The 72,089-nt window shown below is 40.3% G+C and overlaps 1 protein-coding gene across 2 annotated transcripts; it reads right to left on the bottom strand.

Moving 5' to 3' along the window:
* Positions 1-37,191: 37,191 nt before the first annotated feature.
* On the bottom strand, positions 37,192-46,500 carry pcdh20 (protocadherin 20). Of its 2 annotated transcripts, none has more exons than XM_003218652.4 (2): positions 46,185-46,500; positions 37,192-41,361 (listed from the first exon to the last, which is right to left on the bottom strand). In XM_003218652.4, exons 1-2 carry the CDS (start codon positions 46,335-46,337, stop codon positions 38,632-38,634), a joined length of 2,883 nt encoding a protein of 960 aa, XP_003218700.2. In that variant the 5' UTR covers positions 46,338-46,500; the 3' UTR covers positions 37,192-38,631. The 2 variants fall into 2 exon arrangements, with proteins under 2 accessions (XP_003218700.2, XP_016847759.2); XM_016992270.2 differs by lacking the exon at positions 46,185-46,500 and adding an exon at positions 42,088-42,743.
* Positions 46,501-72,089: the final 25,589 nt, after the last annotated feature.

The raw sequence follows: 72,089 nt of genomic DNA, 5'->3' as shown, positions 1-72,089 counted from the left end.
ACCTTTTTAGACCCATTGCAAAGTGACCTGTACCATGGCTTTGAAGCCCACACATTTCTGAGGCTTGTAGGGTGTTTTGGTGAAGTAAAATATGCTCAATGCCATGCACACATTTTTAAATGACCTAAAATCTGTGTAATTGGAAAATATAGGAAAATATGGAAAATATAGGTAAATATGCCATAGGAGCCACAGTGGCGAAGTGTGTTAAAGCACTGAGCTGCTGAACTTGCAGACCGAAAGGTCCCAGGTTCAAACCCCGAAAGCAGCGGGAGTGGCCACTGTTAGCTCCAGCTTCTGCCAACCTAACAGTTTGAAAACATGCCAATGTGAGTAGATCAATAGGTACCACTCCGGTGGGAAGGTAACGGCGCTCCATGCAGTCATGCCGGCCACATGACCTTGGAGGTGTCTACGGACAATGCCGGCTCTTCGGCTTAGAAATGGAGATGAGCACCAACCCCCAGAGTCAGACATGACTGGACTTAACGTCAGGGGAAACCTTTACCTTTACCTATGCCGTAGTCAGTGGGGAAAAGGCCTGAATTCCCTTTTGAGAAGAAGAATACAATGTATGGCAATTTGATACGGATAGAATGAGAATGCAAGCGGGATATGAAAAAATATGTTAAAATAATTACTGGAAATGTTTACTTCCCTATTCAACATGATGTTTCTATGTTCTGTGTATAATTCCTACTAGTGATAACATATAGGGTCATCCACAGGGACCAGCAGGATCAGACATTTCCAAATGCCTTAAAGGTATTTGCCTACAGGGACATTCCTATTGTTATGGAGCATAAGGCAACCACCTCAGGCTGTAGATGTTTATGTGTGTCTATGTGTCTTTATGCCTGTGTGAGTGTAATATTCCTTAGATCATTTAGAAGATGTTGTAGTACAGTGATGTCTGTTTTACATAACTTAAGCTAGCTTTCTATTTTCAGATGCAGTGCAAAATGGTGTCCTTTGCTGTCACAATTGTTGCAGTAATGCATAGCTACCAATTCAGTCAGTATGCAAAATGGAAGGGATACTTCTCTCCTCCTTTACCCTAAGCTGCAAAATGTCTTGAATTAGCCTTTCTAGTACAGGTTATTGTAGTGTGTACACATACACATGCACACACACATATATATCCCTGTAAATCCAAACGAATTCTTACTAGTTTTCCATCATTTTTACAATCTTCCATCTTAACACCTCTTCTCAAGATTATTACAGTTGAATTTATCTCATATCCTTGTACAAGAAATTCTGTAAATACCCCCAATCTCCTCCTTTTGGCATGTGGTTGTCCACATAAAAGCGGGCAATTAAAATAAGTTTTATTTCACACCCTTTCTTAGCTCATTGAGACTCTGCATGAATATCTACACTTGTGATTAATTTAAATTGCTATTGAACTCATTTTGATCTATCCTGGCTGTTTAGTTTAACTCTCATTTCCAAGGTCACAAATTGCTTTTCCAGCCATGATTTTTTTGGGGTAGGGGAGGGGAAACTATCAAGATAAATTATTTGGTGTCCACTTGTAATATGATGTTAATAGCACAAACCTGTCTCCTGGTTGAGAGCTAGTGGAAGTAGCAGTACTTGTTATAGGAGCTTGCAGGGATTCTCAGTTTATGCAAGAGCTCAGTTAATATATTCTGGTGGGTATGTTCAGAAAGTTAGGGAGAACTGCGTATTCTTCCTCCGCAATGTTATTTGGACGTAACTTTTGCATCTTCATCTTATTTGCTTCTCAGTTGCAAGGAAGGATAGGCTGGGTGTGAGAGATTTTTAGTGGAGTATCAGCAGATGGAAGGGAAGTGCTCAACCCTTTCCTTATCTATTGATTTTACCTCTCTAATCCTCCTTGTGTATCCTGCCAAGGGTTCTGGACAAGTTTATCCATCATAAATGAAAGACTGTAAACTAGGTGAAAAGAAAGTGCAGTTGTGAGGGGTGGAAACTCGAGGGGAAAGGGAGAGATACTGTAGTGAAATGCCCCTTCTTCCCAACTGTCACTTATATATAATTCAGCAGAGTTGCTCTAGGATACTTTGTTGCCTGAGATGGAACAAGAAATCCCTCCATTCCTCAGGCTGGTCATGTTATTTTGAGAGAGAAAATCCTACAAGTCCCGTTCGTCATGAGCAAAGTATATTTTAATAATATACTAAATAATGGATAATTTGGGGCACATTGCTATTTCACTCTACTAAACTATAGATGGGCCCTATATTCATCCTACTTTAGAATGCAGAATTTATAATCCTGCAAGAACATTCAGACATGTGTTGAGAAAACTGAATGCTTCAGGGATTTTGTTTAAAAAAACCAACAACCCTGAATTGTGCATGGCAACAAGAAGATAAGTCTGGCCATATCTATGAGCAAAGGAATCAGAAGCTGGACAAGGAGTATGTTTTCTTTCCACCAGAAAGGAAAGAGTTTGAAAAAACTTTTCACTATGATCTAGTGACTGCTTTTGTTTTTTCTGTCTTCCTCCCAATCCTTTCCTGATTTTTAAAATGGTAAGTCTGAGAGTGAATACTGTCTTATGATAATTTCTTCTAAGCTGCTCTAGAAACATTTTTCTGCTGAAGAGCAGGTTAAAAATAACTTAATGAAAATAAATCATTCTTTTTTAGACTGCACGTGGGGAAAACTTTCTTCAAAGTATCCCCGTGAATCAAAATGAATACACTGTACATGTACAAAAGTGTTTTTATGCATGAGTTTTATACTACGTCTCATCCTAAAATGTCTAAAATGATTTACAAATAGACAAAAAAAGTAAAATAATGACACTACAAAAAGGCAATAAAAAGCAACAGATAAAAACAAGCCTAGCATATAAAATCCAGAGAAAGCATGCAGGTGAAAGATTTATAGAAGAACAGAAAGACAATTAAAAGATTTCAAAAACTACTTAAAGCCATTAAAGCCAGAAAAGAGGAAGAAAATATTTTTTTCTGACACCTAAAAGATACCAAAGAAGCACTCAGTTACTACCGCACTATGGTGACCAACTTTTAGTCATGAATTTAAGAGAGATTTCATCGTAATAAATTTGGCACATATTTAGCAGTGTGGCATCACTCCAGGAAATGTTCATAGAATTGATAATATTAAACAAAACAATTTATTATCTTTCAGTGAAACTCTTTTTTCATACAAAGGTTCTCATAAGGTTGAGGGTTATCCTCACTAGCATTCCCTGAAACTCAAGAAACATATTTTAACAATAAAAAAATGTATTTTCAAATATTATTTCCAATTCTATCCATGGTGTTGTTGTATGTTTTCTGGGCTGTATGGCCATGTTCTAGAAGTATTCTCTCCTGACGTTTCACCCACATCTATGGCAGGCATCCTCAGAGGTTGTGAGGTATGGAGAAACTAAACAAGGAAAGTTTTGGAAGCATCCATGCTGAATTACAACAATGAACTTTGTTTATATCTTCTCTAAGAAAGAACATTTGGAAAAACTGGTTCAGGGGTCCCCAAATTAAGGCCCAAGATATGGCCCTCTAAGGTACTTAACCCACCCTCGCTCTATACTTTAGACTTGGGGTCACCCAAAGTCTGAAATGATTTGTAGGCACACAGCAACAAACAATCCTTATTAATGTGACTACCTCATCAGCCAAAAAGAAGGCCCACACTTCCCATGGAAATGCTGGTAAGTTTAATGTATTGTTGAAATCTTTCACAGTCTTAATCACTGGGTTGCTGTGGGTTTTTTAGGCCATGTTCCAGTAGCATTCTTTCCCAACCTTTTGCCTGCATCTGTGGCTGGCATCTTCAGAGGTTCTCTGAACGTTAGGAGAGAATGCTACTGGAACATGGCCATATAGCCTGAAAAACTTACAGCAAGCCACTGGTAAGTTTATGTTGGTTAAAATTGTTCTTCATTTAAATATTGCATTTTTCTTTCTTTTCTTTTTTCTTTTTTGCACTACTAATGCAATATGTGAAGTATATATAGGAATCCGTTCATGTTTTTTTCAACTATAGTCTGCCCCCCCCCCCCCCCCGCAAAAAAAAATCAATAAAAAAAATCAGAGGCACCGTGAACCGGCCCCCTGTTCTGAAAATTGGAGGACTCCCGATCTTGTTGGTTGAAAATTCAGCACTACGAGTATTCATATTAGTCTATTCTTTTCTTAATTTCAGAAGTGGGTTCTGTTCCACATGTTGTTATTGAACTTTTTTGCTGTTGTTATTTAACTGCAAAGCTCTAAATGACTTTCATTCAGGATGCTTGAAGGACTGTGCCAATCAATGTGACTTTGCCTTGGAGCTTAAAAATTATTTTCTGAAGGTTAATATCTTGCCCCTAATTCCCTGTTTTTAAACAACCATTTTAAAAGCCATTATTTAAATTATTAAACAGTAACATTAACTGAATGAGAACAGTAACTGAATGAGTAACTGAATGAGTAACAATTAACATTCCATGTTAATGAGTAACAATTAACATTCCATGTTATTGCAGTTTGATACTTTGGGCGAATATTTTGTGAAGGTTAGCAACTTTGAAATGATTTTACTTATTTTTACTGATTATTAACATGTCACTCCACATGTGCACTAAATTTGTATTAAGAATGAGATGTCTTGATAATATAATTTTATTGAAATAATTAGTACTAATACATTAATTCAAAATTTGTAGGTTTTCTTGCAACACTTAATATTTCCATGCTGTGCCCTGCCTCAGAAGCCAGCCATCAGAAGCCTGCCATTTTCCATCTTTTTCCTGAAATAGGTGTTATATAAAAAGTGTTTTCTTAGTGCTTAAGAAAGCACTCTTTCCAGGTAATGAAATTGTCCTTGCTGGAGATTCCTGTTTTTTTTTCTTTTTTTGCCATTTCACTAGAGTATATAGAAGAACCTTTTAATTCAGTGAGTATCACTGGAATTTAGGCAGTGACGACTTGTGAATATGCATGGAGCTGTTTAAAAATGTTACTGACAGTGATTAGTCCTATTTCCAAATAGCTAAACTAAACTCCTGAGTAAATTCATCATTTTGGAGCCATCAGCTACTACTGCTATAATGCTACATCAAATTTCCTGGGAGTAAACTCTACTGAATTACCAGAGATTTGTCAGTGAGTTGATATGCACATAGTTGTGCTATGCATAAATGAAATTTATCTATTTAATACTTTTGGTGTCATGTTTTCTTATGTTTTAAACTGTAACTTTAATGTTGTCATGGTTAAATATTCAATTAAAAAGCAATCATTAATCATCTTGCATGTGTTACTTGCAACAATGGGATTCAATGTTTTGAACAATAGATAAATATATAAAATTTAGGAGAGCATTATGCATGGCCGCTATAAGCCAATGCCTCCATGAAACAACCCATCCAACAAAAGATGTCTGTCATAAACATTTTGATCATATTATTCTCTACCCAAACAATGATGATTCCTGTCATCCAGAGTAGTCAGTTCAGCCTAGTCCTAAGTAAATAAATTAGTATTAGTAGTTACTGTTAGCTTGATCATGGTTTACTGGTAGCACTGAATTTATCAAATGACCTTCAAATTAGACTTTTCATTTATCAAATAAATACCGCAAATATACTTTTAAAAGTGAAGACTCTTCTGTGTTGGTAGGTAGAGATAACATTAGCTAGGAAAGGTTAAGAATAATCCCAAGATTTAGCTAGCAGAGAAATAATTCTGCCAAATGCAAGGCCCATCTCAGCAGAAAATAGTTGTTTTTTGTTTTGTCTGCAGCAGACTGTTTAGAATTAGCACAAAAATATGCCATAGCTAACCTTCAGATGAATACAAACCATCAATATGTCATAAGCAAGAACATTTGATCTGTGAACATTACTTTCTGCCAATGTATATGTGCCATCTGTGAGCTCTTTGCTCTTGTCCTAAAAGTGAACATTGAAATGCATGCCAAAGAATATAGCTTAGAATTGCTACAATTTCCAAATCATGAATTCAAGCAATGTCTCCTTAGTTAGAGGAATTTCTAGTTTTATTTGCTTCTAACTTTATCTGATTTGAGGCATTATTTGAAGGGTTCCACGTATTAACAGGCCATAGCTATTAATGTAAGTTGATAATTTGTATGAAATTTATTTTATAATTCATACCATTACAACTGGAAAATATTGAAGATTTTCATTGATGTTTGGATAAGTTAGGATAAAAAAAGAAACTAACAGAAGAAGATACCAGGAAAGATTCTGGAGTAGATCATTAAGAGGCAGTTCCTTCCTTAGAAAGGAGTGCTGTGATTACTAAAAGTCAACATGGATTCCTCAAAAACAAGTCATGCCAGACCAATCTTATCTCCTTTTTTTATAGAGTTACAAGCTTGGTAGATGCAGGGAATGCTGTGAATGTATCATATCTTGAATTCAGCAAGGCCTTTGACAAAGTCCCCCATGACCACCTTGTAAGCAAACTAGTAAAATGTGGTCTAGGTAATGCTACTATTTGGTGGATCTGTAATTGGTTAAGTGACTGAACCCAAAGGATGCTCACCAATGGTTCCTCTTCATCCTGGAAAGAAGTGACTTGTGGAGTGCCACAAGTTTTGGTTCTGGGCCCAGTACTGTTCAACATCTTTATTAATTACTTAGATGAAAGTTCAGAGGGCATGTTTATCAAGTTTGCAGATGACACCAAGTTAGGAGAGATAGCTAATACTCCACAGGATAGGATCAGAATTCAAAATGACCTTAACAGATTAGAGAGCTGGACTAAAAATAACAAAATGAATTTCAACAATAACAAACCTAAGATACTATACTTGGGCAGGAAAAAAATGAAATGCAAAGATACAGGATGGGTGATGCCTGGCTCAAAAACAATACATGTGAAAAATGATCTTGAAGTCTTTGTGGACAACAAGTTGAACATGAGCCAACAGTGTAATGAAGCATCTAAAAAGCCAATGGGGATTTTGGGCTGCATCAAAATGAATATAGTGTCTAGATCAAGGGACGTAATGGTGTCCCTCTATTCTGCTTTAATTAGACCTCACCTAGAATACTGTGTCCAATTCTGGGCACCATAGTTCAAAAGATATATTGACAAGCTGGAAGGTTTCCAGAGGAGGGTAACTAAAATGATCAAATGTCTGGAGACCATGTCCTATGAGGAGTGTCTTAAACAGCTGTGTATGTTTAGTCTGAAGAAGAGAGGGTTGAGCAGAGACATGATCACCATGTATAAATATGTGAAAGGGTGTCATAAGGAAGAGGGAGCAGGCTTGTATTCTGCTGCCCTTGAAACTAGGACTCAGAGCAATGGCTTCAAATTACAAGAAATGAGATTCCACCTGAACATTAGGAAGAACTTCCTGACTATGAGAGCTGTTCAACAGTGGAACTCTCTGCCTTAGAGTGTGGTGGAAACTTCCCTCTTTGGAAACTTTTAAACAGTGGCAGGATGGCCATCTGTCAGGGATACCTTGATTGTGCTTTTCCTGCATGGCAGGGGTTTGGACTAGACAGCCTATGTGGTATCTTCCAACTCTTCCAATGTTTATATAATGCTATGATTCTAAGATTGTTTGACTTCTGAGTTCTGTTACATTCTTTAAGCATCACAACTTGGTTTGGAAAAAAGGATTGCAACCATGGAGTGCTATGTGATTTTGCAGTATCAGTTGCAATCATAGAGGAGGAGGGGAAAGAAGTTATGCATGCCTTCTTCAGTCAAACCTGTTTACCTCAAGCCCATCCTTTCATTCTCCCATTGCCTCCATGGGATAAGTGTCCAAATCAGATTACCCAAGATGTGAAACATGTGAATTCACATGTTTGAAAATAAATATTGTTACATGATAGTTCTGAAGGAAATACGTTGTTGTCTAATCTAGCTTCATTTGCATGAACCAAGCGTCTAGTGATGCCACCAGGAATTGAGCTAAGAGGGTCATTTGGTGTCAGGACCCACAGTTTAAGAAACAGTGATTCAGACCAGTACTTCTCAAAGTGGTGGTTCATTGAGAGTTTTATGATAAGAAAACAACTGCAATCAATGCACACAAATAGGTTGTTGATTCTCAGCCCCTGTCATATTAGGAAAACAAAACGTGAGTGTTTGAAAAGCACTGATTTCAACATTTAATATACAAGCTGAGGATAGTAGACACAGATAGAAACTTCTTCAGCAGAAAGATAATATCTAGATAGCTGCTTGCGCAGGGACTCCCTAGTTTTAGCTAATTCCAGCTAGAAGCTTCCACCCTGTTAAAAATGTCCAGTTTCTGTTTTTCATACATGAATACACTGAGCAGTAGTTTGAGTCTAGCACTGCATTTCTATGACCTATTTACAGCTATGAAAGAAACATTAAAACTCTGTTTTAAAATGTATGATTCTTATTTTGTGGCAGTTCAAGTAAAACCAGAATGATCAACCCATACATAACAGTCAAATGCCAGAGCAAAGCTGCAATGGCATAGTATTCAAATGCTCATGCTTCAGCTTTAAGTGAATTCTGACCTATTATGGCATATCTGTACAACACCGTTAGATTAGTACAGTGTCTGTAAGCCTTTATATGACATATCCTAGAAACAGTTGATGAAGAGGCTGAGAAATCTTCATTAAGGATATCCAACATACACTTGTCTTAGAGAAAGCATGTCTTAGAGAAAGAATATCAAAATCCTTCAGATGACATTGAAGTTGTTCTATGTAACTGGGTTACATAATGAATCTAGGAGAAGAAAAAATAAGCAACTAACTTTCAGTCTGGATGAGCAAGGGGAAGGAGAAAGAGAAACAGAAAAAAACCACACCTTTTAAGACTTTGGTACTAGTAGAACAAGTGAGTGTTAAATATCCTTTTCTCTATTCACATCACTGTCAAGCATGTCATCAAGCTGACACTTAGTTTGTGTGCCCAGACAGCCTTGAGTTTAATGATTTCCTTTTAGCGTAGTTAAATCAACTGCTGGAATGAGATTGTCTGCCTAAGAGAATCCTTGAGCTCTGAGTTGTTCTCGTCTGGCTCATCTATATTCTTCTGTTTTGACACACTATGCTGTGCATGTAAAATGTGCACGGGGCAGTACCCATCAGTTGAATAAAACAGCCATCTTGTGTCTTACAAAATTTCTGCTGCCTTGGAAATTACATGTGTTATTCAAGATAGCAGCCACTCTTCCTCAAATGCAGCAGATTGGTGCTTCATGCTGCTTTGTAAATCGAAGCAACAAAAGGTTGCAATCACTTGAGTCTGGCTGTCATCATCTGACTGTTCTGCAGCTGGAAGTCCTCCTTCACGTGTACTTGCTTTCCATTTGTCTTTGGGCAAAATGTGCCCATTTTGTAACACAGGATTCTTGTATCTGCCATGAAGATATTTTATGGATTATTAATGCCTCCATATAGACTTGTCCTGATTTCTAAGATTTGATCAACTCCAATTAAGAAGAAAATCATATTAACAAAACCATATGTATACAGCATTCAGTTATTTTGGGTAAACCCTTTCACTTAATGTGATTAGTTTGGCAACTGCTTCAGGGCAAGAGGAAATTTTTCCACACACTTTCACCAAGACCCACATTACAGACCCAATTACTTTTATTCTCTCTGGTAACCTTCTCAAAATGATGTGCCTGCTGTTCACCATTTTGAGAGGGATAACAGGGTATTTATTTATCGTGTCAGAAGTGAACAGGGGATACAGTTGTAATGTGTTTAAAAAGAAAAACCAAGTTAAAAACTTGGCATTATACTAAATTTCTTTTGACCAGTAGCTGGCCACTTGGAGTGCCTCTGGTGTTGCTATAAGAAGGTCCTCCATTGTGCACGTGATAGGACTTAGGCTGAATTGTAATAGGTGGTCTGTGGTTTACTCTTCTCAACACTCACATGTCGAGGACTCCACTTTATTGCCCCACTTCTTAAGGTTGGCTCTACATCTCATGATGCCAAAGTGCAGTCTGTTCAGCACCGTATAAGTTGCCCAGACTTCTGTGTGCCCAGGAGGGAGTCTCTCATTTGGTATCAGCCATGGCTTGAGGTTCTGGGTTTTAGCCTGCCACTTTTGGACTCTCATTTGCTGAGGTTTTCCTGCGAGTATCTCTGCAGATCTTAGAAAACTATTTCTTAATTTAAGGCACTGGCGTGCTGGCTAATATTCGAACAGAGGATGTGCTGGAGATGTCACTACCTTGATCCTTTCATTATTAGCAGCTACTTCCCAGTGGTTGTCATGTGGTGCAATACTGGCTAAACAATATAATTTCTCCAGTGGTGTGGGGTGTAGACATACTGTGATAATGCTGCATGTCTTGTTAAGGGCTACATCTACTGTTTCAACATAGTGAGAAGTGTTCCACACCAGGCATGCATATTCAGCAGTAGCAAAGCACAAGGGCAGATGCCTTCACTCTGCTTGGTTGTGATCCCGAAGTTTAGCCAGTGGATTTGCAGCAAAACAGGGTGAAATAAAGGTATTTAGAGTTGTACACATTTTTGGGTGCTCGTGAAGGTGGGAATATTTTAATGTGTAGGAGGGTATTTTAATGTGTGTTCTTCACACATTTGGGTGCTTTTTGCATGGTTTGAGGATTAAATTCTCATGGCATCTATTATACAGTAGAGTCTCACTTATCCAACACTCGCTTATCCAATGTTCTGGATTATCCAACACATTTTTGTAGTCAATGTTTTCAATACATCGTGATATTTTGGTGCTAAATTTGTAAATACAGTAATTACTACGTAGCATTACTGCGTATTGAACTACTTTTTCTGTCAAATTTGTTGTATAACATGTTTTGGTGCTTAATTTGTAAAATCATAACCTAATTTAATGTTTAATAGGCTTTTCCTTAATCTCTCCTTATTATCCAACATATTCGCTTATCCAACATTCTGACGGCCCGTTTATGTTGGATAAGTGAGACTCTACTGTATTTATTGTTAGAAACTAATACACATACATTTTAAAAATGTGATCTGCTTTTATACTTGCATTGCTGCTATTCATGAAATCTGGAGGTGGGCAATTGCTATTTATGTGCTTATAACTGAATTATGTTAATACTTGACCTTACTGAAGAAGTGGTCACTTTATGTGATAAAGACATTTGTTATTTGTTATTTTCATTGTTTGGAAAAGTCTATACATATTCTCAGTCCCTATGGTTGCCCATGAACCACATCCACCATGTTTATCTGTCATAGATGTCTACCATACTCTGTTCCTTATAAGAAGATTTAGGCCAGCAGTAGCTGATGCCTTCCATGCCAGTGGGGTGGTCAATCTATTCCAGGTTTTAGTTTGCACATTACATGTGCTATTCATGGTACTATATCTATGTGATAGAATATTCACCACTTTTCCGGCACAGAAGCCAGCAGCTCAGAAAGTCCTGTGTTAATAAAAATGTTTAAAGAGAATCATTCATCTGCTTTAACAAATAATCTCTTTCTCTCTTTCATGCATACAAACATCACCCACCACAATGCAGCAGTCTAATACACATCGTCCATCCGTTCCACTAATATGTAAAGAGGCTTTACCCCAAGATGACTAATGTGCTTCAATCAGAGTCCATTTCTACAGAGGGAGGCAAACTAGGAGAAGGGAGGAGCATATATGTCAGAGGAACAAGAAGCTTATCTAGGCTGGCAGACATTCACCCTCTGACAGACGAAAAGCCTTGATGCTGCAAGAACAGCAGATGTCCTTTCCATGTTTCAATAGCTAGTCAGGAGCCAGTGGAGTGAGAGAGAACTATGACAAAGAGCCAGAGAGTGCTTTCAGAAATATAGGTCCATCCCTGCAGTGCACCACAAGAACACCCTTGCATTATGATTCAGTGGAGAGTAGACTTCTAAAACTAGAAGTAAAAAGGTGAAGGAAACTTAATATGTGGCTTCCAGACAATCTGAAATGAGAAGGGTCCAACCATCACTAATGCCCTTTTACGTACTGGAATTTGTGAAACAAATGTTAGCCCTATGATATCCAAGCCCACATGGCTTCTCTTTTCATTATGATCCAATGTATGCTCTTTGATCAGCTTTTGAAAGCTATTGTTTCCTTTTTATAAATAAATGTCATGTGATTTTTGTTTTGTAAAAATCAGATTTATTTTCCCGCATCTTCAGTGTCATTATGCCTTATGCTTATATCGTTTTAATTTTATTAATAAATTGATGGTGGGGAGGTGCAAAGCATCTCACAATGCTTAGAAAAAATATAGTTGTTGCAGCTGAAGTACAATACTGTTAATATTGGAATCAGGGAGTGTGGATCAGCACAACTAGGAAATCCATTGTAAATAGTCCTCCCACTTGCTCCATGAATATAACAAAGCATTTTTTGCTTGTGGCCATAGGGGTATAGCTAACCCAGGATCTCGTTCATTATGACAACTCTTTGTGCCACTAATATGGGAAATTATATGTGAGAAGCATGGCTAGGCTCAGACTGATATTTTCCCCATTAGTGCATATGTCTTTTGAAACTACAAGGGAAGTCCCAAGGATGTTTTCCCTTGAGATGTTCACATCATTAATCTTATTAGCAATTCATTGGTTCTTCTTAACCTGAATCAGCTATCAATGTGATGGATATACAGTAGAGTCTCACTTATCCAACATAAACGGGCCAGCAGAATGTTGGATAAGCAAAAATGTTAGATAATAAGGAGGGATTAAGGAAAACGTATTAAACGTCAAATTATGTTATGATTTTACAAATTAAACACCAAAAACATTATGTTTTACAACAAATAGACAAAAAAAGCAGTTCAATACATGGTAATGTTATGTAGTAATTACTGTATTTACAAATTTAGCATCAGAACATCGCAATGTATTGAAAACATTGACTACAAAAAATTTGACTTCTAACAAATTGACTACAGATACAGTTAGAATGGCATAAAATGAACTTACAGAAACAACATTGTTGGAAATTAAATCCGTAAAAAGTTCAGTCCTTGCTGCCTAGAGAAAAAGCTGTGGATCCGGGTGGGAGGAAGATTGTATTGAATAATCCAGAACATTGGATAAGCGAATGTCGGATAAGTGAGTCTCTACTGTATATGTGTGTGTGTGTGTATGAATGTGTGTGTGTGTGTGTGTGTGTGTGTATAAAGGTAAAGGTTTCCCCTGACGTTAAGTCCAGTCGTGTCCGACTCTGGGGGTTGGTGCTCATCTGCATGTCTAAGCCGAAGAGCCGGCGTTGACCGTAAACACCTCCAAGGTCATATGGCTGGCATGACTGCATGGAATGCCGTTATCTTCCCGCCGGAGCGTTACCTATTGATCTACTCACATTTGCATGTTTTCGAACTGCTAGGTTGGCAGAAGCTGGAGCTAACAGCAGGCGCTCACTCCGCTCCTCGGGTTTGAACCTGGGACCTTTCGGTCTGCAAGTTCAGCAGCTCAGCACTTTAACACACTGAGCCACCGGAGGCTCCGTATATATATATCTCCTGCTGTTCTTTGATTCCACATGTGTCTTATTCTCACTCCTTTTCCTTATCCTATTCATAATTAACTTCCATGATGCTATTTAACTCCTCCCCCCCCCCCCAATCTGTCACAGCTGCTCCTCAGTCTTCCATATGGCCCCAATATCTTTCCCAGTTGTCTGTACTGTTTCTCTAGTTTCAGACAGCCTTCACTTTAGCTCCTTTTTATTTATATATATATTCCTCCAAGCATTTTATCCTTCTCAGCCAAAGAAGGCTCATGGAGTGTTTTATGTACAATCAATTAAAGATAATCTTTATCTGGAGGCATTCAATCCCAAAAGAAAATTCTACTTGAGGAGCCTGTAGAGTCAGTTGTATAACATAACAACAGTGTGCTGGTGCTCAATGTTGTTTCAATTCCCTTTGTGTCTATGTGCACCAGCGTGTTTTTGAGTTTTGAATTATGGGGCTATGCATGGTCTTCAATTTTGTAATCTTGAAGAATTGCTTCTCATAAGTAGAAGACAAAAATCCAGTTCCAATAACACGGATAGGATGGCAAGTAATCTAACCATATTTTCTGTTCACATCCTTTGATTCTATCTATAGTCATACACAGATGTGCTACACCTTTGTAACAGCATGGGCGAAATGGGTTATGTAGACTTCTCTTATGAGCCCCAGAAACAAGTCTTCTGTTTCTACATTTTCCAACTTGGTCATCAGTAGAAGAGAAACATGGATCCCACAGAGAAAGGCCCCACTTTACAGCTCCTAGAAACCCCTAGCTTCTACTGCGTTTCCCTAAAAAAAGACAGTGTCTTATATTAATCTTTGCTCCCAAAGATGCGCTAGGTCTTATTTTCAGGGGATGTCTTATTTTTCCATGAAGAAGAATTCATATTTGAACATTTATTATCTACTGTACAGTAGTTGTCATCACAAACCAGCATAACCAGACAAACTGTGAATCCTATCAAGAATTTCTTGTTACTACCAATATTTCCATGTATGGTATGTACATGCTCTGGTGTTCTGTTTGGCAGGCATGCTTCCAAACCAAAATTTTGCTATGTCTTACTTTCAGGGGATGTCTTATTTTCGGGGAAACAGGGTATGTCGAGAGCTTACTAATGTATCCTGGAAGTTTTAGTACAAAAGAGTTATATTTTTGTGTGAACTCCATTAAACCTTCAAAGTATGTCTTCATTCATCCTTTAAATCCGGAGTCACTCTGTTTTTCTTTCAACCTCTGCTTGTGACCTCTTGGCTGCCTGACAACTACACATAGTGGGTGATATCTTCTATAAAGCTTTGCTATATCTTGCCAGCCAAATTGACCTCTCACTTTAGTTAAAGATATTCAAACATTAGCCTACAACCAGACTGAACCTTCTTGCTGAACATGTAACATGTCTGCAAGCATATTATTAGATGCCTAGAACTGTCAGAGGGAGTGTAAGATGCCTTCCTTAGGCAGAAAATGTTAGGAATGGCATTTTTGTCCACAGGCTAAAGCATGATGGTATCAGAGAAATAAGAGAAATATTTAAAGGAAAGGGCTTGCAGGCAACTGGCTTGGTAAGATATAAAATATATCCCTTTTTACTACTTAATTTGTAGTAAAATTTCTGCTTGAACATTTCATTAGATTAGTTTTACACTGATGACCTAATTTATTCTATCTTCTGCTTAAAATACACAGAACAGACATTAGGTCCATGGCACATTTATCTGTATTTATAAGCTTTTAAAAAGATACAGAGTATTTCAGTGGCATTAGTCCAATAATATGAATGTATCAGCACAAGGAAAAAAACAGTGTTGAAACTATTGCAGAATATTTCTTATGGTCCCACTGCTAAGTATTTCCATTGTTGACTTTTATATAACATGCCGCCAGAATTGTCACATCGGAAACGCATCACCCATGCCCAGCATACCTTTAAGCCGATTTCACAGGAAAAGCATTGACCGCACAGCTTCCCCCCCCCCCCCCCATTCCTTCTGGTGCAACACAGGAAGCCTCCCATGTTGCTGCTGTGGCAGCATAAACCGGTTCCACACAATTTGACCCACGGGCTCCATGTTTCAACCAGGGCTGAACCAGTGTATACTGTCAAAGTAAGCCTCGCCTGATGAGGTCTCAAGTCCTGATATATGAGAGTTTTTACTCACATGGGTGCCTATTGTGGATATACAATTCATTTTAATCAACTAAAAAGAAAAAGATTTTTTTTTTGTCCTACCCAATTTTTTTCGTGTCAGGAACGACTTGAGAAACTACAAGTTGCTTCTGGTGTGAGATAATTGGCTGACTGCAAGGATGTTTGCCCAGGGGATGCCCGGATGTTTTGATGTTTTAACAGTCTTATGGGAGGCTTCTCTCATGTCCCCGCATGGAGCTGGAGCTGATAGACGGAGCTCATCCACGCTCTCCCCAGGTTAGATTCGAATCAGCAATCTTCAGGTCAGCAACCCAACCTTCAAGTCAGCAGTCCTGCTGGCACAAGGGTTTAACTCACTGCACCACCGGAGGCTCCATCCCACCCAAATGATTATGGCAGGTACTAGAGTCTATAAGAAGACATTTTATTAACTTCAAGAATCTGGAGGGTTGCAGCCATGTAAACCTGATGAAGCCAGATCACACACAGGAGATCAGAGGACCCAAAGGCATTCTCCCAGATGGCCCAGCTTGGCATTCTTTCTGGAGAAAATTTTCTTATGACCTGAATCAATTACACATCTCTCTTCAAGCCAATTCCTTCACTTTCTATGCCACTCAGAACCTTCAAAGAGAGCCCATTGGAATTAAGTACTTGCATCTTTCCAGTTGTGACTTGAAAGCGATGCTTAATCAGTTAGGTCAAACAGTAAATTATGTCCATTGTGGCCCTAACATTATATAATATAAAGTAGGTGGATTGGTTTGAAATCTCAAGGAATGGACACAGCTAGTGTTGAATCTTTAACTCTGCATACGCGCTCCAGGCTACTGCCAAGACCTAAGCTTGAAAGATCAGGACTGATTTCAGTAGCACACCTTAATCGTCAGAAAGTATACCCTTTTGCAGAAAAGGCTGCATCCTTATTCCCTGACCTGCCTTTTAGATGACCATCTAGTGTATACCTCTGACTTGTCTTGATTGATTTTCTATTGTTTCCCTTCACCCAGGCTCTAGCTAGGACCTAGCTAGGACCTAGCTGCTAGGTCCAAAAGCATTTCTTTGGATTGATGAGGAAATGATTACAAAGTTGGCTGCCACTGATAGACCTCTGGATAAGGTCTTCTAGCAATTTCATGAATATGTTAAATAGCATGGGGAACAGAATTCTGTCCTAAGGCCAACAGCCAAGGGATCAAGTAGGAATCAGTACAACACTTCTTTATCCCTACAAAATCAATATAAAATACAGTAGAGTCTCACTTATCCAACCTAAATGGGCCGGCAGAACCTTCGATAAGCGAATATCTTGGATAATAAGGAGGGATTAAGGAAAAGCCTATTAAACATCAAATTAGGTTATTATTTTACAAATTAAGCACCAAAACATCATGTTATACAACAAATTTGACAGAAAAAGTAGTTCAATACGCAGTAATGTTATGCTGTAATTACTGTATTTACAAATTTAGCACCAAAATATCGCGATATATTGAAAACATTGACTACAAAAATGCCTTGGATAATCTTGGATAAGTGATCAGTGAGACTCTACTGTAGTGCCTTCACATTGTTGGAATTCAACCCCACACTGCCCAAGTCTCAAGTCCTCAATGAGGCACAGATTAGTTAGCTTAGTATAGGCTAAGGGTTTCCCTTCCCCCATGTCTTCTGTATGACAGTTGGGAATGTATATATTTCCTCTCTTCTCTCCTGTTTCTTCTCTCATTCTGTTTGGTTGTGTAAAATGGATACTTTTCTACTGCAAGCCTTTTTTAAATCTGACTTCAGTTCTCTTCGTATGGAGCGAATGTGCAAAGATGTTGTGCTTGGTGTTTTGCCCTCTCTTTGAAACCTTAGAGGAGATAGGTGTTAGAGTAGCTCAGATCCAATTCTTTGATTATTCAGAAATACAGTTATTCTTTATTATTGTAAATAAACCTTTTGCAATTTTTAAGATTGGGCTCGGCATCTTTACCGGCCTGTGCTCTTAATCCTTGTAGCCACATCACATAGCACCTCATGCTCTGCTGGCTAATTAGCTGAATGCTCAACTTTTAGTATCCTATTTTTTTGATGTTCTGCTAATTTTAGGGTAGTTTTCCCAAACATAAATGACATTCCAGCAAAGCAATTTAGAAGGACACCATAGTTGGTAGTTCCAAAACATCCGAGCAGTAGGATCAAAAGGAATATGCTCCCCGTACCCAGTGTAAGTAAATGTGACTAACAACCTCATTAGACAGGGTTTTTCCAGTGACATTCCAGTTGCGCCCTAGATTATCCATGGAGCCCACTGGCTCCCATCAAACAATGCACAAGAAATTCTGGCAGGGATCTATGGGTCATCTAGCGAGGAGCCAGTGTATGCCGTGGCAGCAGCAACAGGAAATTTTCGTGTTACACAGGAGGTAATGGGGGGGGGGGGTTGGAAAGCCATGTAGTCAACGCTTCCCCCAATGGGATCAGCTTCTTGTCCAGCTGGGTGATGTGGGGCGTGATGATTCTGGCAGCCAGTGTGATAAAATGGCAAAACTGTCTCAATCCCATAACCAGACCTAAAACCTAAAATGGACCTAAAATGGATCTAGAAAACACAATTCATCCAGGAGCCCCTGGTGCTGGGAGACTACCACATGATTTAGAATGATCCTTGTCCAAAATGGGATATTAGTAGATGTTAATCATCCAATATGGTAGGATCCACTAAGTGCTTTTAAAGTTTTATATGTGCCTTCTTTAGGCATACTGGAATTCTGTCTTGCTGTAATGAGATTGAGGGTTGTTGTATGTCTTTCGGGCTATGTGGCCATGTTCCAGAAGTATTCTCTCCTGACGTTTCGCCCACATCTATGGCAGGCATCCTCAGAGGTTGTGAGGTATGGACAACACATTGTAATGAGATTAATCATTTCTTATAAACACTCTACCTGTTCCCCTCTGACCTTTTTAATAAGCCAGAAAGGACAAAGACCTAATAAACATCTGATGTCTTTCACCATTCCAGGTATCATGTCCACATCCTCAGGTTGCACCAGATGAGTAGGAACCAGCATTACTTCAACTGGATCTGTATCAGTTATGGAAACCAAGTCAGAGCACATCTGAACAATGTTATCTGAAAAATGCTGAACTGAACAAATAGTTCTCAATCAGTGGTTTACTTATAATCCACTTGTGGACCAACATGTAAACGACCCCTGACCACTTGACACAGTTCCATCTAAAAATAAGGCTGATATTTCAGTCCTGCACAATACATGGGATTCAGCACCATGTCTCAAAGCCACCCTTACCAGCTCAGGAAGGGAGATTGCCGAGCAGTGGGGTGGGATCCCAACAGAATCTGTAATCTGTCCCAACCACCTACTTTCAAGCAAACACACTTAAAATCTGCAAGCTGAAGGATAAGGTGTCTGATCAGGGAGATGTTATCCTAATAGACCACTGCAGTTCCATTACTCTGTCACCCAAGTCTTGTCAGCTGCTCCACAAAGAACCCAGGTCGATAAAGCTAAGAGACATTACACCACTCCCATCTCACCCAACCACGTCTCTGTGATACATGAGAAGTGAGAATGCTCATCCAGGATCAGAAGAAACTGATATTCCCCAGTAGCATTTTCAACCTGAAGCGTGTTTTACCAAATCTATCCACAGTTGTTTGAGATGGAGTAATTTGCTAGGAAGTTGCACCATAATCCTGTTAAACATGCAATTGTCTCTTCTTTCTGCATCTTTCTTTGCCCTGCTAACAGATGAGATTCAGCATTTCCCCTTTCTCCCTGAACAGCAACAGGACATGCCCTTGTCTTTGTGTTTTACGAAACGGTAACCACACTTAGGTGTTGGATTTGCTCTCAGTGGACCTGACCTTGATGGATCCCAGCCTTTATCTTTCACCAGCTCCACTTTCTGGCAATAAATATTGAGTCAATTTTGTGGACCTGACCACCTCATCACACTGATGTTTTTCTATGCTTCTCAGCACTGCTGGCATGCTGCTGACACCGAGTCCTCCGGAGCCCACCAAATGATGCAGGGCTACTTCTGGTAGGGCTTTCTTGAGCTCCATTCTGGCAGCATGCTAGAAGTGCAAAGAGATGGAGCCCAAAGGAGTCAGTCATAGAATAAGCCAGGGACAGCATGGGAAGAAGCTGGGGAAAGCATCAAAATGTCATGGGATGGAAGCCCATGACTAACCATGATAAGGGAACAAAGTGGTACATTTCCCCACCATTTCCCCACTGTCTCCCAGCTTCTCAACCTCAGTGTGATGAGGTCCTGAGTCTCCAAGGAGTTAGTTGGCTCCAGAGGAGTTCTGAAGTCCCAGATAAAGGACATCTTTGAAATGGCAGCAGCTGCTGCTGTGACTAATGTTATAAATTTTTCCACCCAATGCCAAATCCTTCATAGCATTGATCTCTTCATCTAGATTGAATAGAAAACTGGATTCCGTATTGCTGTCTGTCTGAAAATTCAATACTACTTCCACATGATGACACAAAACAGAGAGTAAATGACCATATGTTTTTGCTGTAATTCAAATATAGAATCTACAATAAGTAATAGATTGTCAGAAGAAACAAGATAGTGTAATTGCTATGGTATTTCACTGTGAATTTTTGTAGGGATGATTGAAGCAAGGCATAAAAATATATATAGTGTTTTTAGGATGTTCAAAAAATACTTCCCCACCACCACCCCATCTGCAAAGGATAGAAGTGAACTAGTGAAAATCAATTAAGTTGGAAATTTTCTAACAAAAAATGAGAAACCAATTAAAATTATTCCTCAACTTAATTGGTTGACTTAAACTGAAATATCAGCATTTACTTAATTAAATTACTAGTTAATTTAATGAGACAAAGTGCTAAGGAATAAACACATCTTACTTTCCCCTACTGGTTTTTTACTCTAAAGCCTAATTTGCCTATATTTATTACAAAACTAGTTCTTGCTTTCTTTTAGTCCTGCAGAACTGGGAAGTTACAATGTTTAGGTCAAAGCCACTTATTTTCATTTATGAATAGAGGATACTAGTTTAGTTAGTTCCAATATTTGTTGGTTTTCAAACCAAAGTAAAGCCATTTTGGATAGAGTGGTGTTCTTTGCACAAAACAGGAAACTGATGATCAATATTATTATAGCAGACAGTTTTGCCAGGGTCCAAATGGGAATAACTAAATGAGAGCATGGATGCAAATATGGAGCTGAGATTATAATAAAGGGAGAAAGGAAAAGCAAGACTATTTGTGGTTGGGTAAATAAAAATAGTGGGATAAAAAAAATACAGCTGTTTACTGCTCTTACAAACTCAAAACAAGAACAAGTATGTATGCATGTGTATATTTGTGTCTTGTTTGCGATTAAAACAAGATGTGGCATTTTACTACCTCAGTCCAGTAAAGCTTTTAATGTTTTGCCATCCAACCATCCAACCCCCCGAAATAAAGAGCCAACACAACAAGCTTGGGTTTAAAACTGCGCAACTTTATTAAATGTTACCTAATTAACTCTTTAATTTGTAACTTGAATCTAACTCTCAAGTGTCATCTATGAATTTGGTGAGGCATAAAGTCCATATTGGTTGTCCTTCCCTATCTACCCCTTAACTGAATTTAGGGCGAAACACCAGGTCCCCAGTGTAACTAAACCTGGATGGCCTAAAGGGGAATGTGGTGAAGAGTTCTTCCCCAAGTGCTTTCAAGAGCGGAGTCGAGTCTCCTCTTCGTCCGATGAAGAAACATTCGGTGGGGGTGGGCACTTTGCAGGTATTTTCTTAGCAGGGCCCTTGCCCTTAGGCCCTCCAACATTCTGCCTGGGTGACATACTACAAAACAATTGGAAAATATACAATAAAATACTTAAACCACACCACATTTGGCCAAGGCCATTAGGGGTGCAGATCCCCGACTAAAAGCCCAAGTGCCATATGTCAGGAATAAAAGAGTGCCCTGCCCTGTCACTTCTTGGCCTTCCTCAAGTTGTTGTTGTTGTTATTATTATTCCTACAGATTAACTAAGTTATTATTATTATGATTATTATTATCCTACTTTTTGTAGTGTTCTGAGTTGTATAGGCCCAAGGCCACATGGTTCAGGCCTGTATGGCCAACAGGCCTGAACCATGCGGCCTTGGGCCAACCATGTGCAGCACAATGGCTGCAGCCTTTGCAATAAACAAACCAATGCCAGGCAGGTGGGTCAGAAAAAACCAAATTGTTAACTGAGCCACTCTGGGCTGGAAAAAAAAAATGGCAGCCGGGCCAAAATAAAAATGGCTGCCAAACTGAAAATAAAATGGCCGCTGGTCCGGAAAAACCAAAACTATGTGGCCTTATCCCCTCAGGCCACTGGGCCCACAACATGCAACAAAATGGCAATCCCAACAAACCAAAGTGTCATAACGCCATGGCCACTGGGCCGCAAGCAACCATGGCCCATGAGCTGAAAACAAAAATGGCCACTGGGCAAAAGTAATATGGCTGATGGGCCTAAAGCAAATGGTCACCAAACTTAAACAAAATGGCCACCTCGCTGATAACCAAAATGCCCACCAGGTCTTATAAACGGCCACCGAGCTTAAATAAAATGGCCGCCTGGGCCAAACAAAATGGCCACCAAGCTAATGTGTGAGGCATATGAAGCCCACCACATGGCACATTAGAACAAAATTGCTGCCAGGCCCACGAAAACAGCATAACAAGCCCTAGCTTGCCAGTAAAATTCAAAAGCACCACCACATGGTGCGAAATTAGACAAAATGGCCAATAGGCCACAAACGGCCCCGACCAAGCCATCTGCCAAAAAGGCCTCCACAATTGTAACTGCCTTGGGCCTGCCATCTGCCCCCTAGTCCAAGACAAAAAGTCATCGCTAGGGGTGAGAGAAGGGAATGCTGCATCAACAAAGACATCTCCCCCACCTGCCATGCCGAACTTGGCAGCAAAACCCCCGCCTTCCAGCCTGAGCGAAAGCGCGGCTCCAGCAATGCGGAGCGGCCTTCCCTCAGCCTCGGAAAAAACCCAGCCGGCAGATCCTGCTCCCTGAGGCCAGAAACTGCCAGCGCTATGCCGAGCAGGCATGGCCAACCAAGGCAAGAAGTCCGACCGTGGTGGGGAAGTGGCGGGGGAGGAGGGAGTGAAGCCGCAGCCCAGTAGAGAAGCACCAAGCACCCTCACCAAGCACCTCTGTGGCTCGCCCCCTCATTGCTGCCCCACCACTTAGTGAATTTCCTTTAAACGGGGGAAGATGCCACCAGGATCCGTGGGCATCATCCCCCCATGAGGGCTACATACAGACCTCTTCCAAAAATTCCTTCTATGATGCCCTGGAGACCGTCTTCTTGGGAACCTTCCTCCTTGACATCCAAGAAGTGAGTGATGAGGGGACGGGCTGCTTCCTAGGAGCCTCACCCCCTCCAACAACTCTCCCTTCCAGTGGGAGGTGGCAAAGCCACTTCCCTCCCCCAGCTCTGTGTGTGTGTGTGTGGGGGGGGGGGGGGTTATTTGCTTAACATATATTTAGAGTGCAGCATAACATAAGCACAATAGTTATTTTTCCAAGTTGTAACATAAGTTTAATTAAATTCGTATTTATAGGAGATATCAACTAATTGGTTGGTATCGCTTATTCAAACTTTGCATTAGACATGGCTCCTTCTACTTTGCTTGCCATCCCTCTTCAACTCAAGAAAGTATTTCGTAAGGATTAATTTGTTCTGGTTGAATTGGTGGCTTCTTATCCAAAGCATCAACCTCATTCATATCTGCCCTTGATTGCCCCGTTACTGGGGAGAGCCTGTCTTCTCATCCTGGAGACTATATCAAGTCTCTGAATTAACTTATACATGCTAACTTATGACATTATTAAGTATTAAGAAATGTGCATTGACTGTTTCTTACTCATTTTCATTTCTCTGCAAATTGCATGTTTCACCAACATATGAAAAGGCCTTACCATCTGATGTACACTGTTGCAATAGGGCTTTTCCATGCAATGCAGTAGCCGGGTCCAATCATGGTGTTCCACAGCCATGTATGGAGCTTCTCTACCAACATAAATTAATATATATGTAAAGCTTATTTGTGCAGTGACTGAACACACAAATAGATGGGGAGTGGGGAGGATCAGGAGCAGAAAGCATGAAGGGAGAGTATATAGGATAGAAGCTACATTTTCCTTTTGTGTTCTGAACAATTTCATATAATTCAGTTGAGTTCAACGTGATTGATTGTGCTGTATTCCAAATATATCTTTAGGGTTGCTATTTAAATAACGTGTTATGTTCTTTAGTCATCTGTTCAGAATGTGTGCAGCTTTTCTCAAATATTTTTGGTAGGAAATTTTGGCTTATTTTGCAAAACAAAAGTTCTGTCTTAGCATCTATTATTGTCTGACTCAATTAACTGGCCCACTGTGATATAAAGATGGCAAATTGGACTGCCTACATCACATGATGATATACAGTAGAGTCTCGCCCATCCAACTTAAACTGGCGGACAGAATGTCAAATAAGCAAAACTGTTGGATAATAGGGTGGGTGCAGAAGAAGGAGCTCCTTCACCTTTGCTGGGGAAGAGCTTTCTCCTTCTCTTCCTCGGCAGGCTGGCCATCAGGAAGAGGAGGAAGAAGCAAGTGAGTGAGTGAGTGAGTGAGTGAGCGAGGGAGTGTCTTTGCCACCCTCCTTCACTCGCCTGCCCTTCCTCCCTCGCTCACTCACTCACTCACCCAGCCAGGTCCCAGCAGTGACGACGGCAGCACCAGGACCCAGCCTGGTGAGTGAGTGAGTGAGCGAGCAATGGAGGGAGGGCCATTCCACCCTTCTTCGCTCGCCTGCCTGCCCTCCCTCCCTCCCTCCCTCCCTCCCTCCCTCCCTCACTCACTCACCAGGCCGGGTCCCAGCAGCGACAGTGGCAGTGGTGGCAGAACCAAGACTCGGCCTGGTGAGTGAGTGAGCAAGGGAGGGCGGCCCTGGGCGTTGGATAATACAGTGTGTCGGATAAGCAGAAGTCGGATAAGCGGGACTCTACTGTAATATCATTTCCTGTGAGTCCATATTACGTAGGATACTAATAGGCTGCTACTGGAGGAAGATGAAGCCCTAAACGAAAAAAGGAAAAACCATTTGTGGAATCAGTATAAAGATTAATACAAAAGCATTTTTCCGCAAGTATTTCATGATGTTTGAGATTAAACGAAAAACTGGAGAATGTTCAGTTCTTTTGTATTCTGATAACATTATGATTTCTTTCTTTGTGCGAGGGGGGGGGGGATCTGCAAGGACACAAATATAATATTTTGTTTCCTCCTCAGGAAAAGCCTGTTCTAATAATTAAACTTTTAAACATGACTAGTTCAAGCAGTGAAGACAATATAGAACAGAAGCATTCATGGTGTATCTGACTTTACAAGAAAGACATTTTCCTGACATGACACATTTGTTTTAGCTGACTCCTGTTTCAAAATATATTGGTGACCCCTTTTAAACTTTTCAAATCTTCTACAGCTTCAGGGGAACATACATATACAGGTATATATAGTAACAAACTATTGGCTATGCTACGGTTTGTTCCCATGAGAAAAATAAAAGAAAGACAGTTAAGAGGCTTTTGTTAAGTGCAACCCATGTGAAGATTTGGAGAGATATATTGTGTATTAGAGCAGAGAAATGTCATCTTTATTTGCTGCTGTAAAAGCAATGAGCCAACACATATTCTTTTATAATGTTTATAAATTGAGATAAGATGATTCTCTTGGGCTTAGAGTATATCAGAGGTTGATACTCTTAATTATATTTTTTTAATTCTGTAGCTTCTTTGGAATCTGACATAGGTTCAGAGTTTTCCTGAGATGATTCAAACATTTCCCAAAGGTTTTATATTGGTTTAGAAGAAGTTAGCATGAAAATATGATGTGTGATGATGATAATTTCTGGAAGATGAAACAGCCATGGTTTCATTATGGCAAACATTACATTCAACACCCCATAGATTTTTTCTCTTAGGAAATACCTTAGGTATTTTGAAGGCAGAAAAGCATAAGAGTAGGGTTTTGATGATGTTGGTAATCTGAAAGCAACTTCAACTTGATCTGCTACTAGTCAACTGTTGTTTTTTGGCGGGGGTGGGGGGGTGGGGAGAGTAGATAGACCTAGGACTGCGGGGTGTAAAGAGTTTTTTCCCCAAATGCCCAAATAAGGGATGTATTATTTTGTGGTTTTGGAGTGGAGACAGATAAATAATGATGTGCTGCAATGGAATTACCAGTATTTTTCTTTCCTGCTTCCAAACAGTATACTCTCATTACAGAGATTCTATTCCTAAGGGCTCAGCTGGATGGAAAATGAATTGTGCGAGTTCGCTTAATTTCATTTTCAAATTATACAAGTAGCAGAAGTGGAATAAAAATCGGGTTATGAGAGAGAGCCAGGAAGAAGGATTTTGGAGTATCAAAAACTGTACAGCTTGATCCAAAAGCTATGTGGTTCTGGCACATATTTTTGGAAGCTTGTGCCATCAATATGGGTTGAGTTAGAAACTGTAACACACAATCATCTTATTTCGGGGAAGCAGATGACCACAGAAAGCCATTCTGTGCCATTATGTTACTGACTCCTGGCCAGCCTGCTACAGGATTTGGGTGCTTTTATGTTTCAAGTGCCTCCCAGTCCTTGGACTAGACAGTCCGTTTGTGAGAGAAGACTAGCAGGCCTTCCAAGTAGAGAGACATAATATGGAAACCAGCCACTAGATGACATTCTCTTTTTAATGAACCATTTCAAGAATATAGTTGCTTTATACGGTTAAGGGTCTTCTCATTGTAAGAAGTGTGGTGAGGGACTGTGGTCTTCCAAAGTCTCCTAAAGAGCTAATAGGGACTCATCCCTGCTCTACTTGAAGAACACCTCTGTTTGAAAGGCTCATATCTTCCCACTGTCCCAACTTAGCAGGAACTGTCCTGATGAATCAGCACTTATCCCACTCTTTCCCCTCTTTTAAATGCTTGAGTTGCACTCTCCTCCTCATGTTTCCTTGTGTGTTTTCAATTTACATCTACAAATTGAATCCAACATGCCAAAATCACTTGCACTCAGTTAACTCAGCAAAGGGTAAGGATGAGGAAAAGGTAGAATCTTGCCTTCCTCGGTAGACTTAGAGAAAAGTCACGTACTGTAACCTCTCCTAGTTTGACTGTTCTTCACTGATAACCTTTGATATCTTAACCACATTCTGATCATGTCTGATCGCACATGTCTAGTTTTCATCCATGAAATGCTGGTGAGTACAATAACTGCAGCCCATGTGTTGAACCATAAGAAAGGAAAGCAAACAGAGCTATAGAGGTACCACCATTTGGTATCTGTACAGTACAATGAGCAGGCATTGCAGTTACCATAAACACAGTATTTCCCATGATTGTGAATTTCATTGCTGTTTATGTTATAGTAATTATTAAGATATACAATTCAAATGGTAGTTTCTGTACAGTGAGCTCTCTAAATCTATGGGCATTCAGTTCTAGGACCATCTGCAGATGCCAAAAAAGGTGGATTATTACATCCCGTATTAATAAGTGGTGGTGATGTGTGCATGGTCACGTCAGCATGCCCACATTCATGTTGAGGCCATTTTATGTACAGGAGATGATCCATGGTTAGTGGAATTGTGGATCTGGTACCCACAGATCCAGAGTGTCCACTGTATGTAAAATCAAACACACAAAGTCCCAGTCACTGCCAGATAAAATTTAGGAAATCCCCAGGTGATCTTAGCCTTATGCACATTGTACTATTGGGCCTACGAGCATCGAGCACCCAGCATTTGGCTGTAGGCCCTGCCAGTCAGAATCTACACCCAAGCGCCAAAAATCAGCTGACCAAACAGCTATAGTTCCTTTTAAAAATTACTTTCATTGTTACTTTTGTTCCTGTGGGGTTGTGCCATTCCGTGCAATGGATGGAACAATACAAAACCATGAAAGAAACAGATGAAACAGAATTCGGGCCCTACTCTAGTATTTATATTCAAATATTCCCTGCTCACACTGGGCAAATCTACACTGTAGAATTAATGCGGTTTTACACCCCTGATCTGCCATGACTCAATGACATGGAATCATGGGATTTGTGGGTTGCTGAGGCACCCACAAATTACAGACTAAAAGCCCTGTAATACTAAAACCCACATGATTCTATAGAATTGAGCCATGGCAGTTAAAGTGGTGTCAAACTGCATTAATTCTATAGTGTAGATCCATTGACTGATGACATCAGAGGTGAGATGACACCAGAGGTCAGATGGATTGGGAGAAAGAAATGTGTGCATTTTAAGAAGTGTGATGTTAACAACAGCTAAGTAAAGTATATGCCTTTGTCTATTGATTTAGGATGACCATGAATGTCATAGGGTTTACTTGGGTGCTGAGAGAAGATTTGTTATTACCTTGCTCTCAAATATAGCCTACGGCACTATTCCCTAGTGGCTTCTCTTCCAAGAACCAGGTCTTATCCTCCTTGGCTTCTGAGTTTAGATAGGGCTTTGTCCCTTTAGAGCATTTAAGCATTAAATACTCCAGTGGGATCAGAAAGAAAATCTATACAGTTGGCAGCATTTTGGCTTTGGGTATCTACCTTGAACACTTTTATTGTTCACAGCATTAGAGAAAGACTACTTCACTGAAAGGTAACTCTTTGAGGTAGTCGTTTAAAGGGAGCACCCCAATAAACAAAAACATTTAGACTCTTATGGGCCATTTTGTTATACAAGTTGAGCATGGTAGAAGAGGAAAGCATATCTACAGCAAAGAATACATAAGGATCAGCGACTCAATATCCACCCTGAAAAAAAAAAAAAGCTAATGAACAAACCCAAATGATCTCTGGTCTACTAAGACTTCTAAGGGCCCTTCCACTCTGCCCCTATAACCCAGGATCTGATCCCAGGTTATCTGCTTTAAACTGGAATATATGAGTCTCAATTGCCAAATATTCTGTGATAAGTAGAATAATCTAGGATCAGGTCCTGGGATATAGGGGCAGTGTGGAAGGGCCGTAAAACTGACACTAATTTTCCTCTTTCCTGACTACATTCAAATTTTCCAAACTTTCCTTAAGCCGGGTTGCTGTGAGTTTTCTGGGCTGTATGGCCAGGTTCCTGCTCAAACACATATGTTGTGTCTACAAGCTACTAATCAGACCACTCAACTGACAGATTCTTCAGGTAGGAAACTAACTGGGAAAGGCTCATTATGAAACTTTATCCCCTTCATGTGTATTACAATTCTGTCCTTTCTTTCCCTATCTTTGAAAAGAAGCTGACCTTGGTATAAAAACAGAACGAGATGATGAGTCACATAAAAGTGCATATCCTGCCTTGAATCTCCAACTATCTCCTCCAATTCAGAGCAGGGAACCAGTAATAATACTGGTCCAAAATGTATCCTAAGCAATGAAATCAGCTTGCGTATCAGGCAGAGTGAGATGATTGCCCCAGGTGACAAATGCTGGAAGGAAACTCCACCTAATCTTTAACACAAACAACATGGATCTTAAAACACAACAGTTATGAAGTGTCATCATTAAATTGGTCAATTACTCTCAAATAATACTTTCCTCCTTACTAAGTTAAATATTTAACTGCTAATGTCATTTGTATGCCAATCACATTTGGGTTATCCTTATCTTGATCTAGTAATCCTAGATGGTATAGCTTCTTTCCGATAGGTTAGGTTGCTCCTCTCTTGCAAAGCATCACCACCACCATCATCCAGGCAGGGGTTGGGAAAATGTTTGGGTCCAAAAGTGACACTTGTTTTTTGGTTTATTTAATATTGATCCCAATTTCTCCTCAAATAAGACTTAAAGGTGCCCCTGAAAAACATGCGGGCGGCTCAATCGACAGGCCCCTCGGCATGGAAGAATGGAAAAGCACCTCCCCATGGCCGAGTCGAGCACAGCCTCCAGATGCCAGAAATAAAAGAAGAAAGCCTGCCTCTGTTTATGCATTGTCGATCTCTGCCAATTGTATAATGGCACTGAATGTTTGCCATATATATGTATCTGCTGTAATCCACTCTGAGGCCCCTCGGGGAGATAAAGCAGAATATAAATAAAGTATATTATTATTATAGTATCATTATTAAAGCAGATTAATATAACTGTACTTTTTATTTCTTTTAAATAATAATTCACTTAATTATGCATTAATATTACAGTCATCTTGGATTCTAGTTAGCAGAAAAGGCAAGACATTTAAAAACAAACAAGCAAAAACAGATTATCCCTGGGCAATATTAAATCATTGTTGGCAAGTTAATTCAGTGAACCTTCTATGTTCAGAGGAGATATGGACATAGAACTGTTTACCACTGATAGGGGGGAAAACAACAACAACAACAACAACAACAACAACAACAACAACAACATAACTTTATTTTTATAACCTGCCTCCATCTCCCCGAAGGGACTCGGGGTGGCTTACATGGGGAACCAAGCTCAAACAAGTACACAAGGTTGTGGACAGCCTGAGACATTTTGCCCTCTGAGGCAAAAAGCCCACCCCTCTCATTTCATGTACAAAAGCCAACTGAACTGACAGTTGACTCTATCTTATTTCTCAGGCTGAAGGGCACCCAGCTTTTTCTTCCAACATCTTCCAGGTGGGGTTCTCTCCCAGTACATGCCACCTAAAACAAACAACTCACTCTGCATAATAGGAAAGTTGAATTCAGGTGTACACTTTCCATGCTTTTCTTTAGCATTATTAAAGAATCAAGCAATGTGGCTTGGTCAGCGTAATTAAAATATTAACAAATATGAGAACCCTGATTTTGAATAATTCAAATAGAATTGAACCTTAAAAACCATATCAGTGCTTCCAGCATCCTAGCACTATAATTGCAATATTAGTCAGTAGCAGATATATACTCCTCCTATACAAAAGTATGGTTTATGCTACATTATGTCTAAATATCAAGCCATTAGTGACATTGGCCAGGGACTGCTACCATTTAATGAGAGTAAACCATTTTCCTTTGAATCACTTTGAATCTTCATTGTCCAGAGCTGAAGTGCTAGTTGTAACTAAAGCCACTCTTCCTCAGGCCTGATTTCTCCCCCTCCCCCAAAAATTCAGTTGATTTTCCTCTATTCCCTTCCTTTCTTCCGTATCTTTTACAACAACATTACCTTTGAATTGACATTAAAAACATTTCATTGGTTTTGATTTTTTTGTGGTTGGACTTCTGTTTATTTAACTAAGGACCTCATCCCATCAGGAGCACAACGCAGGGGGGATTGTCTTCTTACTGTAGCCTTTCATGCCTTTGTGGTTTTCTGGAAAGAGGGGTAATCCATTTGCCACCACCACACGTGATGTACTCTATCCATTTCTACAGAAATCCTCCACTTTCTGAGCAATCACATGGGCAAGTGTATTCTTCTATCATACTTCTTTCTTTCTGAGGAAAATCTTGGAATTCCAGAAATCCAAAATCTAGATCTAAAATAGGGGGACAATATACCTACAGCAAACTGATAATATACTGAAATCATGCAATTCTTGGAGAATACATTATTTTTAAAAATTACCATAAAGATTTTATGCAAGAGGATTAATGGCAAGAAAATGATAATTGAGGCACACCTTGAAACGTCCCACAGGAACACCCAATCTTTAATGTCACTTCAAGGATCTAAAACTGGGGAGTTTGACAGTTTCCATCCCACATTAAAATAAGTGCTTTTAGCCATTTTTGCGCAAATCAGGAGCCCTGAATACGACTTTAAAACCTCAGTTTCTACACAGTTTAAACACATTTTTAAGATGGAGTTCCATGGGCAACTGATGGAATTCGTTTTGCGTCATATGATGAGCTCTGTGGGATTCCATCTCTAAAATGTTTTGAAATGTGTAGAAATTGGGGGAACTCTGTGTCTGATGAGGTCCTAAGTCCCATTTTGGGTCAATTATATGGATTAAGTCAAGTGAATGAAAAAAAATCCATATCAGTGACCACTTCTCATGAATATGTAGCCTTAGAAAGTTTGACTAAGGGTTTTCAATGATGTTGCTGGATCATGATAGGTGGTGACAAACTGGCTGCTTGGGATTCATAAATTCATAGCGTTGGAAGAGACCACAAGTGTCATCCTGTCCAACCCCCTGCCATGAAGAACACACAACCAATTCACTCCCAAAATATGGCCACCCTGCTTCTGTTTAAAACATCTGGAAAAGAAGACTCCACTACATTTTGAGGCAACATACAATTACTGAGCAGCTGCTATCTTCAGAAAATTCTTGCTAATGTTTAGGTGGAATATTTTCCCCTGCAATTTGAATCCATTGCTCCATGTCCTAATCTCCAGGGCAGCAGAAAACAAACCTGCTCTCCTCTCAGTATGACATGCTTTCAAATATTTAAACATGGCTATCATGCCCCCTTCTCTGTCTTTCTTTTCCCAAACTAAACATATTCAGCTCCCTAAGCAGCTCCTCATAGGGTTTGGTTTCCAGAATTTCTATCATTTTGGTTGCTCTTCTCTGGACATGTTTTAGGTCACCAACATCCTTCTTGTATTGTGGTGCCACGACCTGGACACAGTATTCCAAGTAAGATTTGACCGAAACTGAATTGAATGGAACTATTACTTCCCTCGATTTAGACACTTATATTGCTGCAGACTAGAATCACATCAGCTTTTTTAATGATTCCCTTGAATTATATCAGGCAATGTTTAACCTGCATGTAGTCTGGTTGATTGGCCATTTCCCACTGTGGATACAGTACGTGCTGCATATCTTGTAACTTCCACCTGTCTCTGGGGATGCCATATAGGAAAGAAATAGCATTGTTTTCTCAACCAGAGCCCCTTCTAATATACAAGCACATTTTATACTTGCTTGCGATAGACCCACCCATGTGATGAGTATATAATAGTTTTCAATAAAATACTCTAATGTAATGAAAACCTTCAGCCTACATCTCTGTGTTTGTGTTGGAGGAACCCAGTGGATATGAACTAATGTTCTTCTCCTCATTACTTGGTTTACAGCCTACTGCCTGTAGCCTTTCTTATTTAATTATAGATTCTGATTTGGATATATTTTGCACAGGAGTGCTGTAGTGTGTTTTGCAGTGCAAAGATTGGGTCAATCTCATTTTTTATTAAATGAGACAAAGAAGCATGCTTCCTTGCACTCATATTGCTAACTGGATATTGTGATATTTAATGAGCAGTGTGTTTGTTTTCATGCCAGCCCAGCTAACAAGATTAGCATTCATTTTGGCGAATGTGCTTGCATAAGGTGTTTAATAGAATGGGAAGGAGAAGACTTTCCAAGTACTGCATTGCATTTGTGCTCATTTCGAAATAATATGTGAAAAGGATTTAATGGGCTTTATCAAGGGTCCGGAGAAATGTAGCCTTTATGATTGCTTTTCACACAGAATTGAGAATGAATTTGAATTTGAAAAGGAGGTGGGGAACAGAAATGGAGAAAGTCTTTCAAATAGCAACTCTCCATCCTAGAAATTTGGCTTGATTATTTCATTTATATATATTTTTAATTTGTGCACTTTTTACTGGCTTTATATGATGTTTTCAACTTAAACTGGCATTCAAGGTAATTCACACTAAGACTGAATGAAAACATCTATTAAAATACAATTTAAAATGTCAATTAAAAAAGAGTAAGAATATAAAGCACTGACACAGTAAAAAAAGACTTTGCTAGCAATCATTCAGTTGCTAAAAGCATGCCTAAATAAAATGTTCTTTACCTGGTATGGATTTCTATGCAATAAGGAAGCATGGATTACTGGGAGAGAGGTTGGCTACTATATGAAGCTGTATAGCTTTCATTTTTTGGTAGGAGGAGAAAATTAAGAAGCCCATTGCACTTGCAGGGACTATCTAAACATGTTGAAGACATAAGGTTGCATCTGATCTTGGACACCAATCATGGTGTCCTAGTATTGTATGGGAGACCATCAATGAATATTAGGTGCTATAGATGACATTTCAGAAGAAATCTAATCACCTCTGAGTATTCCTTAACAAAATAAATACATTAATGAGGCTATAAGTCAACAAGCAATTTGAAAAGACACATACACATGCGGGAACCTATAAGGGGGATGACAACAATGAGATGAGGGTCAAGTAGGAAGGGCATGAGCACTGGAGATGAAACTAGTTGTTTAGCCTTGTTCCTTTGTCATTAAACATATAGATTTAGCATATTATCTGTGGAGAGGCTTTTTAAATATTGAAATAAAATGTTATATAAGAAGTGACCTTGTGTACAACTTCCTTGGCAGCCCACAAACAATTGCATACCACAAACAATTATCAGAATTTGTGCTGCTACACTGGACCTCCAAGATGGAGAATGTGCGATGGCCCAGATGTTGTTGGACTGCAATTTCCATCATCCTTTGCTATCATAGTCCATTATGATGGGAGTGAGAATTTCAGTCTAACAAGATTTGGCTAGGCACACATTTACTATCTCTGCTATACCTACTGGCCAACTGGGCTTACAGCCACCACAATAATGAATTAAGAAATCCAGAGAAGGAAAAACAATAGATATGGGGAAGGCAATGTGTGGCTTTCTGGATATCATTTGACTGCAGCTTCAGGCATTATGCACATAGGCCTGATGAGACTAGAATTCAATACCTGGATGTCTGTACTTTGTCTATGCCTGAAAGAGACAATTCAAAGGGACAAGTTGTAAACATTTCCTAACCACCCCTTTTGACTAATGTTGCCAAGTGTATCAAAATAATAATGAGACAGCCAATACTGGTTTATGTTTTACCTAAATATTAAATGAACCTATCGATTTCAGCTAACCTACTTATTAAAAATTAATACATTGTCCATATTCATAAACTATTTATATTCATAAACTATAAGATGTGCACATGTCTGTGTTTACAAAGGGCCCAAATCCCAATTCCTGGCTTAAGAAGAAAAAAAAAACTATTTTGGGACATGTCTTTCAGTGTAGAAAAAGAAAAGCTTTCAGGCTCCCAAATACCAGTCGTGACCGAATCTCCATTTCTAAGCTGAAGAGCCGGCGTTGTCCATAGACGCCTCCAAGGTCATGTGGCTGGCATGCCTGCATGGAGTGCCGTTACTTTCTGACTGGAGTGGTACCTATTGATCTACTCACATTTTGCATGTTTTCGAACGGCTAGGTTGGCAGGAGCTGGGGCTAACAGCGGGCACTCATGCCGCATTCCTTATAACAACTGGCAATCCTGATTTTGACCACTTTCAGCTTGTTCTCACATATCCTACAGTTCCTCCATCCCCAAACACATTTTATTTCTGATGAAAAATTAGGGTATGCATGCTCTGTCCAAAAAATATGTGGAAACACGGAAAGACTGAGTTGTGAATTAGGATCTTCACAGTTACCTGTGCCATGAATTAGACAAGGCATGTACTTTCTCTGCAATGGAACTATACCTCCAGTGGGTAATACAGTATTGTCCACAGGGTATCTGTTTCAAAACTTCACATGGATATTCAAAATCACAGCTAATAACAAACCCTATTGAAATGAAGAATACCATAGAGTCTTCCTGAAAAATATGCACTTTCACAAATATATACTACAGTATTTATACAAAAATATGATAGAAGTTTGAATTATGTAAGCAGGACTATTTTTCCCACTACAAGGACTACTATGCCACTACTAAGTGGCTTGAACCCTAAAAAAACCCCTCCCCTCATTAACATTATTTTTAAATATTTTTGCATACAAACCATCAAAACAACACTGTCCTGCTGTAGAGTTCCCATAGATCAGTGATTCCCAAAGTGGGTGCTACCGCCCCCTGGTGGGCGCTGCAGCAATCCAGGGGAGCGGTGATGGCCACCGGTACATATATATTTCTGTTTAATTGCTATTAAAAAAAATAAAAAATGCCAGGGTGCTGAGTAATATTTTTTTCTGGAAGAGGGCAGTAGGCCAAATAAGTTTGGGAACCACTGTCATAGACATCATGCTGGCTACTTTAAGAATAGGAAATTGGACCAGGCAGGCCTATGGTCTGATCTCTGGTTCTTCTGATTCAGATTTAGCTCTGATTTTACAAACTCAGGATTATCAAATCCCTCTATTTTTTTTTATCTATCTATGGTGGCTGATGCACAACAGACTCACTGACACCTTATATACTAGGAATTATTTTTAAAAAGGAGAGGACACCTGAGCTCGACAAAATGCTAACAAATCAAAAGGTTATGAAAATATAGTCTTTATTTGCAGACATATAAACACTTTTGGTACAGTACAGACATATTGTCAGAACTCAAGAAAAGTGTCCGTCTTAAGCAAAGCACTCAATTTGCCTTGTTTCTAACAAATAAATTTGATGCAGGCCTCTGACACGAGAGTTTTCCAGCTCTTCTAATCAATTTGAAAGGTGTGCATTGCTGATAACCCCTCTGTCTGTAGCTGCAGAGGCAGGCAGGTGTCTACATGTCTGCGAAGATATGTCACCAGTTTGAAGAAGGGAGCTCTGGACTTGGTCCAGGAGACTGAGCAAATGAAAAGGAAGGGAGCCAAGGAGCCAGTAATTAGCTGCTGTTCTTTCACACAAATTCCCATCCGGAAAGGAGCAAGAGTCAACATTATAAAATTAAACTTTTTACATTACCAAGAATGAGAAGCAGTTTTTGTATCATCTCGAAAGCTTTCGTTTAGAAACATAGCATTTAAAAATAAATGTTCCACATTCAAAATGATAGAATGCTACTGACAGATTGCTGAAGCTACAAAACATTATTGACAACAACTCAGGCTTTAACTCAGGATTATCACATCCATCTATTTTTGGATCGATCTATGGTGGCTGATGACTTCGATGTCAGTAGGATAGCCAATTCCCTCTGGGTTTTATTGTGAATTTTAAATCCCCAAAGTAAGTTTGCCACTTGAATTGGCTATTCTGACGTTTACACTAAAACCCAGGATGGATGCTGACATGGAAACTAACATCTGGACAGATTCACCATCCCACTGAAAGGTATCCATCAACTGCCACCTACAGAAAAACAGATACAGTGGAGCAGTGAATATAATCTGAATTTTATGTCCCAACCACATTGCAAAATAATAGCAGTTTGACACGACTTTAATTACCATAACTTCATTGATGAAATCCTAGGAGTTGTAGTTTTTTTGTGTCAACAGAGTTCTTTGACAAAGAAGGGTAAATATCTCACAAAACGACAAATCCCTGAATTCCATAATATTAAGCCACAGCAGTTAATATGGTGCCCGACTGCTATGATTCTGCAATATGGATACAGCCTTAGGTCAAAACATTAGAGCTATCCATGGTACTGAAATATTTGGGAGATTAATTTCAGCACCATGCATGCATTTTTAGAGTTCAGATTAAAATCCAGTCTGAGTTCAATATCCAATTGACATGGGAGTCACCAATGAAGAGTCAAAACAGAAGGAAATATGTATGCCATGGTAAATACTTGCTGGTGGATGCAGATGCAATATCTTGCAATGAAGGAAACTTAATTATGGGCCTCACTTCAAGGGATTAAATGTAAGAAGCTCTCCCAACATTCTCAACAGAGGATAGAGGATTTTTAAGTACTGCCAGTGCTTGTAACTTGCATGGGGCAGAAAGGGGACTAAGAATTATCAGTCTGCCAATTTATGAACAAGACTTAGACTTTCATATTTTTGTATCTGTAGATCAGAGCCAAAAGATCAAATTGATATATGGAACTCTTGTTTCTAAATATGCTTTCCCTTGCTGGATCGGAGATGGATTTTATCAGGCTTTGCTGCTCTTGTGGAAATAATTGGCCTTTCATCAGTTCTGTGATTTGTTGCATTTAGATAACAGTCCCATATGCCTTCACTTATAACAATACTATGGCCTTCCAAACATTTTAGACTTCAGCTCCCATGGGCCCCACTTAAGACAGCAGTTATAGAAACTGAAGATCAAAATATCAGGTGCCCTGATCTACAGAAGAAAGCCCTATTGGAATCAGTATGACAAAATCAGGCTGCTATGTTTTCAAAAACAGTATGTCTGGGATTCTAGTGGCTGCTCCTCAAGCCTCCTGAGAAGATGCCTGCAAGGCTTGGGAAACCTTTCAGAGATGCATTTGATGAGGTTTCAGGAGCTACTATTATATAGGGATGACAATAACACGTCAATCCCTTATTTTTTTGAGACATGGACTGCTTCAGATCCCAAATGGCATGTCTTGGTTTGTTCCACTGAGTCCTATTATTTCAAATTGAGTAGGGAACTGCTGAAATAATTGACAGTGTTTGACCATATTGAGTGAAAAGTGAACATCTCTTTTCTGTTCACAATCTCACATGGGATGGTGTGCACCCTCAAGAAATTGCACTTCTTGTTAATGCCTTTCCTATTTATATATATATATTAACATCTGAGGTAATAAAACATTGTTTTTATTTACCAGTGCATATTTTCTTGTCATCTTCACATATATACAATAGAAGATATATTTGTTATATCTCAAACCCATACCTTTTCTCTCTTTCCCCTTTATATAAAAACCTTCAAACATTTCAAAATATACTTTTCATTTTCTCTTAAACACTTTCATTCATAGGAATAGTTGATGATGCCCTCTTGTGGTCAAAAATGACTTTGAGCATTGAAGAATGTAACAATGAATGTGTCATTGTCTTACCTTTTCACTTTATGAATACTGACTTGTTCTATAGATGGGTCTTTTGAGGGCCACGTCTGCACAGACAGATTACTAGCTGTTAGCACTAAGGTTTCAACTTTTTAAAAGGCTGTACATTGAATTTGATTTTTTCCCTTTTTTCTTTTTTCATAAAAACCTGTAAACAGCTATTTACAATTATAATAAGTTATAAATCAGTAGTCCTTCACTGTAGGTCCTGCTGGCAATCTCCCACTTGGGAGTTAGTCACTCTCAAGAATGTTTAAGTTTTGGTTGAGACTGTCTGTGTGAAACCATTCAGATGTTGGAAATTTCCACTGGTTTCTTCTCTAGCATGTGCAGATCAATTCTTGCATTTAATGGGATCTGTACTTCCAAATGTTCATCGTCTGTATGGTATTTTCTCCCTTTCCTTAGGCAGATATAAATACCCATCCCAGTTACCAGTGTTATTGAACCCAAACTTATTATTGACAGGGCCACTAAGGTAGGCATGCAAGATGACACTTCCACTCTTTTGTGTGTGGGTTCTATAGAGATTTGTGGTTCCTTTTCCTCTATATTAATGTCGGGCTCTTTCCTCAGAAGACTTTCAATGTAACTTTCATTGCTGACTGTGTCATTGACAAAGAGGTTCACCATAACTGTGGAATGGAGAGGTTCTGGGTAGCCATGATCGCTAACTTTAACAAGAAGTCGATAGAGGCCATAGTCGTTCTGCATAAGTGACTCTTCCAGAGTGATGTTGCCTGTCTTGGGGTCAATCTTAAAGGAGTCTGGGCGAGGGCCTCTTCTTCCTATGATGCTGTATGCTATGACCGCATTCATGCCTGTGTCATTATCTACTGCATAGACTTCTGTGATTGGTGAGCCAGGCAGCGTGGAAGGAAGGACCAGGAGGTAAGACATATTAGACTGAGGAAACAAGACAAGTGGTGGGTTGTCATTTATGTCCAGCAAAAGGATGGTTATTTTCGCAGTCGAGGACAAGGCAGGATCACCTCCATCTGCCGCTTCAACCCATATGGTGTAGGAGCTCTGTTGTTCCCTGTCTAGAGAGACCTTTGCTCTTAAAACTCCTTTGCCAGTGTCTATAACAAAGATATCACTCCCATTTACAACTGAAAGTGCAACCCATCCGTTTTGTCCTATATCTGCATCAGTGACGCTTAAAACTCCGATTTCCCCAAAGCCTGGGAAATTCTCTGGTACAAAAAAGCTAAAATCCTTGTTGATGAATCTCGGACTGTTGTCGTTCTTATCCAGAACTAAAATTGTAACTGTAGCTATTGATTCCCTGGGTGGCATTCCAGAATCTACCGCTTTAACTGTATAACGGTATTTTTCTCTTTCCTCTCTATCCAGTTGGGTAGAAACTGTCAGAACTCCTGTGACTTTATCTAAAGAAAAATATGACGGTGCTTCAGGTCCAAGGAAGTAAGACACTTGACCCCGTTCTCCACTGTCAGCATCTGTTGCATACAGCTTGGTCAAAAAAGCATGGGGAGTATTATTTTCCTCTATTGTCAATTCTATTAGTGATTGAGAGAAAACAGGTGAATTATCATTATCATCCAAAACCTGAACTTTAACTATTTTGTTTACATGGAATCCTTCAATGTTCCATGCAATCACTGATATTTCATAGAGCTGTTGAGTTTCATAATCCAATGGTTTTGTAGTCTCCAGTAAGTATTCATTGTGATATGGTTTGTACGGTGACAACCTGAATGGGCCATCACCATCCAAATAGCAATCCACTTTGTATTTTTCATCTGGGTCCTTAATGGTAAAAAATGCAATTGGTGTGTTAACAGGTTCTAACTCCCTCAGGTAAACAACTCCTTCTGCTTCATTAGCTATAAAACGAGGGATCACTTCAGGAGGTCTCATCATAACTTTAATGATGGATACCGACACAGCGATCACAGCTGGTATACAACCAGGACCATTTGCCAAGATGCTCAACCGATGGAGACGAGGGGTGTCACCATTAATCCTCTTGGAGAGTTTGATGACGCCTGTGCTTTCATCAAGATGGAACAAAGTGCGAGATGATTGTGCCACCTTCTGGCTATACGAATAGCTGATCTCTGCATTGATGCCCTCATCCACATCTACAGCATGGACAGAGGCTATGGGTAACCCAATACTAGAGTTCCCGAAAACAGTGACATTTATCTGGGTCTCATTGAATTGGGGACAGTTGTCATTGATGTCGCTGATGCCAATGGTGAGGGTGGCAGTGCCCACCAGTGGTGGAACTCCTCCATCCTCTGCTGTTATGAGTGTAACATATTCATCTCGAGCCTCCCTGTCCAAGGCACCCATGACAATCAGGTAAGGCGTTCTTTCCCCACTTTCATTCTCCTCCACATCCAATGTGAATACCCCATAGTCATCTTGCAGTTGGTATATCTGGACACCATTAGTGCCCATGTCTGGGTCTATAGCTGGGTGCTCTATCGCCAAACGCGTGTTGATTGGTGAATTCTCAGGCACAAAGAGGTGTATCTGTGGCATGGGAAAACATGGTGCATTGTCATTGATATCATGGATGGCAATCTTCACCTTGACAAGGCGGAAATACTCCTGAGGCAACACCAGAACATCCAGCAACAACAAACAGGACTCAGAAGAGAGCAGTGGTGAGGAGGAGGAAGAGGCAACCAAACTGGAGCCAACGTTATCCTCTGTGCATAATGTCTCCCGATCAATCTCTTGGGCAGAGGTGTACAATTCTCCTGTCCGGTTGTTCAGGTTGACATACTGGCCTCCCAATCCCTGGGAGGCAAGATTGAAGGAGAGAGGGATTTTCCCTGATTGTTCGGGCTGTTGCCAGCCTCCCTCCACAGCTCTCTCCCTCTCTTTCTCTGCTGCTCCCGGTAGCTGTAAATCCTGGGCTAGATTCCCGATGAGGAACCCGGCAGGCAGCCCTTCATTGATGCTGTAGAAAAGTTCGGTGGCATGGCTGTAGCTTGCAAAGCAGTTGAAAGGTCCAAGGAAGAGCAGGAAAATGAGCAGGTTCTGGGAAAAGAAAGGCACAAAAGGATGTTATTAAAAGATGCAATCTTATAGCAGCATCGTTCATCATATCATTGTCTCTTCTCTTTCTTCTACTGTCCCTAAGAAAATATCTTCCTTTCTGTGTAAATCCCGTCACTGGAGAACATCATCTGGCCTCTACGGAAGGAAACACTCCTGCCCGTCCAAAACCTCCATCTGAGTGTGTCACCTTCCACAGATCTAATACACCTCATGTTTCTGACCTCTACCTTATCAACCTATGATCTAATCAGACCAGCATTTCTTTCTGTTGCATAGAATCACCTGCTCCTAAAACATCAAATTATTATATACATATGTACAGAAATGCCCCTATATTTGACTCTCATGACAGTTTTTCTGAACACAAATTCATTAAGAAATCACTAAACAGGTGCATATCCGTGTGTCATGTGCATACAGGGGATGTTTATTTTAATTTCCCCATTGCACTCTCTAGAAAAGTCTGCACTGCAAAGGAATAAGAAGGAGAAAGATATACACTGATGTTTAAAGTTCATTTTCAGTCTTTCCCCTTCTGGATTTATCAGTATCTTTGTCAAATTGCAAGCAGATCACCACGGACACGAGGCACTGGTCAGCCATCCCAGGAACAGCAGCATACACTACCGCCATCTGCATGAAACGCATCACTGATGCCTTTTGCAATTTCAACTTGGAAGAAAAATAACCAGGAATGCAGCTAACCTCTGACGGATGCATACGATCATGCAAGGAGCACCAAGATGCCATTCTCTCGTATTCAGATCTGACAAAACAGATGCCACCTGCCCCTTGTTTGATTTCTTTCAATCCCTGAAAGGCTGCTTTTACCACAGATTAACCCTTTCACCCCCTTGGCTGAAAAACCACAAGAAGTCAAATGACACAAGCCATCATCAGATTTATGGAAATCGTACTGAGCTTCAACTACTGGAGCCCTCTTTCCCTGAAGTTTTCACAGTCTTGGCTCAAACCGAAAGCACATTATATAAACATGGAAAGGGTTGCGCTCTTATTTTCCCAAGAGATCCATACAATTGGGTAAGGAGTACTGAAGTGCCACTCTCTCATATTCATATCTGTTCTGACAAAACAGATGCCACCTGCCCCTTGCGCCACTTCTTTGAATCCCTGAAAGGCTGCTTTTACTACAGATTAACCCTTTCACCCCCTTGGCTGAAGAACCACAGGAAGCCAAACATCACAGGCAATCACTTATGGAAATCTTACTCTGCGTAGACTTTGGGAGCCCTCTTTCCCTGGAGTTTTCACAGTTTTTGTTGGAACCCAACGCAGAACATTATGTAAACATTGCTAGGGTTGCACTCGATTCTTCCAACTGTTAAGGCTGGCATAGATTTATAAGAAACCCTCCCCTTTTATTTCCATGCAGCCCTCATCACGGATGTACGGATAGATCTCTTGGAGAAGGTGAACTCAAGCCTTTTGCAAAGGGTTTCATGTTGATTGTTTAATTCATTTTAGGGTTGGTATATTTTTTGAGGTTTTCATTGTTTTGCCTCAGTTTCATTGTGAGCCTTTTCGAGTCGCTTTTCAGAGAGAAATAATTAATAATAATAATAATAATAATAATAATAATAATAATAATAATAATAATAGAAGTGTTGCTGAAGGCTTTCATGGCCAGAATTACTGGGTTGCTGTGAGTTTTCCGGGCTGTATGGACATGTTCCAGAAGCATTCTCTCCTGACGTTTTGCCCACATCTATGGCAGGCATCCTCCGAGGTTGTGAGGTCTGTTGGAAACTAGGCAAGGGAGATTTATATATCTGTGTGCAGGCAAGTGTGAATGCTGCAATTAATCACCTTGATTAGCATTGAAAAGCCTTGCAGCTTCAAGGCCTGGCTGATCCTGCCTGGGGGAAATCCTTTGTTGGGAGGTGTTAACTGGCCCTGATGGTTTCTTGTCTGGAATTCCCGTTTTCAGAGTATTTTTCATTATTTACTGTCCTGATTTTAGAAGGTTTTTTTAAAAAAATAATAATACTGGTAGCCAGATTTGTTTATTTTCATAGTTTCCTCCTTTCTATTGAAATTGTCTACATGCTTGTGGATTTCAGTGGTTTCTCTGTGTAGTCTGACATGGTGGTTGTTAATCAGGGCAGTAAATAAAGAACACCACCCTGAAAACAGGGGAATTCCAGACATGAAACAATCAGGACTAGATAACACCTCCCAATTATGTTTTATGTATGCTTATATTGTGTTTTATGTTGTAGGCACTATGTAGTGCCATTTGTAGGCTGCCTTGAGTCCCCCCAGGGGTTGAGAAAGGCAGGATATAAATATGGTCAAGAATAAAATAATAATAATAACAACAAAGGATTCCCCCAGGCAGAAATCAGCCAGGCCTTGAAGCTGCAAGGCTTTTCAATGCTAATCAAGGCAATTCATGACAACATTCACACTTGGTTTCAACAGACAAGTGTCCTTCTCTCACCCTGGACCTTTCACAGATACAGTAGAGTCTCACTTATCCAACATAAACGGGCCGGCAGAATGTTGGATAAGCAAATATGTTGGATAATAAGGAGGGATTAAGGAAAAGCCTATTAAACATGAAATTAGGTTATGATTTTACAAATTAAGCACCCAAACATCATGTTATACAACACATTTGACAGAAAAAGTAGAATCATAGAATCATAGAATCATAGAATAGTAGAGTTGGAAGAGACCTCAAGGGCCATCTAGTCCAACCCCCCGCTAAGAAGCAGGAAATCGCATTCAAAGCACCCCCGACAGATGGCCATCCAGCCTCTGCTTAAAAGCCTCCAAAGAAGGAGCCTCCACCACGGCCCGGGGGAGAGAGTTCCACTGCCGAACAGCCCTCACAGTGAGGAAGTTCTTCCTGATGTTCAGGTGGAATCTCCTTTCCTGTAGTTTGAAGCCATTGTTCCGTGTCCTAGTCTGCAGGGCAGCAGAAAATAAGCTTGCTCCCTCCTCCCTATGACTTCCCCTCACATATTTGTACATGGCTATCATGTCTCCTCTCAGCCTTCTCTTCTGCAGGCTAAACATGCCCAGCTCTTTAAGCCTCTCCTCATAGGGCTTGTTCTCCAGACCCTTAATCATTTTAGTTGCCCTCCTCTGGACGCTTTCCAGCTTGTCAGCATCTCCCTTCATCTGCGGTGCCCAAAACTGGACACAGTATTCCAGGTGTGGTCTGACCAAGGCAGAATAGAGGGGGAGCATGACTTCCCTGGATCTAGACGTTATTCCCCTATTGATGCAGGCCAAAATCCCATTGGCTTTTTTAGCTGCCGCATCACATTGTAGGCTCATGTTTAACTTGTTGTCCACGAGGACTCCAAGATCTTTTTCGCACACACTGCTGTCAAGCCAGGCGTCCCCCATTCTGTATCTTTGATTTCCATTTTTTCTGCCGAAGTGAAGTATCTTGCATTTGTCCCTGTTGAACTTCATTTTGTTAGTTTCGGCCCATCTCTCTAGTCTGTCAAGATCATTTTGAATTCTGCTCCTGTCTTCTGGAGTGTTAGCTATCCCTCCGAGTTTGGTGTCATCTGCAAACTTGATGATCGTGCCTTCTAACCCTTCGTCTAAGTCGTTAATAAAGATGTTGAACAGAACCGGGCCCAGGACGGAGCCCTGCGGCACTCCACTTGTCACTTCTTTCCATGATGAAGACGACGCATTGGTGAGCACCCTTTGGGTTCGTTCGCTTAGCCAATTACAGATCCACCTAACCGTAGTTTTGTCTAGCCCACATTTTACTAGTTTGTTTGCCAGAAGGTCGTGGGGGACTTTGTCGAAGGCCTTACTGAAATCTAGATATGCTACATCCACGGCATTCCCTGTATCGACCCAACAGTAGTTCAATACGCAGTAATGCTATGTAGTAATTATTGCATTTACAAATTTTACACCAAAATATCATGATGTATTGGAAACATTGACTACAAAAATGCGTTGGATAATCCAGAATGTTGGATAAGCGAATGTTGGATAAGTAAGACTCTACTGTACATAAACCCCACTTGCCTAGTTTCCAACGGACCTCACAACCTCTGAGGATGCCTGCCATAGATGTGGGCAAAATGTCAGGAGAGAATGCTTCTGAGGCATGGCCAGACAGGCCGGAAAACTCACAGCAAACCAATCATCATCATCATCATCATCATCTAAAATAAATAATAATAATGAAAATAATAATAATACTAATCTATCTTGTTTGCTGTGACATAATAATAATAATAATAATAATAATAATAATAATAATAATACATCACACAGTCGTAGACACTTGGGAAGTGTTCGACTTGTGATTTTGTGATACGAAATCCAGCATATCTATCTTGTTTACTGTGTCACACAATAATAATAATAATAATAATAATAATAATAATAATAGAGGTGATCCATGAATTCTATCACAAGTGCACCAGATCCAATGTGTGTTTGCTCCAAAGGAAGGCCCACTCAGGACTGGCAAGTCCATTCACCTTGAAGTCAATGGTGGGCTTCAACATCCCCCCACCTCCCAAAGCCATGCATGGGGTGGCTTGCTGCTGCTTTTGATCCCAACGATGCAAGTTGAGGGATTTCAACAGGATCGTCGGAATAAAACCAGGAGCAGCTTGCTTCGTGGAACTGTTGCTTCACTTCACTCCCTCCCCCCGCCGTTTCCCCTCTTTCCACGATTCCGTGGATCCCGTGGCGCGCGTGGAGAGGAGTTTGCCTCCCTCTTTTGCCCTCCAACTTCCCAACCTGCCCAGGAAAAAGCCCGGCTTCCAAGCCCCCCTCCCCACCCGCGATCGTACCGGCAGGTTCCTCTGTCCGGCGGTGGTGCTGCTGCTCCCAGGGCTGGCTGGCTGCCCCATAGCCGGCGCCGGGAGCCTCTTGCCCAGGAGCCGGCGGGAGGCTAAGGCTGGGGGCCAGCGGCGCCGCGGCGTCTCATTCCCTCGGCGGCGCATCCCAAATGCGGGCGCGAGGGTCCCCGTGCCAAGGGAGGGAGGCAGGAAGGGTCGACGAGGAGGAGGAGGCGCCTGGCCTCATGCAAATGACCCCGGGAACTCCAGCCAATCGCCTCGCAGGACGTCCAATTAACAAAGGGAGAGGGGAAGGCGGGGGGGGGGGGCGCAAGGCTTCAGCTCAGGTGCGGGCTCTTCCCCTCTTCCGTCGCTCCGAGTTTGGAGAGCAGCGCCCGCTCCCTGTGCGAGGAGGAAGGAGACCCGCGCCCTCCCTCCGAAGAGTGGCCGCCTTGAACTCTTCCGATCCGGTCCCCCTCTCTCTCGCTCTCCTTCGGAATGGAAAACGGATCCTGCCAGGCGAGCGCCTGACGCAAACTCCAGCCCTCCGTCAGCTTTCCCCGACGGGACCCCGCGGATGCGAGACTGAAGAACAGGGAGGCTGGTGCAGCAGCAGGCGCGCAAACGGAGGAGCAGAAAATGCTGCCTGGTCTGGCGGAATGCCGGAACGCCATTGGCTGCGCGCTGGTTTGGGAAGATTTGCCTCCAAAGAAAGACAGAGAGAGGGGGAGAAAAGAAGAACACTATTTGCTCATGTTGGACTTTTGCAGCAACCTTGCCTTCTTCTCCTCCTTCCTCTCCCTCCTCTTACTTTCCCTTTCTCTCTTCCTCTTCTTCTCCTTGCTTTTCTCCTCCCTCCTCTCCCTCTTCTTCTCCTTCTGCTTCCTCTTCTTCTCCTTACTCTCCCTCTCCTCCCTCTCCCTATCTTTCCTCTCCTCCTCTTTCCTCTTTCTCTCCTTCTCTTTCCCCTCTCTCTCCTTTCTCTCCCTCTCCTTCGTCTCCCTCTCCCTATCCCTCTCCTTCCACTTCTGCTTCTTCTCCTTCCTCTCCCTCTCCTTCTACTTCCTTCTCTTCCTCTCCCTCTCCTCCCTTTCCCTCTCTTTCCTTCTCCTTCCTTTCTTTCTTCTTTCTCTCCTGCTCTTTTCTCTCTCTCCTTTCTCTCCCTCTCCTTCCTCTTCCTCTCCTTATCCCTCTCCTTCCACTTCCTCTTCTTCTGCTTCCTCTCCTTTTCCTTCCCCTTCTTCTCCTTCTTCCTTCTCTCCCTCTCCCTCTCCTCCCTTTCCCTCCCTTTCCTCTACTTCTCCTTCCTCTCTTTCTCTCCCTGTCTTTCCTCTCTCTCTCCTTTCTCTTCCTCTCCCTCTTCCTTTCCTTTCCCTTGTTCTTCTACTTCCTTCTCTTCCTCTCCCTCTCCCTCTTCTTGCTCTCCCTCCTCTTCCACTTCCGCTTCTTCTCCTTCCTCTCCCTCTCCTTCCTCTTCTTCTCCTTCTACTTCCTTCTCTTCCTCTCCCTCTTCCTCTCCTTTCTCTCCCACTCCCTCCTTTCTCTTCCTCTCCCTCTCCTTCCTCTCTTTTCCCCTCCTTCCTCTCCCACTCCTTCCACTCTCTCTCTCCTTCTCCTTCCTCTCCCTCTCCATCTCCTTCTCCTTCTTCCCTTCAGAGAGTGGATCCAGAGACCCATATTATCATTATTTTGTTTCTCTTTTGCATGTTTTTGAGTACTACTTTCCCTCACCTATAGCCATGATCAGGGCACACTGCTGTAGATGTCCTTTTCCAGCCTCCAAGTGACCCATGAAATAGTCCTCTGAGGAACGAGTAAATCAGGAGTGCATCTACACCAAGATTTGCTGACAGTGTGATGCTAGGTATACAACTGGTATATTGGATCACCGTGGCCAATTTAGCAGGCCGCATGCATCTACTTATAAGCTTTTGCAACTTGCAGTTGAACAAGACCATCTGGAGGGCTACTTCATTTCTATCCCGAATTGAAATTGAGTTTAATAATAATGAAAACCAACACATCTGTATTTTTAAACTCCTAAAAAAGAAGGATGTATTTGCAAACATTGGTCTTGTCAAACTCGAGACCTGTCGCTCTCCATGTCCTTTTATGTGGTCCCCCAGTTGCTGGACTACAACTTCTATATTCCTCATTATTAGACAGCATGACTAGCACTGATGGGAGTTATAAAACAGTCACATCTGGAAGGCTGGAGCTTTTGTTTAGTCAGGATAGTGGGGTTTGAATTTAGTTACATGGCTTTTGGATATGAGGTCTGACTTTAAAATGTTCATTCACCTTTCTTCAACCATAGAGCCACAAGGGGTATTGGATTGCAATTCTGATTATCCTTAGTCCTTAGGTGGATTATCCTTAGTCCTTAGGTGGATGATCAAAAGTGTTGCTTGTTTTTATTCAATAACATCTGGGGACCCAAATTGGGTAAAAATTAAAAGTGTATTTTCCAATATAATAATAATAATAAAACTTTATTTATACCCCGCCACCATCTCCCCAATGGGGACTCGGGGCGGCTTACATGGGGCCATGCCCAAGACAATACAATAAACCATAACATAATACAATTAAATAATACATTACATAAAATAAACAGTACAACATAAGATCAAAACAGCAATATAACACGAGCAGGCCGCATGAATACTACATTTAAAAACTAGATTAAAAATTAAAACTCTGGGTGAGAAAGGGATCAGAATAAAACCTCGAGGGATGGGATATCAGATAGTGAACCAGTCTAGAGGATAAATATCGGGGGGGAGTAGCATAGAACATTTACTCTCCGAAAGCACACCGGAAGAGCCATGTTTTTAAATCTTTCCTGAAGGCTAAAAGGGTGGGGGCTTGCCTGATTTCAATGGGCAATGAGTTCCACAAGCGAGGGGCCACCGCAGAAAAGGCCCTCTCCCTTGTTCCTACAAGGCGAGCCTGAGATATAGGTAGTGGCGACAGGAGGGCCTCCCCTGATGATCGGAGAGAAACTCAATATGTAGAGAAACTCTAGATGGCCTTCTGTAGTCATGGGGTCTCAGTCCATGGATTCAATGGCCTTTTGAAAGCAATGATAACACTGATGAAAATAAGTTTGACGCCCCTAACCTGCACTGTAAAATGAATGCAGTTTGACACCACTTTCTCTGCTCAATGCTATGAAATTTGGGGTGTGTAGTTTGGGGAGGCGTCCGCATACTCTGGCAGAGAAGACTCAAGAGCTTGTAAAACTCTGACTCTCATGATGCCTTAGCATTCAGCCAAACTTTATTCATTCTACATTGTAGAGAAGTACCACAATGCAGTCTATAGTATGCAAGGTGCATGCTTACCACGTTATAACCTCATCCACCAGAGGCTGAAGTCTACACCAAAAGTTTAAGTGTACTATCATGTAAAAATGGAAGGAATCTGGAAGTTTTGGGTATATGAGTTGTGCTGGATCAGAATAGCTCTTTGGCCAAGCTGATGTTGCTGGGAAATTCAAATGCAGAGCATGAGGGCAACACTTCATTCCCAGTAACTGGTGTACACAAGCAGATTATCCTTGACACTGGAATTAAGATATGGTCACTGGTAGCATCATCTGTGGAGAACCTTTTCAGGCATGAATTTTCCCTAGAAGATTGTTTACTCATAATACAATGGTTCTCAACCTGTAGGTCCCCAGGTGTTTTGGCCTACAACTCCCAGAAATCCCAGCCAGTTTACCAGCTGTTAGGATTTCTGGGAGTTGAAGGCCAAAACATCTGGGGACCCACAGGTTGAGAACCACTGTTCTAATATCATGAGTAATTCCATGCCAGGTTTCCCTAACTTTACAGTCTACCCTGCTGAACTTGTTTGGAGTAGGGTCTAGCACCACGGAGAGCTCCTATAATGCCTGGCATAAGGCTTGGCCTCACTGCTCCACTAACATAGAAGCCACCACTGGATGTGTCTAACCACAGTTAAGGCTGTCTGACTGGATCTATGCTGCCATATAATGTAGTTTCAGAATGCAGATTAACAGCATTGGACTGGATTATATGACAGTGTATGTAGATTTATATAATCCTGCTATTTGCGGGCAGTCTGCATTTTGAAACTATTATATAGCAGTGTTGATCCAGCCTGAGTGTTTATAATTGAAGCTGAAGCTGGAAGTGATAGTAGCAAACCAGGTCTCTTCTAGTTGCTAGAAATAAATCAAGGGTGGGATGATTTAAAGTGCCCAAGGGGTGCATAAGAGCTGAGAACAGTCTCTACTGGCTATTCAATATCAGAAGCTGCTTCTCTCATAGAATTACTTCCCATATTGGAGGAAGGCTCTCTGTGTGTTTGAGCTGCATGCATGAGATAGAAGGGAAGAGAACAGCTAGGTGGGACAGAATTTAAATCAGAGGTTCTCAAACCAATTTGGCCTACCACCCCCTTTTCAGAAAAACAAAATTACTCAGTGCTTCCCTGGAAATCTACCTTCTGTAAGTGATTAAAGAGAAAAACGCAGTGGCAAATTTGCATTCTTTTATGTATCTATGTTTTTACCTACATCCTACAACAAGATAAAGTTGTAAATAAGACTCCTTGAAGCTTGGAATTATAATGTTATTTATCAAAATCAACCATGGTAACATTTTCATTGCACGCACAAAAAAATAATATTACAGATGATAATATTAAAATAAAACTTGCAAACAACATTACAATAATCCTAAATGAGAAAGATGAAGTTGGTTTACTACTACCAATTGATTAATGTTCAGCTCTATTTTTGTCAGCAGCATGAATATTTTTTAAAATATTTCATTTACACTATTGTTAACTGCTTGTCACACAATTCAGAAGCCGTCTCAATTTGATTTCATACATGTCATTTTTTATAGTATTGTATTGTAAAATAAGTAATTACGTGCTCCTATCCCTGCCAGTGGTACAGCAGGTTAAACTGCTGAGCTGCTGAACTTGTTGACTGAAAAATTGGTGGTTCAAATCTGGGAGTGGGTTGAGCTTCCGCTTTCAGCCCCAGCTTCTGCCAACCCAGCAGTTCGACAACATGCAAATGTGAGTAGATCAATTAGGTATCACTCCGGCGGAAAGGTAGCGGCACTTCATGCAGTTTTGTTGGCCACATGACTTTGGAGGTGTCTACCGACAACTCCAGCGTGTTGGCTTAGAAATGGATATGAGCAGCAACCTCCAGAGTTGGACACAACTAGACTTAGTGGAAAACCGTTACCTTACTATTCCCGACAGTGCATTCCCGACCCCTGCCACTTAAGATTTGTCAGCAGATGTGACCCCTGATTGGTTATAACTTGCATTTTCTGCATTTTGCAAGGCAGGGGGTTGAACTGAGTGGTCTCTTCCAACTCTATGATTCTATGACCATTGGAAAAACAAAGTAGCCACTATGACTTTAACTGTATGTTACACAATAGATGAAACATTATTTCAAAATTTTCTTTTCTTTCCTAATGTTTTCCCCTCCCTTTTACCTTCATTTCCCTCCAAATTGCAGCACAGGTTACTACCCCCCCAGCCCCCCAAATTGTAATATGCAAGTGGGTGCGCAAATCTGTCAGTTTCGTTTCATTAGATTTCCTAGAATTTTTGTTTACCCCTAGATTTATACTGGGTTGTATGACTTCTTTTTTTTCTTTTTGCACAGAAATTAATGTCTATTGTGGTACACATTATTCCTAATGCAACATCTTTCTCTTCCTCCCATGGATTCAAGCACATTCCTACATGTTCCCTTTAAATATATGTATTTGGGCTCCACACATTTTCCAAACATACACATTGTAGTCAAACGAAGTTTTCAAGCGTGCACATTGCTGTGGACCTATTCTTTTATTCATTGTAATGCATCATAAACTTTGAATAAAAACTAATTTCTGAGACAAGAAGTGTTTTATCCTGTTGTATTTCTGAAAAGGACAATATGAATGCTCTCGGTTTATTTCCTACTCACAAAGAGCCACACTTTTGTCCTTGTATACAGGGGATTAAAGGGAAAACTTTCCAGTTAAAAGTCCTTGTAGATTTATAGTGAATTTAGGTTCCATTATTCCTCTTTCTCTTCAATATAACTACACCCCAACCAATTAATACAAGGATTAGAAGATAGTGGATTTCTTCCCTGCAGCCTCATAGCAGCTGCCTTCTCCAGTCAATGTTCAAAACTTAATGTAGCAAAAAAGCTTAATACTAAATAGTCGTCATTGTTCATGCTGATCTAAAGCCTGATCCATAATCCACTGGAGCTGAAGTGCCTGGCTTGACTTCTCTGGTGGCCTAAATTGGTTTCCCTCCAAATGTTTCTCTTTAACCAGGTCACAGTGGATCAATGCTACTAAAGTTGGGCAATTTGATTCACATTGCACTTCAAAGGAAGTCACTTCCGTTATGTCTGCCTATTTTGAGAATTGTGTCTGTATTGATTGTGCAAGCATACATTGCTTGTCAATTGCAATCCAAAGAGCATTTTTTGTAGAGATTCAACCCTATGGCTCAGGACTAAACACCAGATGAGCATTGCTCCATGCATCTAAAGGGGACACCGTTGTGTCCAAAAGTATCTAGCCAGTTGGCCCAAGAAAACATCACACAATCAGGAAATCAAAATCTTGAAAAAAAAACTTCTCCCTTCCTGGTTGTCCCCAAATATTTGTTATTAGTGGTATACTCTTTCTGAACACAGACATTCTGTTTCAGATCATTTTAAGAGACCCATAATTTTTTCTAACTTGCTTTTAAAACCATTTAAGTTCGTGGGCACCACCATATCTTGTGGCAGACCTGAAGATCATGTGAGCAACTGCTTTCATTTTTAGTCCTAAATGTAGTAATGTTTTCATTTAAAAAAACCCCCCCCACAAAAGTAGCAATGTTACAAAAAAAAAAAAAAAAGAATTATGCATGCCACCTTTTTTTTGGAAGCCTTTTCTATGCATGAGCAATCTTGCAATTGACTCTGTCCTCCTCTTTCCAACCATTTTCCCCTTAATGTTTTCCATGCAGATTCATGTCTTTCTTTCAGTGTGTTTTGGTGGTGGTGATCTGTTTTATCCCATGCCAGCACTTTGAGTGTTCTGTGAGCTGTCCCGAGTCCCTCTGGGAGATGGTGGCGGGATATAAATAAATTATTATTATTATTATTATTATTATTATTATTATTATTATTATTATTATTATTACCTGCCTCAGTGACTGATGTCTGACAGGAATTTTTCTTATAAAATTTGATTTTCTCCTCAAGTATCCTTCCTATAAGTTGACTCTGCTTGCAAGGTGGATACAGAGGGTAACCTTTGGTTTAAGTGGTGATTTTTGGATGAATCTTTATAAAATCATTAGTATTGGTGAGTACCCATGCTTTTTCTATCATGGCTGCACCAGAAATAGTTTGATTAGTGATTTATACAATCTAGGGACATAAACCTGTGTATGTATGTGGAACGGTGGTAGTATTCATCTATTTCCCTTCCTTTGCCTGGCCATTTCACTTTATTTTCCTTCATTTCTTTTGTCTTATTGCTATGACTTGCCTCCCCTTAAAAACTTGACAATAAGATAAGAAGCAGCAGGACTTTTGTAGTGGAATGAGGCAGATGGCAGGCATCTTAGATCCCTCCAAATTCATTGCCTAGCATTGATATCGGTTAGTGCATTTTAGGTTGATCTAATATGATTGCCATCTGCCTCAAATGAGAACTGGGATGTTATTTTGCCCTTCTGTTGCCTGTTTGGGTAAAGATCCTGAGGAATGATAGTGGGCAGCGATAGCTTGAAGACACTGGAATGCAGAAATGTTGGCACGGCATCTATCTCTGACCTATCGTGTAGGGAGACTTCTTTCTGGAGGGATTCATTTGCTTTGTATTTCCTCCTCTGAACAGACCTATGGTTCTCTTTCTATCAGTTCACTAGTAACAGACACAGTTCATTTGTTGGAGAAAGATTGATATCAGAAACCTTTTGGTGACACAGAGCATATGGGCCAAGTAAACAAAACATCAGAGATGATGCATTTTAAATTTTAATTTGATCAGAACTTGGGGCTTTCAAACTGGTCTCACATTCAGATATTCTGTCCTAACTGACTGTGGACTGGACTGCATACTTTAGTTTAGAGCTGATAAAATTTAATTAGCTTCAGACTGAGCCTGACTATTAAACATCTCTAAAGTGTGTTTGATTGAAAGTGCTGCTAATAGTCATTTTAATGTCGCAGTGACACTGGAAAGCCACATTAAAGTCATTAATAAATGTAAGTTATTTGTTTTAGTCTGTAACATTGGATGCCAACCAGTTTCACCTCGAGAAGTCCAAAAGCTGTTTTAGGATGGCTCATATAATAAAGATATTTGTAGAGCACCTTGAACTTTTATAAATAAACCCTTTAAATTTAGAAAAGTAATAGCCTGGTTCTATATATCTATCTATTCGAAGCCACAGGATTTTTATGTATTGTGTATTTTATTTAATAGGAATATTGGGCATCGTCTATTAAATTTGCTAGTTTATGAATGCCAGACATGGCATGGTGCAATGAACATTACTTCTTTCCTGCTTTAGTATTTTGTTTTGCAGTATCTAAAGATTTGCCATATTTTATTGTGACAGAAGGGGTGCAGAGGCCAACTATCTTTTTTCTAGCACCATTATCTAGGCAGACAAGAGCGTTGACCATTTGGGAGGTTTTATCTCTACTTCTGTTTTATGTGCAGCATATATTTAATATAGGTCAAGCTTCTACATAATGGCCTATATTTCATAACCAGATATTCACACCTTCATTGTAGAAATGTTAATTAATTGTAAAGGTGCCCACCAGCAAGAGTGTTTAGATGCACATCAGGTACTTCTGCAGGTACTAGGCACTCCTGATGAGCAATGGCCATTTTTGATAGGCATCAGATAGTTCTCATGCTCATTGGGCACCTGTTATACACATAGGGCACTTTCTAGATGAGAGGTTTCCAAACTACAGCCCGTGGGCCACATGTGGCACATCAAAGCCATTTATCTGGCCCCCTCGGTGGCAGCTCCCTCCTCTGCTGAGGAAGGTGTGTGCGGCGCGAAGGAGAAGGGAAAGACGTATGCCTTTCTTGCCTCCTCCCTCGCCCGGTACATGCCTTCCAAAGCTTTGCTTGATTATAATGGTATTTTAATTATTATTTAATTAATAATTAATTATTAAGGGATGCTTTGCTAGTGCTTTTGGTGCAGAAAGGCAGAAGGGGGTTGGACTAAATGGCCCAAGGGGTCTCTTCGAACACTTTTTATTATTTTATTATGATTATGATTATTATTATTAACATTGAGGCTGTATTTTCCCCTTTTTTTTACTTCAAAATAAGATATGCGCAGTGTGCATAGGAATTTGTTCATAGTTTTTTAAAAAAACTATAGTCCAGCCCTTCAACTGTCTGAGGTACCATGACCTGGCCCCCTGTTTAAAAAGTTTGGGGACCCCTGTTCTAGACAGTGTCTGAACTTAAGTCAGGAATACTTTAATGGGCATATGTACTCATTACATATTGGAATCATGAAGTATCAGTTACTCCGGTGACTACCAATGTGCAAAGGACACCTATGCTTTGTAATGTGACATTGTGAAACTATTCAGTTCTATTTCTTGCACATGTAAGTCCACCTACAAAGATGTAAGTCCCTTGTTAAACCTCAACCAATATCATTGTTTCAAGAAAATGTGGACATAATGTTGACCATGAGCTACATGTGGTTCCTGGATCCCATATTTACTTTACACAGCTTTCAGGCAAATTGTGCTCCAAAGTGTACGCACTCCAAATGTTTGAGCACAAATAAGAATGAACCCTGTAGTACATCACTTTCTGCAGCCATTGTGAGAAAAGACTGAAGAGGTAAAGAGCAATATTGGAGCTGTATGTGGAACCTTGGTGTCCTGGGCAGAATTGTCCACTGGCCTTTCACAATTGCCACTGTGATTTAAAGCACTTCTTAGTTAATGGCCTTCTTGGGCTCTTTGCGTTAAAGTTTTGTCTATGGTAGCCACATGAAAACAGTCTGGAAGCAATGAGATTTGGGTGAACCTTGTATGGCACTAACTGTAAAATGACATGTCTATATGTTCCATATGGACAGAACAGAATATAGGGAATATAATGTTTGGTCTTTGAGTTTGAGGTAAGGGAGAAAAAATAATGTTTCTTCAGTTGTCTTAGCTATAAGGTTAGATGAAATAAAAAAAAGTTCAGCAAAGGTCATAGAAATCAGACCAAATTGCAAGATGTAGAGTTCAACGTGAGGGCAACAGCTATTTCTCAGAAATCAGAAGCCTTCTGGTACAGGAGAATTACTCTTCCAATTAGTCAGATATGGGGAAAGAACATCTCCAAAAATGAGTTAGAAATGCAAAATCTATGTACTCTAGTTGGATGCATTTTATTTACTATGCTATTAATCATCTGGATTACAGATTAATATCTTAAAATCTCCACACTTTTTTCTGTTGAGACCCCCCAGTAAACCTAAAATATATGAAATGTGGTAGTTTCTCACTTTTTCATGCACATGCTGGAAGATATCATCCTAATTCTCAAATAGGCTAGAAACACAGATGGGTACGGTGAGGCAGCTGGAGAAATAAAACTGGTGAAGTGGAAAGGGCATAGAAGTGAAAGTGGAAAGGGCATCCTGTCTCATACATAAAAATGTACGAGACAGGATGATCCATGCCACAGGTTCTGGGCTGAACTTGAATCAAAACTTTATTTACACCTCAACAGATCAAATCTGCAGCAAACCTTAGTTGTGGAACTGGCTGGAAAGGAGATTTGGCACCATGATCTGAAGTGCCTGGTTAGTAATGTAAAACTGCCCAGTTCTCCTGGCCTCATATTTATGCAGTGAAGGAAGTCCTCCTGCTCCACTACACCTGAAGAGCTACAATGTTTTATTTTTGTGATGTGGACAAGCACCAGATGGGATCATTACGTAACCCCATAAGGACCACCTCAACTCCAAGGGCTAGAGAATGGTAGTAAAGGTAAAGGTTTTCCCCTGACATTAAGTCCAGTCATGACCGACTCTAGGGGTTGGTGCTCATCTCCATTTCTAATCCGAAGAGCCGGCGTTGTCTGTAGACACCTCCAAGGTCATGTGGCTGGCATGACTGCATGGAGCACTGTTACCTTCCTGCCGGAGCGGTACCTGTTGATCTACTCACATTTGCATGTTTTCGAACTGCTAGGTTGGCAGGAGCTGGGGCTAACAGCGGACACTCAGTCCGTTCCTGGGATTTGAACCTGGCACCTTTTGGTCCGCAAGTTCAGCAGCTCAGAGCTTTAACACACTGTGCCACCACAGTGAATGGGTTAGGATGACAGTGGATATAGGGGATGGATGACAGTGATAAAGGGGCTTCGAAAGTAAGTACTGTACACTCTTGGTTTGAATATACTTTCTTTCCTGCACTCTTCTTTCTTCACCTTCTGCTGAATGAGTTACTAAAATCAGATGACATGCAAACCAATATTCTACCCAACCGTTCATGATTTTCAGGTCGACAAAAAAATTGCTAAGTCTAGAAGTGATGAAATCTATTTATTCTGCCATAGTGGGATTGGAAGGGACAGTGGCAACTCATAAAACCACATCTTCAGCAGTGCCAATCTTGCTTCCCCATCTCTCTATGTGGGTTCACTCGCACACACAGAAGAATACACAGAAACACACACAGCTGGGCCACAAGAGAGAAGAAGATTGCTTCTCTATATTTTGTCTGGGGTCTAGAAGCTACAGAGATGCTGACATAAATACTTAGTGACAGTGAGAGGGGGAAATGAAGCCTAATTTATACATACTCCTATGCTTACTTAGCATCCTCTTGATGCCTGGCAGCAGAATATCTGAACTGGCTGACTGCCTAGCAAAGCATTGCATTTGTGGCCATCGGAGGAGATCTGTGATGGCCCAATCACCCATGTAAGTCATCAGTTGATATTACAGCCATTAAGTGATGGAAAACATATGGGTGACTGAGGTCAATGTGATAGAGACACCACTTCATCTGAAACAATTTAAATCTCTTGCCCAAATTTTCCCTGAAGGAGACCTTTTTTTAGCTCACAACTTAATGTCGCAGACTTTGCACTCACTTATGATTTCTTCTGCTTGGGTGCCGTCCCTTTGTTGGACCACACATTGGTAGCACCGTGGCAATGCTTTCTCTTTTTATATTATTCAAGGTTCAGTGATATTTCTCTGATCGCTCAAATACAAAAGTTAATTGGAAGAGCACAGGATTTTTTCCCCAGCAAGTAATAACCTTGCAGTAATTGTTCATACTAACAAGGAGGAACACAATTATTATGACATTGTCACACTTCTAAAGGATTCAACTTTCCTGGGGCAGGCTAAGAAACAGCAAAGTGTCATTTTGACACATGAGAAACACATAGAGTGCATTTTCATAGATTTAAGCAAAGTCCTCAGAATGAATAAGCTATATTCTTTGTGAAATCATGTCAACCTCAACCTCTGAGGATGCCTGCCATAGATATGGGCAAAACATCAGAAGAGAATGCTTCTGGAACATGGTCATACAGCCCGGAAAATTCACAACAACCTAATCATATCATAATTACCATGTACCAAGGGCTTCAATGGCTGTAGGTCGATTTCTGTGTACAATTCATAGTGCAGGTCATGGTCTATGAAGCCATGCAGTTGAGGTTCCCAGTTAACAGGATGATATTTTCCTATATGAATCTGTTCATGTTTTGAGATCTTCTAGGGAAGCCCTTTGCTTTGTCCCATCATTTTTACATGCATATTATGTGAGAACATAAGGTTTTTCCTGGAACTTGGGACTCTCTTTCTGGATTGGTTAAACTGGCACATCCTTGCTATTTTTCTGCAGGCAGGTGAAACACATTTTGTTTTGACAGACTTTTGAAGACTGAATTGTCTGTTTAAAATGGCTTTTGGCTTATTTTAATTTCACAGATAATTACATTTTAACTTTTATTTTGTCTTGCTTATGGCTGTTTCAACTTTTATTTCAACATATTTGTTTTAAGTCCCCTTGAGTTTCAGACTGGGAAAAGGCAGTATGATGATGCTGTCAGGTTTTCCTTATGGAACTGTTTTTCCAATGTTGTTTTTTTCTCATTCAAAAATTCAATAAATGCATAAACAGTCACTTGGAATATATGTTCTTTTAACTCTAGCATATCATAGATTAGCAATGGTTAGGCTGTGTTTCTGTAGATCAATCCTGATTCATTTGAATTTTGTGGCACTAGGGTCAATTGCAAAACCACTTAAGAGGTTATTTATATTGTGCTTTACAACTAAGGAATTTTCCTCACTGTGTTAAAATAGAGATCATCAGATCTGAGAATAACCACATATATTTTGCTGTATGTTCAGTATTACAGTGTTAATATAGATAGCTTGTGGGCAGTTTTCAATTACTTAAGAAAAGTTATTGTTCAATGCACCCATCACATACCTAGCAAATTTCCAACTTGCAAAAATGCATGGCATTTTTGGGGTTCATAATGTTGGAGAAAGTACTGCTATATATTCATCCACATAGTTGTAATGGAATCTAGATCTATGCCCTTGACCTCCCCCTGCTAACTTCCTATTTGGAAGAGGATGGCAAATATTGATCCAACAGCTTTGTTGTTAGTCTCAATTTTTATATAGTTTGCTGAGAAACATCTATTCTAATAAAGAAAAATACAGTGCTAGACAAGTGTTATTTAGCCTGAGTCAACATGTAAGAAAGGAAGCATGTTAGTCTCATTCTTTCTCTGATTGCTTTCCTCACACAAGAAGCACTGAGTCTGAAAAGAAGAGCACAAATTCTAATAATTACTGCACCATAGTAAGTAATGCTTGAATGCAGTTTAGAATTATGTGAGTTTTTGTCTATATGGTTATGCACATCTCCATAATTCCATGAAACCCAAATACCCGAAAACTAAGCATGACTATTAAGAGAACCCCAAAGGTATGCTCTTCAATGTGTTTGGCTTTTTTAAATTGTTAATTAATTTTAGAAATTTACATTTGTCTGTAGCCTGCAATAGAGGTAGTTCATGAGTTACAAATATCCAACGTACATACAGCTCCTAATTACAAATGGGTGAGACAACAGGAGGTGAGAGGAAATCTACTTCTGGGAAGGGAAATTCACTGATGTAAGAGTTATAATGGGGAAAAGGTATATCCATTGAAGCTTTGTCACCAATCCTTCTTTTCCATGAGAGCTCAAAATTTTCAAAATCCAATTGTCACAGGTGAAATCTTCTGAATGGGCACAGACAACAAAGCAAATGTTACAGGGATGTTAACTCTTCCCTATGCTATCCAAAACTGAAAAAAGATTATTTACTGGAGTTACATTTAAAAAATCTTCCTGTTCCTACTTACATATAAATTCAACTTAAGGACAAAATTATACAGCCTATATTGTTTGTAATCCAGGAATTGCCTGTACTAGGTGATATCTCCATCCAGCAGAAATGAAGATAATTTCAGGTCTCATGTACTTATTTTTCCAGAAACCTTTTAGATGGATTGAAAACCAATGGGACAGAACCATTGCAGAGAAAGCTGTGATGCCTGCAGATTTTGCTAACTGTTCAACAATGCCAAGATCAGCAGAGAAGAGAGAAAATTACATGGAAGGGGCTCAAATTTGATAGTGGAGATAATGGATTTCTAAGCCTTGAAGAGATAATAATAAGAACAATAACAACAACTTTATTTTTATCTCATTTCAATTCCCTGTGGGGACTCAGAGCAAAACTTCTACTTTAGAATACAGTCTTGTCCTATTTCCATCCTCTGTCCACAGGATGAAGGAAGACTTCTATACAATGTGATCTTCAGTAAATATACCTTTCTATTCAAAGACCTGGAGGCCTTCTAAGAGGATGTTATCCATTTTTGAGGTGCAGTGAGCTTTTTGCATGTATATATTCTTCCAACATAACAGGGATTGTCATCTTGACAATAGGGGCTTCTTTGCACTGCCACTGAAAGTTTACTTTAGGTCTTTCTATCATCTTCCATCTTCACATTCTACAATGGGTTGTCACACACCATTGTTGAGGTATCAGATTTTAATTGCATTTTGAAAAATATTTTCCTAATTGCTTTTTCTTGTCAATCCTGAGTTTATGAATGTTATGGTATGCTAATATGACAGAGTACAAATGAAAGAAACTACACTGAAATCGGCAGAATTCATCCTAACAGATAATTAAAATTCCCAGAGACAATGTGTAATATAGTGCATTTCCAAAAGAGAAGCTGTTTCAATATGTTACAGAAAAAACAGAGATCATTGTGATGCTTTAAATACTAACCTGTTTATTATAACATTAGCTTTTATGGATTGCAGATTCATCAACTTCATGAAGCATTATGGTAGGTTATAGGTGAAATATAATCTTTATACACAGAAACTTTATTTCTAATTCAGAAGACACTCTTTCCGGACATGTCCCAATCACACAATTTTTAGTATAAGAAAACAGAATTTTCTTTAAAGAAATAACATGTCTGTGTAGAAATATTAGTTCCATGCAGAAAATGCTACTTCCTGCAAGGAAATATTATTTTCTACTAGGAAAATTCTACATGTGAATTTTATGCAAAATAGGTCCTATACTGTAAATAGCTTTCAAAAGTGTATGGTTTTGGAAGTACTTCCTCAACAGTGTTTCATTTAAAGAAAAAATAACAAAGAAGCACACCCTTGTACATATACATGGAGTTCATCTGGAAACCTCCCCAGAAAAGTTGTTAAAATGAAAATAACTTACCCGGCATTACTGTGCTGCTGGAGCTCTCCTGGCACGTAGAAATGATATGTTGGGGGGGGGGGGGGTAGTAGCAATTTTCAGGAGCTCCAGGAGCCCAAGAAACCCAAGACAGCTGTGTGGATAGGCACTGGAAGGCGTGCAATGCAATCCCCGGGCCCCATCCACACAGCGGCCGCAGCTATCAAATTACTTCAACATAAATCATAGAATCATAGAGTTCGAAGAGAACTCACAGGCCATCCAGTCCAACCCCATGCCAAGAAGCAGGAAAATCACACTCAAAGTACCCCTGACAGATGGCCATTCAGCCTCTGTTTAAAAGCCTCCAAAGAAGGAGCCTCCACCACACTCTGGGGCAGAGAGTTCCACTGCCGAACAGCCCTCACAGTCTGTTTGTAATATGGATGGCACCCTTGTAATACCCAAGCTCTCTATTCTACCCATCAATGTTGTGATGCGCTCCCATGCCGAACCTAACCTCACATGGAGGAGCTCCTTTTCGTCTATTAGATGGGCTAGCATCTTGGCTGAAGGGTGCTTTATCCTTTGGGGCCTTTCATTCCTACTTTCAGCCTCAGAAGGCAGTATCTCACCTTCATCATCTAGAAATTGCATAGACATGATATACTCTTAATAGCAAGTAAATTTACAACAAAAGTAAATGCAATATACCAGCAAGTAAATTTACAATAAAAGCAAATGCAATATATAATACAATGCACAGCACTTAACCATAGCAATATGTATCACTCAGTAACTACACTTTACAAAGATTGTGACCTTTGGCGCCAGACTTTGGTGGGCAAGCTGCAAAATGCCAACTGACAGCAACTTGCCACTTGATACCTCCCTTGCCCGAGTGACATAAACTGCCAAAATGGCGACTTCGCCAAAGTTTCAAGCACCTCGTACTCCGCAGCTCGAGGCCTGCCGCCGAAGGAGCACCGAGGCTGGCTTTGGAAAGGAGGAGAGAAGGGAAGCCTCCTCCCCGCTGTGAAGGGAGGTCACCACTGCAAAATGATGAGGCAGGTCACCACCGAAGGACGATGAGACAGGTCACCACCGCAGGACGATGAGGCAGGTCACCACCGCTGGGCGACTGTCCTGGCCGAAATCCTAGCCACTGCGAAGACTCAGGCAGAACTTTCTTTCGGAGTTGCCAGCCTCATCCGGGTCCCGGCCTGGTGCTTCTGGACTCACCACCTCCGTGTGAGCCCAAAGACTACTGCTGGAGCTCCGTGGCTCGATGCCTGCCGCCGAACGAGCTCGGGGTAGATTGCTGGGCTTTGCACAGCTGTGCAATTGCAGAAGCAGCCGCGGGGCTACGCGCACACACGCGAGCTGAAGAGCAGGATACTACAGAGGCTGAAGGAATTGAGCCCCACTCTCTCAACTGTCTTTCGGCCTGGCAGCAAGCTTCACTGCAACAGACCAACAAAATCAAAGTCTCTATGGCCGTGCAGGCTTAACTCAGGCGGAGAAATCCGCAGCATACGTAAGTACTATGCCGTCACATCCAGGCACCTTTTTAAGCTTTAGGATGTGCTTCTTCCTTTGCCCAGATGAACTGCGGGGGCCTTACTTAGAAGCTCTGGAAATCCCAGTAACCAAAGGCACTTCAAGCAGAACAATCCAACAAAATTTTATTTTACAAAGTTCTTGGCAGACTTGGCACACATAATTCAGGTTGCAAATAAAAACAGTCAACTTATAAACCTTGTAGATGTTCCTTGCTTGCTTTCTCCCTTTCAGTTGCTAGGTTAACTTCCACCAAAGGCAAAGAGGTCCTAAGATCCTCTTCACCCTAGCTCTGAGCTGCTATCAAAAGATCTATAACTATCTTAGCTCAAAGCTAGTTTTTGAGGCGAAGTTGGTAGGGCTTCCTCCAGTGGCAAAGAAATCCGAAGATGTTCTCTGCCCCAGTGCCAAAGCTATTAGAAAGAACTGGTCTTTCTCCTATCTATGCTTGGCACTGGTTTTAAAGGCAGGTCAATTGTTAGTACTTACGATGGCCTTTTCAGAGTTGGCCAGGCTTGGCCACACAAGCACATCTATGCTCTTTCTCCTTCAGTCTAGAAGGCAGAATAGGCTTCTCAAAATGGAGCCTTCTATTCCCCAGGAAAAGGGGCAGTCTCCAGAACAAAAAGATACATTTGCAGGCTGCAAGCAGCAAAGACTTGCAAAAAGACTAAACTATCAGACTGCTGCAGAATCTGCAGCAACCCTGGAGCAAATGCAAACAGATGCTATTCCTACAACTATAAAAAATGCAAACCAAACCTCTGGGGGACGGAACACTAATGTTCAGGTGGAATCTCCTTTCCTGTAGTTTGAAGCCATTGTTCCGCGTCCTAGTCTGCAGGGCAGCAGAAAACAAGCTTGCTCCCTCCTCCCTATGACTTCCCCTCACATATTTATACATGGCTATCATGTCTCCTCTCAGCCTTCTCTTCTGCATGCTAAACATACCCAGCTCTTTAAGCTGCTCCTCATAGGGCTTGTTCTCCAGACCCTTAATCATTTTAGTCGCCCTCCTCGGGACGCTTTCCAGCTTGTCCATATCTCCCTTCAACTGCGGTGCCCAGAATTGGACACAGTATTCCAGGTGTGGTCTGACCAAATGAACTTCTCCAAGAAAATTCTTTGTTATTTTATAACAGTGGATGGACTCATTTCCCCCTTTTTGCTGTCACTTCCAATTATCTTCAAAATGTACTCCCTTCTCCCGTTGCTACATATGTTTACCCCATTATTTATGCTTGTTTGCTTGCTTATCTATGCTTTATCTCTACTTCTTTCTGGTTTCAAGTACTGTCTGCAACCAGTACCGGTGATCCCATCCTCATGTCAATGTCTGTCATTTTCCCATAAATCCTGTGAAAAGAGAGAGATATACAAAGGTATACATGTTTTTATATTGTAGATTGATTTGTAGCTAGCCAGGCACATTGCTGATATTGAAGTTCATGTCTGAGATGTATACATTTATATATTTCTCTGTGTACAATACTGAAGGTTCACACTATGCTTCTGAAAAAGAGACAGAATTCCACAAAAGTTTATTCTCCAAACCACCTGGCACCTACACATTGTGCATACTCTCATGCAGGTCCCTGCCAAGGCCTGGTGAAAGAGTTAAAGTTCAGCCCTGCCCAAGCCTGGATCCTTGAAGAATCTGCAAGACTTCTATGAACCCTGTCACCAGAAGGACCCATTGGACATAAGCATTGCAGCCGCACTAATATAAGCCCTCTCTCTGAATTGCATCATTGTTGAAGCATCAGGTCCCTTTGAGCTTCAGTAAAAACTATTTCTCAGAGAGGAATAGATTACTATTACATCTCTGCTGGAATTGGGAACTTCCCTAGACAATAGTAGAGTTCTTCAGCAACAGATTACAGAATAAAATCTATAGGTAATCTATCTTTGAAGAGAGCTTAACTTTTAAAAAAGATACTGAGGACCACTTATGAGCTTCCAAAGATCCTCCAAGTTTCTCATAACACATTCTCAAGCTCCATGTCCTATACCTAAAAGCCAAACTATAGCCCAAAACAACTTGATGTATTGGGCTCATTAAGCTTGAAAGTACGTGTGGAATGGTGATTAATATACCACATTTAATTGGGTCATAGATGCATTGTTATGGTTTATGCTTATCTCTAAAGATATGAGAAAATGAGTGAATTAATGTAAGATAGTTTGTAAGATACAATAAAGCTAGGGTTACCATATCTTGAAAAGTGAAAACAAAGACACATTTATTTGTCGTTTGATTATTTCAGATGATCCACCTGGACATAAATTTTATTTCTGAAAATGAAGGATATGGTAAGCCCAATAAAGCTCTTTTTCTTGTGTATTCTGTGTTCCATAAATGCATGAATGACAGCAAGTTAGCACTGCACATTCTGTCACTTGTTCTATTATCTTCTACTCAAGGAAGGTGTAGTGATCAGAAAAGCTACTTTTTGGGCTACAGTCCAATAACCTGATGGTATGAAGAGATAGTTTCCTGTTTTCTTTGGAAACCAATACCTTTCATGTGTACAAAACAATACAACTGATGAAAGAATGATATGGAGGCATCACCATTATTTCTTGTTTGCTTATTACTTTTGGATAATCAATGCCTGTAATTTCTAAACGCATGCTTGGATCCTTTCTTTCATTGGAATTTAGTCAGGTAAGGATATACATACACATATACTTTGTTTTTTTTATCTCCAGATATGTATGAGAGTTCTGATAGACAGAAATAATTTAATTACTTTTTAAAGTGTTACTTTTTGAGTTTGGAATACAATAAAAAGTGCAATGATGTTATAATTTCAAGTGACAGCTCCCACAAACTCCTTGCAATAACTTTATCAAATGCAGGGGCCAGGCTGTGGCGCAGGCTGGTAAACAGCTGCTGCAATAAATCACTCTGACCATGAGGTCATGAGTTCGAGGCCAGCCCGTGGCAGGGTGAGCACCCGTCAATTAAAAATAAAATATAGCCCCTGCTCGTTGCTGACCTAGCAACCCGAAAGATAGTTGTATCTATCAAGTAGGAAATAAGGTACCACTTATAAAAGTGGGGAGGCAAGTTTAACTAATTTACAATGTTAGAATGACGAAGTGAGGAAGTGACATCAGAATGGATGATGAAGCAGCTGCTCCCCCCTGTGACCATAATCGAACATCTGCTCAGGAGAAGGTTAAATTGCCTCTGCGTCTGTCTGTCTATTGTCTCTGTCTCGGTTCGATGTGTTTATGGGCATTGAATGTTTGCCCTATATGTACATAATATGATCCGCCCTGAGTCCCCTTACTGTAAATAAATAAATAAATGGGTTCTAGTTCCAATCTCATACTCTCTAATTTAGCGCCAAATCACAAAATCCCATTAAACACAGTGAGACTTATTTTTGAGTAGACTTGTAGAAAATTGTACTGTTGTGTTTTAAATAACCACACCACATCTTTAAATGTCTGTTTCAAATATTCCAATCTCAAATGATCTGGCATTGCCTTTACTCCCTTTGCTCCCTTTAATTTTAAAAAGCATCTATGTGATGCTTGTCAGATTGCATCCTTCCAAGTTTACTCTTTAAAAAGGAAAGCCGTTTAGTGCTCTAAGTCTTCTGGCATGTCTTGACCTTTTGAAATCAACTGAGGTTCCACTTCCACATAGCTAGAAATTACCAGAATCTTTCCAACGACTCTTTTATCATGGCAAACAGATTTGTCCCTTAAAAATGTCGTTTTAATCTAATTTAAGAACTATGCTTTGAATGCAAACAATGGGACCTACTTATGAGTAAATATCTTCAGTATTATGATGTTAGGCATGGTTTAGCACAAATAGTATGCCTTTCTTTAGTAATGTGATGCATTTTGAGAACTACGACTCAGACTTTGTTCATTACGAACATCACTTTTAACTTAATATCACTCCATGTTCAAGTATTAGTCCATTTAGTGGATCACTCTAGTTTTAGAGCTGGACATGGGATAAAAAAGTTCATTACATGCCAGTGTTCAGGAGGAAAAGGAACATCTAATAATGCTATCTAATTGATAAGGCAAACTTAATATAATTAAAAGACACAAAATGGCAGGGAAAAGGGGTTATTGTTTTGCCTGAGAAATTCCAATGGTTTTCAGTTCATATTACAGCAGGCTCATCAAGCCAAGCACTTCTGAGCCATTGAGACAAATACATTTTGTTGACCATGTATGGTAGCCTGATAAATGCCCTATTTTCCTGCTGAAACCTATATGAAAAGACATTAAACAATTGTTAGGATGTTCGTTCTATCTTTCAAGCTTGGCAAATTAAAACATTCATAAGTGTGTCTCACATCTTCCAATATATTAATTACACTAATGCTGAAAAAGTTATCACTTTTGATGTGCATATAACATCCATATACTCACAGAAAGGTTCATTGTCTACATTATACCTTACTGCTTGCAGCAGCATCTGGCGGCTCACCTGTCAGTGGGGTAGAGAATCCATTCCAAATTTCGGCTAGCTTTGATGGAGTTGTCCAAGGTTCTGAATATAGTTATCAATAGAGTTCAGCACTTTGAAAAGCTCCTTTAAAGACTGAAGTGAAACCATCAGTGGACTCATTGTTTCCCCAACATCTGTCACTGGCTGGTGATTCTAGTCTACCTGCTGTGTGTTAAAATGCTCCTAACTATTTACTTGAAGAGAAGCATTTTTTTTTAAAAAAATGTTTAATCTCAGATTGTGTCTAGTGAATATAGCTTGTTGTCTCAATTGGCTTTAGTAAGGAAAAAGGGGAAAAAACATGTTAGAGCTATGTGAATTCATTTGTATTCATGCATGCACTACAGTAAATATACATTTGCTCTAGTCAAGGAGGAAGCATCAGGAAAAAAAATCAGAGTACACACCCAAGGAAATAAAGAACATGCTGAGTACATGCAGTGATAGAACATAATCACAAATACGTTTTATAAAGTGAACTCTCATGCTTTACAAGAGAAGGTAAATGCAACTCAGTAAGAAAACAGTTAATTTTCTATGGCTTCCTGTTTGCCTGTTATCAAGTTAGCACAGGGTGAAAGAAGACCCAGCTTCTATGAGCTTACTTCTTTTTTCTTAACACATTGCCTGCAAGTGTCAGAGACTCATGAATATGGAAATGTTTGTGAATAAGGCTTTCATTGACATTAATCCCTGACTCTGGAGCTCCAGTTGCAGCCTTGTGAGGCAAGAAATCAGATTTCCCAAATGAACAGTCTCTTATTACATATCGGACACTCCGTTTTTTGAAAAGATAATTTTTTAAAGATGTTTGATATTGGTATTAACAATAGATAGTATTTAGAGAGATTCAGATGAAAGAATGCCTATAATCCACTCTTGTTGGTGGATATGTGAGCATTCAAGGGCAATTGTGCAATTTGACAATTTTTCAATATGTCTGTAGGTTTTCTTTCTGGTGTCCTCATCCCTTCCTTCCCTACATTATGCCCTGTAACATTTGGGGGATAAGAAAAATTGATGACATTAGGAATTCCCTAATTCACATCTCTCTTCTGGCAAAAACCTGTTAAGTGCCCATAACTATGCTATTTTCCCCTTTTATTCACCATCAGAAAGAAAACATCTCCCTGAGTTATAATAAAAGTCAGTAAGATGATACACATGGAAAAATATTGCTTGTCATAATTGTGTTAGTCTCAAGTGCATGAGACATGATTTTTGTCTGTATTTGTGATACCAATATAACAAATATAACTTATTTATTGATTTGCTTCATTTATACCCCACCTTTCTCATCTCATGGGGGACTCAAAGTGGCTTACAGCCCCAACAAGATTCAATGCCATTAAAACATAAGAATAAAACATCCCATCAATTAAAGCAGTTAAACATATAGAATAATAAACAGATTAAAACAATAAAGTGCTTAATTCAATTCATTCATAATCCTTGCTCATAATCTTTAATCCGACTGTGTTGAATTCCATGATGACTTATTCTTCAGATGATTGTGTAAAGAGCCAAGTCTTTAACTTTTTTCTGAAAGTCAGGAGAGATGGGGCCTGTCTGATGTCACTGGGGAGGGAATTCCATAGCCGAGGGGCCACCACTGAGAAGGCCCTATCTCTCGTTCCCACCAATTGTGCTTGCGAAGAAGGTGGGATTGCGAGCAGGGCAAGCTGATCTTAAAGATCTTGTTGGCTCATAGGAAGCAATACTTCAAATTACTCCATGTGATCTTATAGCAAAACAGACAGATCTTTTACCTTACAGTTATGATATAATTTAAATCAATAATTAGGGTGGAGGGCAGGGTTGGAAAAATGAGACTCACTGACGTTTCACCAAAAGGCTTGTGACTGTACACTGTGGTTTAAGTAGCAAAAAACAGGATAGGTAAACATAGAGAAGGACAACGTGGTAATTCTAAGAGAATGACGTAGTATTTCTTCACTATCCCCTCCACCCAGAATCAAAAACAATGAGTTCTGTGGAGGTTGAAAACCTTCAAGTCAATTTCCCTTCTGAAGAAATACAAGTAAGCCAAATCTACAAATGCTTGCTCAGCATAATCCTCTACTTGTCAAAACGTTTCTCTAATCAAGTACTGAATAAAATCAGCATTAGGATTAAATCCAAATTGCTTATTTCATTTGAATAAGTGATTGACTGGGTTCCAGCATGATTTATGCAACTGTTCCAACTGCTGGAGGTGGAAGAAGGTAGGGCAAGGGCAATTTATCATGTTGTCCTTAAAAAATAAGCAAACCAAATCTCACAGGTTATAATTCCAATTTCCATAAACTGGGTCAGAATAAAGGTAATGATAGTTTTGGATCACCAGTGACACTTTGTATACATATCAATACAATGATCTTACTCTTTAGTGGTATAGTAAAGACTGCTTTTTAGGTTCTACTTTGCCTGGCCTGGCAAAATTGGGGATTTAAGGTAATAAAGGAGGTCAACGGACAATGGGAGCTCAGGGACAATAGGATATTGCCTGATACTGAGTCATACCATACCTCTACCTAGTCAGTACTGTCTGGGTTCTTCAAGGTTTAGGTACCTGAGGTTATTTCATGTAACTGGGAATATCTATATTGGGATCTCTCCTGCTGGAAGGCAAACACCTTCTAATTAGGTTGGATCTTTGTAACTAACTGATTGCTGAGGAAGGAGCTTTTCAACTTGGTGGGTGTTAATTTTGTTTATTCATGTGTTTTAAATTCCATTTTTAATTTTAATTGAACAGCAGTGAGACAGCAGGCTAGTACAGCATGCTCAATTCTGTTCTCCAAAACTTTGCTGCCATAGCGTGACTCACGCTATCCTCTGCCTCAGGCAGCCATCTCACTCTGTCTAATGGTAGAGCTGGCCTTCTAAGCAGATGACTGTATTTATCCAGGGCATAATTATGTTAAGAGCTGCAATTTAGTTCTTGAATGTATACCATTCATTTGCCTGTAGCTTGAAGATTATAAAAGCAATGGACAAAATTGTTGACTTTGGCTTTTTTCTGTTTATTATTTCCCCAAACTTAATTCTATTAAATTTTGATTTTTTCCCCCCAAGTTTTACATCAAGAACATCCTGAGCATTTAAAAATGCTCAATTTTACCAAAATTTATTAATACAATACATAAAATACACAATTTTGCCTAATTCAGGTTATTATTATTATTAACTTTATTTATACCTCGCCTTTCTCCCTGTGGGACTCAAGGCGGTTAACAATCCACACTAGACAAGTTTAAAAAGTACAATAAAAATTTAAAAAACAATTCAATAGTAACATGGTGGTAAAAACAGAATTAAAATACAAGAAATACACATATGAGTTTTAAAGGCATATCCCCCCATCCCACCCAACCTCCCCAGAGCCTGCCTCTTCCCCTTCCCCAAATGTCTGCTGACAGAAGAAGGTCTTAACCTGACTGCAGAAGGCCAGTAGGGATGGGGCCATCCTGGTCTCTCTTGGGAGGGAGTTCCACAGTCTGGGAGCACCCACCAAAAAGGCCCTCTCCTGTGTTCCCACCAAGTGTGTTTGAGCAGGTGGTAGTACTGAGAGAAGACCCTCCCCAGTAGATCACAGATGTCTCCCAAGTTTCTAGAAAGAGAGACAGTTCTTCAAATAACCTGGACTGGAGCCATATAGGGCTTTGTAGGTCAAAACCAGCACTTTGAATTGTGCCCGGAAACATGTTGGCAGCCAGTGGAGTTGTTGCAACAAAGGAGTTGTACACTTCCAATAGCCAGCCCCAGTTAGCAGTCTGGCTGCTGCTGTTGTAGTTCAGCCCTTTATTGCCTGCACCTGATATCACTGAGGAAGTGTTGCTGAGAAGCCTTTCGTTAAGGAAGCAAGGTCAGATGCTGAGATGAGCTCAGAGGATGAAACTCCAGGTAGACAGCATAATGAGCTGGCAAATAGAATAATTAGTTTTCAGGAACACAGAGCTGCTCAGAAGAGTTTGCGAAGGTCACAGTGCTTGTTAGCCAAAAAGCCGTTATCAGGTGCCCAGGGTAGACGGAATGATTTCATGTCTATATTAGAGAGACCAGAGGGCTTTTTCAGCA

The sequence above is a fragment of the Anolis carolinensis genome, chromosome 3, assembly GCF_035594765.1.
Source record: "Anolis carolinensis isolate JA03-04 chromosome 3, rAnoCar3.1.pri, whole genome shotgun sequence".
NCBI classification, from domain to species: domain Eukaryota; kingdom Metazoa; phylum Chordata; class Lepidosauria; order Squamata; family Dactyloidae; genus Anolis; species Anolis carolinensis.
Note: the sequence above shows the minus strand (reverse complement) of the source record. Positions and strands in the feature narration are given on the sequence as shown.

What these genes read in the sequence shown, in the direction of transcription:
- pcdh20 (XM_003218652.4), bottom strand. Translation starts at nt 46,337, where the DNA reads ATGCGCCGCCGAGGGAATGAGACGCCGCGGCGCCGCTGGCCCCCAGCC. An exon ending in CCGGACAGAGGAACCTGCCG is followed by an intron (nt 41,362 to 46,184) that starts GTACGATCGCGG and finishes TTCTTTTCCCAG; the next exon opens with AACCTGCTCATTTTCCTGCT.